This window comes from Otolemur garnettii, unplaced genomic scaffold, assembly GCF_000181295.1.
Source record: "Otolemur garnettii isolate 467f Iridium unplaced genomic scaffold, OtoGar3 scaffold00017, whole genome shotgun sequence".
Classification (NCBI taxonomy): Eukaryota; Metazoa; Chordata; class Mammalia; order Primates; family Galagidae; genus Otolemur; species Otolemur garnettii.
In genome coordinates this window covers 22,062,265-22,134,353 of record NW_003852412.1, presented here as the reverse complement: position 1 = coordinate 22,134,353, position 72,089 = coordinate 22,062,265, and the positions used below count along the sequence as shown (strand labels likewise).

Here is a 72,089-nt window from a genome sequence, read left to right as displayed (position 1 = left end):
ACTAATTAGCTTCTAAGTTTTTACAAGGAGGATGAGGTGGTGGCAGAAATATGTCTTTTTAAAAGAGGAGGGACAAAAACGTTATAGTTTGCATTTAACCTATGAAAAAACCTCCTGAAATTCAGTGGCTCATGTTTTTCCCCAAGTGGTAGGTGAGGGGGAGGTGAGCATTCCCCACTGTCCTAAGGGTTAATGAGGCTATACAGTGAGAGATGGAAACAACCTACAAAAATGGCGTCTTTGTAGTTACGCTCTCCAAGTGGTTGGAGGAAGGGATATTAACATGAAAAAAAAAAAACAAAAACAAGAATGCTTCAGACTCCAGCTAAAAGACCATGTGGCTGAGGCTACAAAGGCAAAGAATAGCTAAAACTGAAATAAACGGCGTCAGAAGTAGGGATTCTGCTAATCAATATGCCTTCCCTGTGAACTGAAAACATCAGGCTTCTGTTTGGTTGGACCTTGATCTGCAGTGTCTCAAAAGCAGAAATGAATGCAAAGCCTTGCCTGATGGTGCAGAGCTGGCCGTGCCTGTGTGCTGGGCCTCTGCCACAACCAGACTTGTCCAGCAACAAAAATGAGAGCCGGTCGCTGGGTCAGCAAAAGGTTAGAGGCAAGATTCTGGCATGACAGGACAAGACAGAAAGGAAGGGACTCCTCGATCCAGGTGCTCTCCAGATACTGAAAGTCCACAGAGCAGGGAGCAGCACAGACAGTGAGCACCAACTCCGGGTCGGGGTCAACAGGGACAGACAGGCCAACTGTTACTTTTTCACGTGCATCCCCACCACTGCCACCCTCATTCCCTAACCTCCCAGGCTGGTTCCTGCTGCTGTGTCCCCTGATGTACATGTGTTAGGCTCCTCGTCCTGTGTTCCTGTAGACAAAAATGCACTTGAATTCAGCTGATGGAGTACAGCAAAGTTCCCTCGCAGTGGAGAAGATAAGCCAAAGTAAACTTTTGGGTGGGGACAGTTATGCTGCTACTCTGTACAGCTGCTGTGACTTCCACATCTGAAGGCATCAGGAAATCAATGTGCTCTATGGTCCACACGTCCTTGCCCTATCAGTGACAGACAGAGGGGACCCATACAGGACTCAGTGCACGCACTATCACTTTAAGGTAGCCAAAGACAACGACAGCCCGGGGAAAGAATGGAAATTACAGCTGGAGTGACTTGAAGGTGGCCAGGTATTCAGAGAGGTCATTTTGAGAACCTGCCAGGACACCACTATCTGCCTAACATAGGTTCAGCCTGCTACTGAACTCTTACCGAAGCATAATGCCTGGCTCGGTGCCCATAGCAAGTGGTTGCTGCATCAGCCACATTCACCAGGGCTGGCGGGTTGGAACCTGGCCCAGGCCAGCTAGACAATGACAAGTGCAACAAAAATATAGCCGGGCATTGAGGCAGGTGCCTGTAGTCCCAGCTACTTGGGAGGCTGAGGCAAGAGAATCACTTAAGCCCAGGAGTTCGAGGTTGCTGTGAGCTATGACACTACAGCACTCTACTGAGGGTGACATAGTGAGACTGCCTCAAAATAAAAAAGAAAAGAAGTGTAATGCCTGATCCATGGAAGCTTTGTAACTCTCAAGCCCACCATCCCCATTTTGGGGCATGCAGGTCAATGCTAATGTGATAATAAGGCAGAAATGCCCAACAGGCCTTACTAGTCAAACAGAAAACAGTGTACCAAATGCAGACAACCAGCCTTTGCAACAGTTTGACTCTACACCCCTGGGCACCCTCCCTGTCCCCCACTCAATCCTCTGAAGCAAAAACAATGGCTCAATGGGAGCCTTTTTCCTGGAGATTTTCCCAAATACCTCTGCATAACTCACTGATGACTTAGCTAGTTAAATTAGCTCATGGTTTCCACTAGAAGACCAGACTTGGTGACAGTCTGGAAGACCGTAGTGGGGACCTGTCACCACAGTGAGTTGAATTGAAACCCATTATCCTTGCCATAGATAGTACTTTTAAGGACCACATGCTATTTTTTACTGACTATTGGTTTGAGATCAAGGCTTAGACATCTGGTCTGGCCCTTAAAGGATGAAAGATTGGTTAGAATAAAGGCAGGCCTGTTTAAGGGCAGAAAACTAAAATCAAGTGATGGCTGTTGATACCAAATAATCTGGGTCATTCAGGTAGATATCTTTGTAAAGATGCATTTTCTAATGAGATCAACCAAATCAAGCCGCTGACCACCTGCACTCTCCAGAGAGACACCACTGTCACCTGATCTATCCTAATATCACACATGGCAACATACCAGCCTGCAGGGACTAGGCACAAATTAGATGCTTCTGGTGCACATGCCAGCCACTGCCTCATGTATACAGTCACTGCTGCCAAATCGTGGTTCGTTTGTCTTTCAATGAAGAATTCACTGTAGTTCAACAGACACTGTCCCTGCCTGTTCTCAGGAGACTGACTGTATTGGACACTTGGCCCCACTCTTGAGATGGCTATTGACGCTTTTCAGATTCTAGCTTTGCTATTCTAAGCTGACCAGCTAACCATCTATCTGGCTTTGGTCACACCATGGTGGGCCTTGAAATCAAACTATTTCATATTGTCAGCTTTGCTGACAAGCCATAGCCTGAATGTTTGCCTTTTGCCTCAAAGGCCACCCAACAGTGAACCCAAGGTCACGGTATCTGATGCCTGTTCCATGCACCTAACCATTCACAGGCATTTGGTACTGTAGAGCCGTGAATAAACTCGTACATAAATCACAAAGGTAGGGCCAAGCATGATGGTTCATGCCTGTAATCCTAGCACTTTGGGAAGCCAATGTTGGTGGATGGTCTGAGCTCAGGAGTTGGAGACCAGCCTGAGCAAGAGTGAGACCCTGTCTCTACTAAAAATAGAAAAACTAGTTAACAACATGGCAGGCACTGTAGTCCTAGCTACTCAGGAGGCTGAGGCAAGAGGGTGACCAAGAGGTTGCTGTGAGCTATGATATCACAGCACTCTACCCAGGGCAACAAAGTAAGACTTAGTCTCAAGAAAAAAAAAAAAAAAACATAAAAATATTTTTGCTCCTTTTGGCTCACACACCTTCGTTAGGGAGGCTAGTCACTGAACGGAGCTGTCCACAGAGAGCTCCGTTTCATCTCCTTTGACTGATTCTTGGATAATGATCAGAAAAGGGTGAGAAGGTATAGATATCTACTTGGAAACTTTAGGATTCCACTCTGACCATCACTGAGTATGAAACTTCTTTTTTTCTTTCTCTAAACAGCAGCCATAGTCTGGCCTACCTTGTTCACTACACCATCCTCAGCTGCTGGAATGGTACCTGGCATAGAATTAACTTTCAACAATTATTTCTTCAATGAATGACATGAGTAAAATAAAGTATTTCAAATGTTTGCGTTCTTTAAATTGGTTTAAAATAGTTTAAAGTTAATGCATTTATTAGATTTATATTAATTTCTGACACTATTATAAAAATAAACCACAGTTGTTCTTTTTTTTTGAGACAGAGTCTCATTTTGTCACCCTCGATTGAGTGCCATGGAGTCATAGCTCACACCACCTCAAACTCTAGGACTCAAGCGATTCTCTTGCCTTTGCCTCCCAAGTAGCTGGGACTACAGGTGTCTCCACGACACCTGGTTATTTTCAGACACAGTGTCTCGCTCTTGCTGAGGTTGGTCTTGAACCTGTGAGTTCAGGTAATCCACCCACCTTCCAGAGTGCTAGGATTACAGGCATGAGGCACTGTGCCCAGCCTAGACCATGTTTTTCATTTGCTTTATTGACAGACAGTTAGTTTGCCTGTATCAACACAGAAAAATCTTTGGAAAACATAATTTTTTGAGAAAAAGCAAATTTCTAGATGCACAAATATGTAGTAAAAGGTTTTTAAATGCACAGGAGAAACAGACATTAACTTTTGGATAATGGTTATCTCTGGAAAGAAAGAGAAGGAGAAGATAAGAGTTTAGAAGGTAGAGAGACAGTGAATATTTTACTTGTTTCTTTTCTTAAAAGCAGATTACACAAAAAATAGGATAAATGATGGTTATAAGTATTTTTGTTATTTTGTTAGTATTTTTGTGCACATTCGAAATATTTTATACTTCAACACACAAAAATAAGTTTTAAGTGGTGGTAATATTTTCTGCCTTTGAACTAACTTTCTTCATTACTATTAGAAGCATAAAGACTTAAGCTCAACCTAATATTAGTAAACTAACATAATTTTTAGTTATACCCCAAACCAATAATTTCTAATACCATGTTTATCTGTATTTGCATGAATGCAAAATAAAATTATGTTGAAGTTTTAAAGGAGAAATACTATCATATTTTACCATTTTATTTGTAGTCCTATAAATATACTGATATATAAGGTTAGTATCATTTCTTTTATCAATTCTTTGAACAGGTAATAATGTCCCCTCCCTGGATAATTTGTGTAATATTTCCAAATAAGCCTGTATACTGGTGCTTGAGGGTTACATACTTTTGTGAGATATGTTCCCTCCATCCACAATAAATGAATAATTCTACAGAAATATACTTCTCTTTACTTACACTTTACATACAGCCCCAATTATTTGATGTCAAGAGATTTATTCTCTTTATAAATCCAGTCTCCTGTTCATTGCATCTTAGTTTACCCAGCTCCCTCAACAACTTGTTTGAGAGAATTTCAGCTAATTTAGTAATGTATGTTTGCTACACTAGAAAGTGCCTATCTGTAAGAAGAAGATAGAGGTCTTTAAGATGACCAAAACAGACAAGCAACAACAACAACAAAAGTCAAAGCAAGTTAGAATCTTCAACCATCTTAAGTTGAAGAATCAGTCCTAACTAACAACTTGTAATTTGTACACTGTGACTGCACACAAATGTGAAAGTTGAGTAAGAACAGGAAGAAGAAGGAATTCCATGTTCTCAGGAGCTGTTCATTTGCATTCTCCTCACTGTTAATTATCCTCTAATGGTGACTTTTAAGGATTTAGAAATACTTGATTGATGAATTTCTTATTCTTCCATCACAAAATACATATACTCAGGAAATAAGGCCAACAGAATCAAAAAGTTTGAAGTAACTTTGCCAACTTCTTGGGTGAACAAATCTATAATTCCTTTAGACTCTGCTGACCCTGTGTCTTTCTTCCCTGGAGGAGATAATGGCCGAGCACTGGAAGACGATCTTCTCAGGCATTTGTAACCAAAGAGCACAATGACAGTGTGACTGTGATGCTCTTTGTTTTTTCCTTCACTAAGCAAATAGTTTAGGGGCAAAACAGCAGTATTTTTGGTGCTCTGGAGAATAAAATAATTTTTCCAAAGCATAGCCCTTGTTGTCAAGGCATCTTGAAACTGGAATGTTGTGAAGAGTTAAAAATATCATCGGTTGCTGTGGCAAAGAGCTGAGCCAGCCAGCCCCACCTGGTCGGGAATCCAGCCCAACACCGTGGATAGTTGACTTCCATCTTCTGCCAACTGAACAAAGTGGTCTGTGCAGTGGCAATAATAGTTAACACCTGGGTTATCATGAATAATGTCAGCAAAGTGGAACTCTAGGTAAAAATAAAATATATCCTGGAAAGTTAAGCAAGAAAGAAAACATGATAACTATTGTTTAAAAAGACTTTAATGTGCAAAATACTACAGGTTGCTTTCTTTATTGTCAATTAAATATACAAAGTTTTCCCAAAAACAAAAACATAAGATCAAGGAAAACTTACCTGCTATGTAATAATGACTGCTGTGTTGTTTCTTATGTTTAGATTTTATATTTATATACCTCTTCTAAAAGTTCTTATCTGTCTTCTCAATTCCTCATGCTAGAATTGAATTCTAAATTGTGAGGGTGAAGACTTAGGGGTCTGTGAAACACTAAATTCCTGAAATGACATGATTTTTGTTTGTTTTTTTTTTTTTCAGTCATGTTTATTACACATGGAAAAAATTGATTTGGCAAGTAAAGGCAGAAAGGTTAACTGAACCCAGCTGACATTCCCGATCCCCACCCGGCTGCCATGAGCACACCTCTCCTCCAGCAGCAGGGTCACAGGGCTTCCTCGTCTTCCTCAGAGATGTCAAAAGGAGGAGGGGTGGGTGGCTACTGTGACACTGCCCTACACGGATGTCAGGTTGTGTCTCTGGATTGGTGTTTGTGGAAGCTCCGGAACGGTGTGGAACATCATCCCGTGTTTTTCCCTGCTTGTGCTTCCCTGTGTGTGTGCTTCACTGTGCGCATGTGGATGGATGGGGACACAGATAACTATTCGGATGGGTCTTCAAGTTAAACCCCCCATTTTGCAATCTCGTTATCACTAATTTTGAAGCTGCTTCTCTTCTATGTTTAAGAAAGTTGTATTTTATGCGAAGATACCATTAGGACAGTGTCAGTAGCCCCGCAGTTACATTTTCTGACCAAAATAATAAGACTCAACCATGAGGCAGAATATAGCTTAATGCATTAAAAATGTGTCAGACAAGAGCCTGGTGTAACCAGCCTTGAGATAAAATTCAAAACTAAGACAGTATTTACTTGTGTGTGTGTGTGTGTGTGTAGGAAACCTATCAGAGATGTTCATGTATAATTTGTAACCACAGGGTTGGTTCCAGACAGGGATGATGAAAAGCATAGTTCTGGTAAGGCCATGAAACATCTTTGAGCAAAAGTCATCCAATCACTTTACTAAACCGCCTTCTCCTCAGGGCGGTTAACAAGCAATGCATCATGGAACAGCTTGGTCAGAACTCTTGGGCTCTTGTGAAGGGCACTTGGCCATACATTGTCAGGAATTTGGGGTCTGCCAGAACTTTCTCTTGGAGATCCTTTCGTAGGCCTGATCTCTACAGGAAATACCCTTCTTTCAGACCATTCCTACCCAACTTCTAGGTATAAAAAACTTGACATCTGTGTTCATTTCATGCTCTATTGTCCCGAGAAAAAAAATTATACCACTACCACAGTTGCCATCATCCTGACCACTGATGCTAGATGTACTATCTGAGTATTTAGTAGAAGCCAGGCACTAATTGATTTTCATATTAAATGAAATTTATGCCTTGTGAGGTAGGCACATAATTTTTACAGGTGAGAAAAATTAAGGCACAGAAGGTTAAGTACCTTGCCATAGTATCAACCAGGACTTTAATGAGATCATCTGAGGAGTGCCTGTAGATGGTAGACATTAATGCATTGGCCCTTTCTAGGGCCAATTCTTCTCCTCACTGGGGTAATAAGGTTTATTCAAAGGTAAGAGTTTTTGGTATTGTATTAGATAAAGGCAAGCTATTTCAAGCCAATAGAATTATAAGCAAATCTTTAATCAGACTGTTTCATTCCCTTGACTAGACAAGGACACAGGCTACTATGAACTAGCTAATCTCAAGATCTCTTTCTAGAGTTCATTGAAAAGTTGATTCTAGGTATGAAATAAATTTTATAAAGAATAATAATCCTCAGGCTGGGCATGGTGGCTCATGCCTGCAATCCTAGCACTCTGGGAGGCTGAGATGGGCGGTTTGCCTGAGCTCACGAGTTGGAGACCAGCCTGAGCAAGAGACCTCATCTCTGAAAATAGCTGGGCATTGTGGTGGGCACCTGTAGTCGCAGCTACTTGGGAGGCTGAGGCAAGAGAATTGCTTGAACCCAAGAGTCTGAGGTTTCTGTGAGCTGTGATTGATACCACAGCACTCCACCACGGGTGACAAAGTAAAACTCTGTCTAAAATAATAATAATAATTCTCTTCAAGTAGCTGAGTCTTGATACCCATATAACTATGATAAGAGATTAGCAAGAAAAGATCCAAGGTGTTTTATAAGATTTGAAGCAGAAATCCATATGGAAAACGTTCTTACTCAAGGCAACTGTTTAGGCAAAACCTGTGTCAGTTTTGGTCTTTATGACAAGACATGGACAACTAAAAAAGTAGTTAAAATGTCAGATGTGGTGAACAATGAAAACCAGAAGGGGGGAAATGCAAGAGTCAATGTTTGGACAATTGATGTAAAAAAAATATGGGTGCAATATGGCAGAAGGTGGAGGAAGGTAGCCTCCCCTACAAGCGCAATATGCTCAATGAAAGGATGTTTTATATTGCATGTCAACAGTCAGCCTCATCTGAAAACCCAACCATCAAGTGCCAGATGAGGAGTGCAAAAATGCCAAGAAATGTATCAAGGGGTAAAGAGAGCCAATAAAAAAAAAATCCATCTTGTGGCAGTTTTATGAAAAGAATTTACATAGAAATCACAGGCTAATAATGAGAGCACAGAAATTGCAACGGAAAATGATGATTAGTGATAATAATTGTTCAAGAAAACATGTGTGTCACCTGTCTCTGAATGGTAATTTCCTTTTGACTAATGAATAATTCAAGCATCTAAGCTTAGAAAAGACCCCGCTGTTGTCTCTACCTAGTCCCCTAGCTGGGCTAAGGAGAGAGACAGCGGCTGCTCAGGCCCCCAGACCCACCTTCCCTTTACCAGCAATGCCTTCATTGCCCCTGACTGCCTGGGCATGCTGACTAAGGCCTCAAAATCTCTCCCTTTCTTTCTCTTTATGCCATTTCCTGATACCTTCTGGATTTCCAGGAAACTAGGAGTATGAATGATAAAGAAGGAAGAGAAGGAGGAACATCGGGAGAAGGAAGAGAAGAAAGGGGAGAGGAGGACAGAAGTACAGGAGGAGGAAAAGAAGGGAAGGGAAGAGAAACAGAGGGGAGCACCCCCAAAGCATGCTCTTGCTAAGCGTTAAATGCACTGAAGGAAATTTTACTTGGTTTTGAGAAGTGTCTGTGGAGTCTCACAAACTAGATTTTATGGAAAACCCATTTTATTGCTCAATGTTAAGTTTTCCAAGTTTATGAACAAGCAACTTAAATAGTTTCTTAGGTGGTGTGATTTCAGGGGCATTGGCTTTAATCATTATTCTACCTTCTCATCTCTGGTTTGTAAAGTCCATCATTAGAGCACTTGCTCTTTGCTTTCTAATTTGATAAAATGTCGTGATCTCTGGGAGATAAACAATGTAAATCTTTTACACTTTAGTATGAAAGGTTATCAGGTAATTTTCTACAAATGACTGAGGAGGCAGGGAGAGCCAGACATGACACGTGGCCAAAGAAAGGGGATAAGTGAAAGTGGCAAACAAGAGGCACAGCAGTGCATTTTCCCTGACTGTGGTTTTACCTTGAAGGATGGTGACTGCTGCTGTGCTGCCCTGACCTGTGAGGAAGAACCAACCGGATCAATTGCCTTTGTACACATAGCACCAACCATGGAGTAGACATTCAATGGATATTTGCGGAATCCGTGAATAAATGAATAGAAGTGCTCAGTGATGAATATACTCTTTACACTCTGTAAATTCTGTGCACAACGTGATCACTTGCCTCTAGGAAAGTCTTCTGGGACAAATAGTGCATCCAGCAAGTTTTCTCTCTGACTATGTTCTCTGGGTTAATTTTTAAACCAAGTTCTGACTTTCCTTATGCCATTTTAGTTTGGGGTTAAGAAATACATTATATTACTAGAAAACAAACCAGAATGGATGCTTTTTTGAGTGCATATTATAGTGAAGCATGGCTAATGATGGAGATATCCAGAGGATGATCTACATTATAAAGAAACACATTTAACATTCATTCAGTCTCGACCACATACCTGCGGCCATGTGGTAAGAGAAGCAATGTCTCTGGCCTCTTGGTTTTTATTGCGGTAAAGCAAGGTAGACCAAAAAAGCATAAGCAAATACAGAAAAAAAGTGCTCTTACCAGTTGTTACAGGTCGTATTTTTAAAATATGAACGTGGCAGAGAGTGACTGGCGGAATAGTGGAGTGAACCAGTTTGGCCTGGGAATGCTTGCTGAGATTGCCTGAGAAGGATGCAATCATGTTAATTTCTGGAGGAATATTCCAGGCCTAGAGAACAGCTAGTACAGAGGTGATGAGGCAAGTGTTCTGGGGACAGAAAAAAAGTGATTTTAACTAGAAGGCGAGCAGCCTTCTTTCTAACACAAACCCAATAATTTAAATTGTCATTGAATGCCCTTTTAAAATTAATGTCTAAGTTAGAAACTGGTGTATTAACTATCAAAATTTTAATTCTGTCTTTGCCATTTTTTTAATGCAGCAGTCCTATGTTCCAGAGATGCTAGGCTTTAATTCTTTCCAGAATGGGCTTTCTCCATAACTGCACTGATGAGTATTTTAAGCATGTAAGACAGGCCAGCCTTAAAGGAGTGGGCCTCTATGGTACCATTATGCAGCCATCACTGGAAGCAAGACAATAAAAGCAAGCGTGTTTTCTCCAAACCTGTTCACTAGAGTCTAAATCTGAACTGAGAAGAATGAAGGAATTGTGGCCTAAGGTTTGGACATTAACACATTTATAACGTCAGTAAACTACCATGGATTTGTTTTTATCAAATATTCTAATCATCGCCTTGGAAAGCAAAGAGTAGGACTCAAAAGACGAGAAGAAAGGTGAACTACATTTGCTAATGAAGAACAAGCTCAACACATAATAAGTGATGAAGAAAGATGAAGATACTTCATGCTTGAGATTTTGGCCTTCCTGAATAGTGATTCTAGTATGTTTCTACAGGAAAGTATAAATGTTTCCTTAGTGCAGCAGAATCTTTAAGACAACAAAGCAAATTAATATTTTTCCCCAAGGGCTGTGATGAATTACATTTTCTTTGTGTGTGTTCTGTAGGTGTGTTTCACTGCTGATTGTGTCTTACCGGGCTTTGTGGGGGTTTTGGTTTTAAAAGTGGGTGTGATGCTAAATGCATCACAATGGTAACTTTAAAGTATTAATTTTAAATATTAGTACATCTAAATTAACCGTAAAGCATCTTGCAAACATAGCTACCATAGAAGACTTTCTTTGGGATGACCCACATTGAGCCCAATTCTTGCAACAGGTGGGGGATATGCTGTTCAATTTTTCCTCTGCTCAGGTGAAGATGATACCTCTTGTTTTGGGGTGTTTTTTTCTTTTTGGGGGGTTTTGCTTTAGTTTTCAAAAATACCATTTGGAAGAAAAATAAACTAATGAAGTTCATTTTCTCATGGAAGGAAGAGAAAGGCAAAAAGGAGGAAGAGGAGGGAGAGAAAAAAGATGAGAGATAAAGGGGGAAGAGGGCCAGGATAAGAAGAAAAAGAATCCAAGTCTATTGTAGGAAGTGACTTTAATCCAATCTGTACATGATCTCCCATATCTCATCTGCATATTTTGACATATTCCTTTAAATTCTTTAATTTTTACTTTATTATCACATATCATAATTTGTAGAGGATGGATCTCTTTGCTTAAAACTTTGTTTTATTTGTCTTAAATACAAAGATTCTTGATATCAGAACTAACAAAATTAAGTTTTTTTAAGTAAGAAATTTCTGTAAACTGTTCCTTGATTTTCTGTGTGTTGGCATGATGGGTCTGTTACCAACAACTTTTAAGGAACTCTTTTATAATCTTTATTCCTGATACTTGATTTCATTTTTTATATTATTTCACAATGCCCTCCACAATTTTTAACCTTGGCTGGTAAAATGTTTTGAATTTCTTTCAGGGTTATGACGATGTGATGGAGAAGACACAGAGATTGCCAAATTAACATCACACAGCATTCTGTCTGCCCCTGTGCAGAGCAGTGGATGGGGTTGGAATACAAGTCTGTTTCCTACCAGGTGTCAGCTCTGCCTTAGCTACTCATGATCTCTACTCCTGCTTGGTAACCACAGCTTTCCCTTTAATAGGCAACCAAGAGCCTTGGGTGAAGGTTTACCGAGGAGGATGGCCTCATCTGAGAACCCTGCTGACTTTTGCAAAGAGCTTCTACTTAGAGGTTTCCAGATGTGTTCCCACTCTGTGCCTGCCACTCACTAGCTCTGTACCTTTGTAAAACCCATTTAATTTCTCTGCACCTCCCGTTTTAAACCGGAAAGGAGGAGAGAGGGAGGGAGAAAGAGCAATGGGGAAAAACCCTGTTATACATGGTTGTTATGAGACCACGAATATATATATATAATTTAGCTCAGTGCCTAAGGCTTAAAAAATTGTTAAATAAATAAATGGTAACACATTACTTAGCTGATGAGCCATATACTTTCCAGATACAGCTTTTAAAAATCAACAGAAATACAAATTAAGTAAAAAAAAATTCTCACCAACAGAATATATGTGCAAGTAAGTTTCTGTCTGATGCATAGTTCTGTGGTTCTTTTAAATCCACCCCCTCCAAAAAAAAAAAAGAGATTTAACAATAATTTTTAGGGGGTGGAGTGAGGGACCAAAAATATATGGGGGAAATCATTTTTAAAGCAATAAAGCCCCCTGAAATTCATCCAAAGCAGATGGGGAAACTGAGGCCAGGCGGAGATTATCACTTGCCCACGCTCACGGGAACGGTGGACCAGCCATCAGGGCTTCTCCTGTGCCGACGCCCAGCTCCGTCTTCCCTCCATCAGGTGTTCCGCTTGGGAAGAGTAGATTCCTCAGTGCGGCATCCAAGCTCAGAAGAACTTGTCTGTTCCCGAGTCCCAGAGCTCAGTGCTCTGTGCACCCCCCACCCCCCACCCCGCGTCCTAAATGCACGTGTCTGGGAACAGCACTGTGGAATTTCCCTGACTGTTTCCTGGTAGAGCACCTCCCGGAATAAGCTGAAATGCACGTAGGGGAAATGGAGCAGGACCAAGTTGGCAAGTCTGGCGGGTGGTAGCGCCTGTGGGGGAGTGAAAGGCTCGCAGGACGTTTTTTAGGCGACTGGAGAGGGTCTGGGAAGTTCCCCTCTCAGAAGTCTGAGCAGAGCCCTCGGTATCCTACACCCTCGCTCCAAAGTTTCAGAGCCGGAATCTAAGTTCAGGTCGTTTGGTTGCCAGCCCTTCCCCAAACCGCGCTGGGATCAGCAACATCTACCTCCATTATCTTGTGGCTCAGATTATCATCGTCTTCATTTAAGGTTGAGACATGGAGGGTATAGCAGGCCGTGCAAAATTCACTTTCAGACCTCTGTTCTGTGCCTCAGTGTCTAGCCGGTCCTTCTCCCTGTCCTCCATCCAGGAGCTAAAATTTTATCATTTAAGCAAAAGAAACATGGGGGGAAGGCAAGAGCTAAAGGGGTGCGAGGCTTTTCCGTTCTTTTTTAAATACAGAATAGCTTAAGTAGCCCAATTTTATTTTCTAAATCCCTCCACACATAAGATCTATAAGTCTGGCCAAGATGAAGAAAAGAAAAAACGTAATAGCTGAGACCTGAGAGAAAGAGCCAGCGCGACCCCTGCGCAGAGCCGGGCGCCGGGCTGCGGGGCAGCGGGGCTGCGGGGCCGGACCGCGCTTGGGCCCAGGCTCGCCAGGTCTCAAGCATCCAGAGCCTGTGACAGTCCCTAGGGTCACAGAGTGGATCACCACCCAATAATCAGATTATTATTATTAGTAGTAGTATTTTCAAATTTCCCAAAGAAACTGAGACACCATGATCCTATTCCCAGTGGGGGCACTATCGGGGAGTAGAAAGGGGGAGAAGGTGTTGCTGTGCCTTTGAGTTTTTCTGTCCCCACCATAACCCCAATGACAGAGGTGGGGGGGGAGGCGCGGAGAGATCCCTCGGCAAGGTTTTCCAAGGCTCTGGGGTCAACTATTCAAGTCCAATCTTTTCTAAGCCTTACCAGGAATCAAACCTACACGTGAACCATTTGAGAACAGAGTGATCCCTTCAGTAGCAGTGCTCAGCTGCTGGACTTTGCAGACTGAAATAAACACTGTCACTTTCACCCTGGTGGTGATTTGTCAGGCCCCAGGATGGTAGCCTGAAGGCCCAGGGCCCAGTCAGCGCCTCGGGCGCTCTACTTCGACTCTATCCCGAACAGCAAGTGTGGGGCTGTTCTTCATGGGTGCTCGCTTACAAGTTGGCTGATGAAGGCTGCGGGGAGCACCACCAGCAAGGGTGAATCTGGCACCTTGAGGCCTCAACGGGATCCTCGGGGCCTGCTGGGCTCAAGTATGCCCCTGCTAAGTCCCAGATTACATAGAAAAGAAGCGCGTTCACTCGCTGCAGGTGGCGGGGTGAAAAGGGCAGCTACGTGGCCGAAGGTGAGTCCCCAACTGTACAAGGGCGCGAGCTAGTCGGGACTCGGGGTCGGAGACTGTGAGGATCTGGGCACAGTTCGCTCTCCCTCTCCGACCTTCTGCTCTCAGGTGTGCAGGTGCCTGGCCAACAGGCGGCGGCTCGGCCCGGTGCGCCCCAAGTGGTGCACTTCCCGCCACTTCCCCAGGGCACCAAGGTTAAGCCAGAGAGGCGAGAACCTTAGTTGATCTTTGCTCCCTGCGCCGCGGATTTTTCTTCTGATTTGATTTCTAAGTTGATGAGTTTTTCTGCTCTGGGTTTTAGGGAACTCTTGGAGTGCGGTGGGGAGGAGGAGGGAGAAAACGTTTACTCCTCTCGGATGCACTGATGCCGTGCGGGTCACTTCTGGGCGGGTCAGTTCTGCAAACTGTTTTCTTGGTTGGTTAGTTTACTGACAAGATCATTTCCTAAATCATTACAATTTAATTTTATCTGTTCAAATTGTATTTTTGTTGTAACACATCTTTGGTGTTTGGGTTTTATAAATGGTATTTCACTTAAGCAGCTCTCAATCTTTTCCTTTGGTCCGCAATGAGATAGTAGCTCTCTGAAATCTTCAGTCCTGGTGGGTTCATCGTCATCGCGCACTCCTCGTCTTGCCGGGTGCACTTTTCCTCACTAGGAAATGACAGCCTTGTTCCGAGTGTGACTACCACTGACTTCCGAGCCTGGATGGCCCCATTCGCAGGGACCTTCCACGTCTCTGGCCAAGCCAGGAGGGGATGGGAGCTCCCTCTCTCGGCGGAGCTGAATCTCCACCCCACGCTGCCCGGCCCTGAGCAGGCTCTGAGCCCTGCAGTCCCCACTGGGGCGGTGTCTGGCCCTCACAGCAGCTTCCTGGCCTCTGCAACTTACCCCGAGGCCGTTTCCGAAGGCGCAAACGGAGAGGGGAAGTTCGGAGAGAGAACCCTACTCTCCAGTCTCGCCCAGCGTGCAGTCCGCTCTGCCCTGACCGGCGGTCCAAACTTTATACTGGTCCCATTAGGGTGACTGTCCCTCGACTCCGCCGCCTTCACTAATGTCGTGGTCCCCTGGAACAGGGCCCCTGCAAAGCGTGCGGGCGCAACAGGACACTGCGCTCCGGGCACCGATCCTCAGTTTGCAAGCGGTCAAACCACCCCCAAGAGGTTATGCTCAGAATTTGGGAATAGGCGATGTGTGGGGCTTCCACATCCTCCCCCCTCCATCAACCTTTGAGGGCAGATTCGGGCGCCCGCTGACCGGCTTTGCACAGAGCTGGGAGGGCTGGGACAGGCCGACTACCCTTTCCCGGGGAGGCGCTCACCTCCAACCTCTCGCTCTGAGGGACTGGTGGTGGCTAGTCATTCAGACTTCCTCCCTGGGGGAAGAGTGCCAGGAAGGAGAGAAGACTAAGAAATTCTCAACCGCCCGTAGGGCAGGACCCGGAGGAAGGCCTCAGGCGAGTGCGGCCGTGGGCAAGGTCCCTGGGCCACTGCCAGACCGCGGAACTCTGCGCTCTGGGGCTGTGGGTCTCAGAATTTTGTTGGGGCCTCTCCCACTGCGGTCTGTGGAATGGGGAATGATAAAATGCAGACTTCTAATTTATTAAAAAAAAAAAAAAAAGGTATCGCTCGGGATTACCATGACCCACGGTTTGCTGTTGACGCCTGCAGTTACCTGGATGATCCTTTCCAAAATAACTTCAGCACTAGCTTACCTAACTGATGAAATAAACGGAGGGGAAACAGGTCATTTTATCCTCCTGGTCTTTTATTTTTAAGTGAAATCTCTTTTGTGTTAGACCCACGTAATTGTTCTAGTTATTCGTATTGTTCAGTGTTGTCCTCCTAGTCTTTGAGGGGTACAAACTCAGAGACTCACACACGTCATTTATTCTCTTGGGTCCCTCTTGTTTAGCTAACTAAGCTTTTAAAGTTTTTCCTTCTTCAACACTAGATTAGGAGTCCTGATGAACTTTGTTCACATTGTCACATTCTGATTCCTTCCCTGACTGATTGTTGCCTCTGGAGCTTTGAAAGCCCTGCTTTCTTCTAGGTTCAGAAACTAAAGTTCTTTTACGCTCACGTTTCAGCCTTGTCCATAAACTCTCCCCTTCCTCGCTGAAAACAACGGTACATAACGGGGTGTGCTCGCGCGCGTTTTCAAACTGCTCTGGGTTTAGATTTCAGATACATCAGAAGAGCTAAAGCCGTCTCGACACCACTTGCTTACAGCTCTTTCCTCCTTAAATTGGAGACTCTTCTCTCCTGTAACGTTGGATTTAGAGAAGACTCCCAGGCAATGGCACAGGCGGTTTTCTCGATTACATACTCACCCGCGCTGCATATCCCTTCATGTCCACTAGAGGTCACTGGCCCCTCGCGGCTCGCTGCGCGACCAGCCGCCTCCGGCTCCTTGAGCTCAAATTAGCCGCGTGTTAATTAACACCCGAGTCCATCAAGGCGCGTTCCTCAGCACAGTACTCCAGCAGGGCTTATATAGACAACCCAAACCCAGGCAAAGCAAACCTCCCCAAACCCAACACTTCCAGCATGTCCAAAATGGGAGACGGGAGCCTGAGTAACCCGGGGCAAGGTATAGTGCCATCACGCTTTAACTTTTGTTTGGTGGGGCTTGCTAAGTTGCTGCGAGGATAACATTCTCTGCCAGGCAGGTTTGGCGGGGCCTGGCTCTGTTCTTCTGCTCTTGCAGGCTGGGCAGTGCGCGCTCTGGCCCCTGCAGGACCCTGGTCCTCCGGGAGCATTTCTCCAACATAATCACCAAGGGGAGGAGCGCAGTTCCACACCGTCCTAGGCGCACATGATGTAAAGGGAGGATATTTATTTGGGGTTGGAACACAAGAAAATGCCCAGATGTCTTTGAGATTGGTAGAGGAAAGAAATATAAACGACGACATTCCTCATGCCTTTTAATGCAGAACGGGAAAAGGGGAGTTGACGGTGGAGATGGACGCCAGAAACTGACCCTGGTGACTTTAATGCGGGGGTGAGCGAGTCCCTGCGGGGCCCAGGGAAGGTCCTTGACTCTTGCTGAGGGTGCGCGGTTTTGTTTTGTTTTGGTTTGGTGTTTAAGCTCTACACGAAGCTTTGGGTCTATATTTTATTTGTTTCAACCAAAGCCAGATAAGCATTTCCCACTCTGAATTGGAGAGACTGAGTCTCTCTCTCCAGGGCCTCAACGAAATCCGTAAGAATCGCATGAAACGAAGCCCCGGGCATATTCCGACAAGCTCTATCCAAGTTTGTGATATTAGTAAATCTCCATGACATGTCCTTTGTCATGGTGTCCTAGTGGGTGGAAGGGTCACTTCAGCATTTCTTAATTATTTAAGGAAAAATATCTTGAAAACATTAAATCGGGTTCTGACAGAGACTGAGGTGACTCTGGTCTTTGCCTTAGGCGGGAGGGGGAGAATGTTTGGCCGGGAAGGATTGCGGATTTCCTAGGAGTTTGGGGACTGATCTTTTTTTTTTTTTTTACGGGGTCGTTGGTGCGGACCCTAAAGATATGGACAGTCAGGCCTTTGGGAGAGCAGGATCCATCGTGTTAACCACAGCTTTCCCCACCTGCTAACCATGGGCAAAAGCTGCCTGTCGCGCCCTCATTGCGGGATGGGGCTTCTCTTGGATTGGTTTAATGATGCCCATTTAATGAAGCCATTGTCCGCCTTCAGGATTATGGGGCAGCCCAGACGGGTCACTGGCTACATCCAAGAGTGAGGCCACGCCTTGGGCATCGCCAAGGTCCCCATCAGAACCACCCAGGGGGCAGGCGGGAGCAGGAGTGAGGGCTTCCGGAAGCCGGGCGGCAGGCGAGCTGTCCGCTGGTGACCAGGCCCGAGGGGGCGCACCTCGGGGAGTCCCCCCGCCCCGGCCTGGAGCGGTAGGCGGCGTCTGCTGCTCACTGAGGGAGCTCTGGGGTTTCCAAACCACAGCTTTGTTTATTCGCGGTCCCAAGTTATTGGGGAGCCACCATTGAAACGTCCCCTACAGGATCCAGCCCCACCTCGACTCCGAACGCAGGGCCGGGCCTTCCTCTCCCCCTTGGCCTTTGGCATGGGCGCGATGGAGCCAGCGTTCCAGCCCAGAGCAGCCGTAGCAACTGGATCCAGCTCTGCTGCCCGCACAGGTGTCAGCTGGAGCTGGTATTATGCAATGGATTTAGCAGCCCCGGCTCTTACCAAACGGAATTAAGGAGGGTGGAGATTTCTCTTTTCTTTTCCTTTACCTTTCTCTTTTTCTGACATCTGGTCAGGTGAACTGGATCCGCGGCAGCAGGTGTTATTTGCAGGAAAAGACCAAGCAGAATGGCAGCGGGGTCAGAACGCTCCAGAGAGCGGGCCAGGGCAGGCCGGAGGACTCTGGAAGAGCCTCTGGCGTCCCCTCTGGGGGCCGCTCACCTACACCGCTGGCTGTAGCCGCAGGTGTCCTGAACTTCAGGCACTGGGGGCCAGAAGGAGCTTGTCCCTTCCCCCACCCCCAGCTCTGTTTTCTGGCCATCCCCTCCCCCAGGTAGAAACGGTGGGGTTCCGTCCTGATGCCTATTTGCTTTTTATTAGCCGACTGACCTCCCACCCCCCAGCAAGTGTGGTTGACTGTGAGTTTGGACATAAAATCAGGAGATTCTAGATAAAACACCCTGGTAGGCAGTAGGGAGCCAGCCCCGCCTTCATCTCGGTAATGTTACCTAAGTGCAGGCCGAGGCAGGTCTCTAAAAATGAGCGAAAGGAAGGCCGTCTAGAACCCTTTCTAAGATGCAAGACCACAGAAATCTCATCAAGGAGAATTTGAAAAGCAGGTTACCAGTTCTGTTAAGCTGTAGAAGGGGATTCCACAGAGTCAGCCTCCATTTTATTGGGCAGGTAGAAATGACCATTTGGGAATGGTGACATCTCCCTCTCCAAACTGTCAGTTTATTGTGTAGGACACCAGATTTTTGCAGTCCTGGAATTTGACGCTAAGGGCTGTTTTGAAACTTTAGAGAGCAAAGGAAGCGTTTGAACCCTAAAAAAAAGCCAAAAGCTCAATTTTGGGAAATGGCCTTAATTTTAAATGCTAAAAGTGAATAATTTTTAAGTGACCAACCTGAAGGTTAAATTTGAATTTTCGCGTTGAATCCTGAAAGGAGCACTTATTATACGTGATGAGAAGGTTAAAAAACACACTAGGAAAGTTATGGCAGTAACTATGACGACAGTGGCCAGAGTGTAGTGTCCAAGTATTTGTTTACAGGAGACCTGGGAATGCATCCCAACTCCTTAATTCATACAGATGAATTCAGCTAGAAACCCACGCCTATAAAGACTTGAGTTACAACTACGCAAATAAAAACTATCTCTTTCTGGGATAAACCTCATTTGCAGAGGTACTGCGGGGAAAGCTGGAGGATCCTTTGTACTGATATTAACATAACGCTGAAGTATCTTTAGACTTTTGTGTTAACTGTAGCACAGCCCCACACCATGACTACTTTTAAATGAAAAGTTAAAAAATCTTGTAAGAGATAAGCGGGAAGACCGATGTCTGCGAGGAAATTTTTTAAAACAAAGTTCAAGCTAGCCCCATTAAATATGTCATGGTCAAAGCTGTCCAGTAGTGAATTATTCGTGTTTTCCCTGCTGCTGCCAAAGCCACTGATGATCAGAGGAGCCCTCAGCGAGAAGAATCAGGAAGCAGCACCCCCACCTTCCTCCCCACCTCACCCGCCTTATTTTTGGAAACGCACATGGGTTCCTTCACGAATTTCATTTGCTGTATCTCTTCTGCCAGCTGAGGATCCTGTAGTGCTCTGGGTAGGGACCAGCCCCCACACTTAGCCGTCTGTTCCGCGGCACAACTTGGAGATTCAACTACATTTCCTTGCCAGCAGGACAAAATGATTTTGCCCAGAATCAGGTTGTTTTCAATTTACCTTTCCTGTCTAACCACGTGGTGCTTAAAAAGACGGATAAACTAACAGCCACACTCCCCAGTGGGGGCACCACAGAACCAGACGCAGTTTGGGGGCTTTTCTTGAGTCCACATAATCCTCATAAAACATTCCATACCTTGCACAGGGATCAGTTGTAGTCGTTGGGGCATCAGTGGCTACAGGGTGTCTGGCATTTTACTAGTAAAGAAGAGCAAATCTCGGAGGTTGTAGATGATTTAAGGAAAAAAAAAAGAATAACCTTTATGAAGTTGTCTATTTGAAATATAAAGAAAAGTTTTGCAAACTGCTAAATTCTACTTAAACATAACCCCAAATTTCTTTTATCCTCCTCTATTGAATAATAAATTTCTTTTACAAAATTGTTCTGTACATCAAAGCTGTTCCTTGTTGAACCCTTCCCCCTCCTCTGTGAAACCCAATCCTTGAGGCCTCACTAGAACCAAACATTGGCCAACAATTTTACAGAAAGATAGGCAAATTCTCAAAAATCGTACTCAATAAGCAGGACAGTTAAATAGTAAGCAGTGATTACACGATGCCACTGTACAGCAGCCTGAATATTGCTCTTATACAATTACTCATTTCTAAACGTGAGTCTGGTTCACGCAGACCCAACTGCTGATCTTGGAAAATCCAGCGCCAAACAGCGCCGGTGCGTGAGGGGCTTCGGTGCGCGCTGTGTGCTCCGGGCACAGCGACCCAAGGGTGCAGGCTGGGCTGAGGTCTGAGAGCTTCCTGCTTCCTGTCTTATCACTGCTACCCAAAAACAATTTTTAAAACTCCATTTGAGTTGGTAAAATATGACCTTTTATATATTGCATAATCTGTTCGTTCTGTTGAGAGGAAATATTTTTAATCGCCTAGAACTAAGATAATTTTCAAAAAGCAACTTCATTTGCTCCATCTTCCTTTAAAACTATGGTGGGCACAAGCTAGCGACATTTTGTTATCCTTATTCTGAAATAAGATTTGGCAGGTAAATGGGTTCTAAAACACGTCCTATGTTAACCACCTTAATGCCCAGAGATTCTTTATGCCACAGGATAGGCGTCTAACTCTCTGGCTATAATAATCCCTGAGCTAAGGATGCAAATGTGTAGTTCACCAAACCATCTAGTAGTTTCACAGAGTGGGAGAAGGGAGATGGTTAGCGTGACATCATTGTGATTATTTAAATTAAACTGCTACAGGAAAATATACTTGTTAATAAAAACCTTCTCCACGCCCCTCAAAGTCTTCCCTCCCTCAGCATTTTATGACGTGCTATCCACAATGAATATAAGCAGAATTATGTCGTTCCTGGTAGCCTTATTCTACCACCATAATGTGGCACCGACAGGTCTATAAGGAAAGACAGAAGAAAAGCACTTTTTAGTAATAACTGTTTGATAATATGTATGTGTATTTACGAGTTTGGATATCCGTGTCCAAACTTTTTCTCTTTATGAATGTGTATGTGTGTGCGTACAGAGATCATAGACGACTTGCACGCATCCTCTATAGTATCCGAGCGTTTGTTCATTAAACGCTGCCATGTAATCATTCCACGGGGTTGGTTTAATGCGTTTAACAGAAAACTAATGGGTAGTCTACACCGAAAGGCACGTTCCTATTTTTAATCCCGTCACGTAGGGAAGCGGTTTTGTGCGAGTCTGAGGCTTTCACCTTTATCCATCGTGGACGCTCTTGTTGGAGAAAACAGTTCCACCACGTTTGGTTCCTGTCCATTACTAAAATGCCTCCCCTTCTTTCTCTGCAAGTGTCCTTTATTTATGGAGCCTATTTTCGTCATAGTTAATAATAATAATAACGATAAACAATCCTTGCTGTACTGAAACTCAGTTAAAATGATCCCGTGAGCTCTCGCCTTGGTCCTTGCTGTATACTGTAATCTCAAATACTGAATATGGTCGGACATGGTCGTGGGCTCCAAGCTGCGGGAGAAGGAAGCTACTTTTTCATGCCGGGGTTTTACCTTCTTTCTAGCCTGGAGCCTGCGCGCTGTGCGCCCCCGCGCGCGTACACACACACACACACACACACTCTGTAAAAACAAGCTGAGGTGAAGGAGTGCCCCAATGTGAACAGAGACGAAGTGTTCAGGAGCCTGGGTAAGGGGAAGCAACCCGCGTGAGCTGTGCTGGCACCAGGGGCCATGGCTAAGGTGGGAGCGCATGGCCAGGGTGAGGACCGCGGGAGCTGTGCGGGCCTCTGGCACTAGTCTGGGACGCTAGAGAGGATGGTCAGGCTCCCAGGAGTGAAATCAAACTTCCCTGGACTTAGAACCCCTAGAACAGCCACCCTCGTTCAGGCTGAGAGCCTTCTGTGGTTCGAGCTCAAGCGTGGAGAGGCCTCCAGCACTCGGTCTGCTCGGGTAGAAACCCGCGAAGGGGTCCCGCGGCGCCAGCTTTTGTACGGCCCCGCCTTGGCCAGCCGCGAGCTGACGCACCGGCTCCCCCGGGACGCTGGGGGCGTCGCACCGCAGCTGGGTGGGGAGCAATTTATTCCTAGCAGTCCCATCCCAGCCCATCTTCGGTTACTCCACCCTACCCCTCCCATCCCTCCTCCTCTTCTTCCTCCTCCTCCACCACTAACGCCTGCACACCTCCTGATTCTCCACCTCCTCTCCATCCTCCATCCCCCTTCTACTTCTCTCTCCCCCTCTCTCCTTCCTCCCGCCTCCTTTCTCTCTCTCCCCTCCCTCTCTCCTCTGAATAAGCAAGCTTTTGCCTCTAAAAGTCACAAGTAATCCTCGTGTGTGACAGAGAGAGAGAGAGAGAGAGAGAGAGAGAGAGCGCGAGCGCCCGCGCCTGCCTAGAGGAGCGGAAGGCAGGAGGAGAAATCTGGCACAACGACTGGGAGAGGAAACTTGATGCTTCTGGGCCACCATTTGCCAGGGTCTCACTCAAGGTAAGTGCACTGGGGGCCCACGGAGCTCTGACCTGTCTGGGTTCAGTCCCCATCCATAGCGGAGAGACCGGTATCGTTACCTGCGGCTACACAAGTAAAAAATGAAAAGAGGGCTGGGGTGGAGGTGCGGGTGGAGGAGGGGTCCAGCTCGAGATCCCGGAGCCAAGAAGATGTATGCGCCTAGTTGCTTGGACCCCAGGCTCTCGTCCAGGAGCACTTGAACGTCCAGCTCTCCGATTTCCCTCCCTCTGGGAGGGAAAAGGGCGTTCGACAGCCCTTTTCCTTTACACACCCGCGTGCAAACGAGCCCCTGCTATTATGAAGTGAGAACGCGCGCCTCTCTCAAACCTTGGAAAGGGAAGTTTGGTAAGGCGGGGGCTGCGCAGCTCTGCGGTTCCCTGGAACCTAAAATGGGACTCCCAGACTTGCGCAGAAAATTAATAGATTCCCCCATAACCTTAAAAAATTACCTTTAACGAAAAATTGTATGTATTCAAAAAGATTATTGGATTACCATGTCTGATCAGCTGCTGATGACCTACCAATAAGCGTTTTAAACATACACGCACATCCACGCGTGCGTGCGCGCGCGCACATACACACACACAAACACACACACACTAGGGGCTATGTGCAATGAGGACGGCCGTCACAAGTAACGAAGAATTCAGACGGAGTCACAAGGAGTTTTAAATGTGTTAAGGCTATGTACGTGTCCTCCTTGTGTACTGAGTGCAGAGGGAGGGGGCAGAGGGAGCGCGCTTTGGTTCGGCGTTTTCTCTGTGCCTGTGTGTTTCGTGTGTTGTCAGCTGGCTCTGGTTTCTAAGCGCTGAGCGCTGCCAGGGGCGGGGGCCAGCATTCACCATGCACCTCGGCACCCTAGTGGCGAAACAGGACTCATTTGTTTGGTGCAGAGCGGTGACGACCTAGAAGAGACTGAAGTGTGGTTAGGTCGGCCCCCTGCCATCCATTACACCTGCGGCAGATGGCTCAAGTGGTAGGATGGTTTTGTTTGCCGAGATCAAGAAGGGAGGAGGGGGAAGCTAGAGCCTCGCCCCACTCAAAAGAAGTACCATAAAGAGCCAAAGAAAGGAAAGAAGCCATATTCGTACCATGAAAAACAATGATGTTGCCGCCTTCTATGAGTGAACCTACCATGCTAGTAACCTTGGTATCTGGCCCCAACTGATAACATTGGCAGAATTTTAGAAACAATAGTTTTTCAAATGTATTTTTGATGAATTGCCTAATCTTCCCTACACACACACAATCACAAACACACACACACCCCATCTGCAACCAGATGCACACAGGTGTCCTTGGAGCTCTATTCCCTGGGGCCAAACCTCAGTGAGCCCCTGAGGATTTCCAGAGGACGGGGAGCTTCCCCTCTGCCAAAAGGCTTTATTCAGAAACCCTGCCAGCTTCCACGCACATACCCTCTTCCCAGACTGCCAGGTTTCAAATGTATCCATCTCATTTTCACATGCAAAGATGTGTCTTTCTAATGAATATTCCCATCCTTGTGTCCCTTCCTTTCTCCATGCTACTCAACAAGCAGGAAAGAATTACACACACCCTCCCAGACAACGCAGAGGGAGGGCAGGTGTGACAAAGAACACAGACACAGTCTAATGACAGTTTATCCTGTCTTATAGTCCTTAATTTTCTTGCTAAATAAGAAGAAATATGTCAAAGGGGATCTAAACAGAACTGAAAGCCTATTTCCCCCCTTACTTCACACACCTCACCACAACAGTCAGATTATTCATATATATGTATGAAGGTATTTATTCTTATTTCTTGTGAAATAAGAAATTACTTCACTGACCTAATTTTCTGTTCCAAAAAGAAACATTCCTTTGATTATTTATAATGGAATATATGGAATGTAGAATTATGGTAATGTTTGAAGATGGTTAGTATGCAAAGAAATTGCACCATTTTTGACACAAATTCTGTTTTTCTACCTTTTTTAATGACAAATGCCAAATCAACATTTTTTAGTTAGTAAAGCCAAAGAATATCAAATGGCAATGAGAACTCACTCTAGCTAACACTTTGCAATCACAAATGAAGCTATGTTCTAAAAACCCAAAAGGAAAGGTTGGAGAAAATCAGCTCTTTCATTTTCCAAGGTGCTTTCAATACCCAAAGACACCTCTGAACTGGATCTGGTTGATGGGCACTTGTTGTGGCCCAATGTAATTTAATTTTTCTGTAATCATTTTCCTTTCCTATGAAGGTTTCCACTTTACAAGGAGAGAGTTGACTTTGTTATGCAGTGGGATACAAGATTCAGGGAGAAAAATGCCATTAGTCCTATTTTATTCATTATTAGTAAGGGGGTTTATTTATATATCATGTAAACTGTTAAGGGTCTGTTATGGGATATGAATTTAAATATTATCAGAGCAAATTTGGATTCACTTGTAGGAAAATAGAAAAAGGAAAAAAATACTTGCAAAACTGAATTGAAGAGTAGGCTTCTTGAGTCTTTTAGAGGTATTTTTCTGTTTTAGAGAGAGAAAGATAGAGAGACATGATCTAAAACTCTTGGCTTTAGGGACACTAAGAGCTTCCAATTTTATTTAAATAAAATTGAATCAGCAAACATTTTCCACTGTAGAGAATGAAGACAAATATTTGGCCCCTCGCCCCACCCTTCTGCTCAAAATATTTTATATCCTCGTTACAACCAGTATCTAAAGGTAAGGAAAATAATTTTCAAGATGAACTCTTGAACTTAGAATGCATAATTTTTTTTAATTCTGAGATTTGATAATGAATAGTATTTTAAATGGAAATCTCAAGGATTCAAATTAGTTTGAATACCCCAATCTTTCAAAGGGAAGGAATATGTTTTAATATTTGAGCAGGCTAATATAAGAATCATAATCAGGTTTTTTAGGCCTAGGTGAGCCTCAGAATCTGACAAGGGGTAAAGGAGACATCTAGAGGATAAGGCAAGACGAGGTCACCCCGTCCTCCATTGCTGGTGGGAACACCTACTTCACATCTTCTTTTCATATGAAATGGATATTTGCTATTACAGAAAGACTCAGTATGAAAAAGTAATCTGGAATACGCAAATTGCTTTTTCTCCATCCTCAGCTTTGCTAAGTTTTCCTCAGACCTAGTCACACTTTTGAACCTCTTCTACCTTCCCTAACAGAAGCCAACAATCGCCATTCAGCAGGAGAGATATGTGCAAACTTGTATCCGTATGTATATACTTAGACAATTGAAAAAACATACTTAAATATATATACTTTAAAATATGCACTTCTGAATAACACCAACACTCCAAATTTGCCTTTAGGAGTAATTAAAAAATTACATAATTCTTAAAAAAAAAAAAAAGCACTACCAAACCTCATTCAACAGAGGCAGCAAGGGCGCTTTAAAGGTGCCCGAAGCTGGCTAGCAGGAGAGCAGGGACGTTTCTCTTGCCTGGAGCCAAGCACTGTATATGAAGCTGTGTCTTTGACTCCCACGTTTCCTCGCTTAAGGGAAGATAATGAACTCTTTTCTGTTCCTAATTTGTAAAGATATCTTTAGTCAGTACTGCTATAGTGAAGAGGCCTGGGTCGTGAACCCAAGGAGGTCAGGAGCACCAACCTCTACTTGGGTCTCTCTTGTAAAACCAAGAGATGGTGGCCAACTGCGTCTGCGGGTTCCTTGTGTTCTCCAGAAGAAAGGGCGTGCGTGCGCCTGTGGGTTCAGTAGCATCGCATAGTCCCTCTAGGGGTCTCTAGAAGCTGTGGCTTTATTTTCCCTGGGGAGGGCAAGGCCTAGAGAGGTCGGCAGAGCCTTGGGCTCACGAACCTGCCTGCCCAAGTCCACAGAGCCGGTCTCTCCCCCGCCCCCAAGCGCCAGGCTGCCCGACGGCCCAAGAGCTGTACCAGTTCTGCCAGTAGGTGTCGCTGTTCCCCTGCCGGCGGGAGCCAGGAGCCCTGCGCGGGCCCCCAGCCCCAGTCGGTCTTCCGCGGCCGGCGGGTTCACAGCCCCGCCCGGGCTCTGCAGAGAAGGCCATCCTCCTCCACCCCTACCCCGGGACCTTGCCCTTGCTCACCTGGCCACGACCACAGCCACACTGGCCGACCCAGGGGAGCCCCTTCGGGGAGAGAAAGGAGAGATGGGTTTATTGGGGCGAGACACGGGGCCCCGACGGAAGCAGCTGAAAGCCGGCTTCTCTCGAGGCTACCAACTCTCTCTCTTTCCTCTTCACGTGCCTCGGGCGGCCGCGGGCATTAAGCGCATCCCGGTAAAATGAGCCCGAGATTCAACCCGGCCTCCAAACCGGCTTTAAAAATAAACAAGTGGTTGAAATCGCAGCGTCGGTGCTAGCCACAGAAAGAGTGGTTTGGCTTCGAAATTTTTGCCTCAAAACCAGAAGAAAAAGAGAATAAAGAAATTTGGCCTGGCCACATGCGTGAGCCACTTGTACACACAAGGGAGGAGGGGGAAGCTAGAGCCTCGCCCCTGCGTGGCTAGAGGCACGCAGAAATGCCGGCTAACCGCGATCGCCGCCGCCTCCGGCCAGTCCGGGAGGAGTCGGTGTTTGGAGTACGGTTGTCTTCCCCCAAAGCCTTGCACCCCTTCGGAAACCTTGCAGTTAGTAAGTCTTTGGAATCTGTATTGAAATTCTAGGTATTGAGAGTTCTGCGCCCTTTTTCTGGCGTCCTGCGGCTCCCTGCCTTCGGCCTCAGTGTGCCAAGTTAAGAGATTATTAATCAGAGGCGTTCTTTTTGTGTGTGTTTCAAAAGGAGGGCATTTGGCTTATGAATACCAAGAGGGACATTTACAATGGGTACATCTATAAGTGGCTGGAGATTTTATTATGGTTCTGGTTGTTTTGTATGGGGAAATAACTACTCTGAAGATGGGGAGGAAGAAAGCGCATTGAATAAGCCAAATTCAGAACCTCAATGTTAACTGCAAGAATTGGTATGCAAAACGGAACTGGCTGTGTACTCAAATTAGCGTTTAAAACCATATCCTTACTCAAAACGTGGGGACATTTTGGACTAAGTTTTTAAAAAGATCCATACTTTTTTTTTTGTAAAAGTAATAAATTTGTGAAGAGGAAGAACACAATCAAATATCAAACAAGAAGAAAGAAAAATTCTCACTTGCAGTCCAAAATATTTCGAAATACATTTTATTCCTGACCCTGGGCCACTGTGTCACCATCTCGGACATGGCTGGGCAAGTGCTGAGTCTTCCCAGGCAAGCCTTAATTTTTATCATGAGGTGGCCAATATCATCTTTAAATGTCACGCCTTTTGCTATATTTCATAAAATTGGCTGCTTTCTGTTAAGCTCTATGTCTGTTACACAATTCTAAATAATTATTCCGATTGAGATGGCAAATTAATCAATCGGTGACGTGGCGGTGGCGGTGGGGAGAAACACGTGTCTAATTGGAGGTTGTGAAGTTCACTGAGGCGGTATTTTTAGCTTGAAAAGTCCAAATTCAGCTATTTGGGTATTTCTCCCCCTCCCATCGTTTCCCCCACCTAGTCCTCATTTTACTCTCTTTCACGCAACCTTTGGGTTTCCTCTCTTTTCTCTCCTCGCTTCTGTCTTCTCCCTTGTCCTCCTACAGCGCCTCTCCCCTTTCCTCCCTCTTCTCCTCCTCCTCATCTCTCTTTTACTCTCTCCTCTCATTTATTGTCTGATTCTATCAGTCAAGTTAATATAAAAGTAGCAAATGGGAGGCCTAGCGCCCTTAGCAGCCCTCTCCCTCACGCGCGCAGGGCACTTTAAGGAGATGTCGATCGCAGCCAGGTTACCGGCCGAGTGGTGGCCCTTGGTGCGGGGCATGCTGCTTGCGGAGGAGTTGGGGTCTGCGCGGGGTTGCGGGGCTTATTCAAATACCGCCCGCTGCTGCTGTGATTCGCAGGGACACGGCCTCCATATGGTAATGCGGGGCGGGAGGGGAGGCGCAGAGGGGAGGGGAGGGGAGGATGGGGGTGAGGGCGGGGTGGGAGGGGGCTCCGGCACCGCGCGCTCGGCTGCCGGGCTGGGACAGAGCACCCGGACCCGCAGCGGCGGCGGCAGCGGCGCTACCCACCCTCTGCCCCAATACCCACCAAGCCAGCGAGCCACCGAGCCACGAGCCCTCGGGGTAAGCCACAGCGCGCACAGGCAGCTACGGTGACGGTTCACAGGCTTCGGGTTACTACCATGCACCAATAAGGGAGATTAGAAACAGAAAAGGAGATTACAGAGAGATCAGATATCAGAGGTGTACCTCTCTGTGTTCCTTGTCACACAGCGCGCGCGCACACACGCATCTGTACACACATGCATGCTCAGACAGCCGTACATGCACGCATTCCTTGGTACTGCCATCTAAATATATGCACCGACACTATGCCCTGCAACGTGGCCGGTGTGTTTGTCCTGATCCTGCATAAAGGCAGGCAGGTATGTGTGAGAGTCCAGGCAGGAACAAACTGCCAAGCACAATTTAATTGCAGCCAAACTCAAAGAGACAGCCTGCCGAATTGTTTCACTCAGCCAGGTGCCCCCCAGAAACCCGCAATTCTACAACCAATTGTGGAATCCTGAAATTATTTTTAAAATGTGCTGAAAATGTACTTTAAGAAACGTAATCTTGCTATATATGGCAAGGTAAGGGCGAACCCGAAGGATGAGTGTAGCCATCTGACCACTTTTTATTGGGTGACATATTATATGAGCACTTTAGTGTAAGCTTGGAGAAACTACAGCCTAGGTAAGGCTGGAGTTGCCATAAGAATTAAGGGTGCTAAAAATGGATGCTGAATAGACCAGCATGAAAGATGGCATACAGCTGTAGGTCTGAAAAGGGGGAAATACATGTGCACATTTATACATGAAAGCCATTGAGGAGGGCTGAGTCTCGCCCTGAGTATCTGTGCAGGTAAGTCATTCATAAGAAAACTAATTACCTGTGCATGTACTTGGACTTGTTTAATTGAATAAGCTGCATGTGTGCATATTTGCTCTGTTTTTTTGGCGGGGGGGCTATACAGTTATGGATTGAGTCTTTTTTTAAATGATAGCTTTGGGGAAATTTTAAAAAGTGGAATGTCTTATATATATATATATATATCTGTGTGTGTGTGTGTGTGTGTGTTTTGAAAGCCATCGTGCTGAATAGCTATATTGCCAGAAAGGAGGATCCAATCCTATAAACAAGATTACCATTTCTTGAAATCTAACTTAAGGCCTGTTTATTTTAGGGCACATCAACTAGTTTAATATAATTGACTGTTTTATTTGTGTAACTGTTGTCATTTCAAAGTCAGGAATTAAGGATGCTTTCCTATCCAGATAATGTGCCTTGTTTCCAGCCATATTAAGATAAAAATGAAACTCAGTAAATTTTGAATACAGCAGATAAGGTACAACATACAACATGGTTGAAAATGTCTTCCTTGCAGAAGGCTGCCCATTGCTGTGTCTACACATTTTAAAATAGATATATTTTTTCAATAAATGCTAGAAAGCAATAGGGCGGTGAATGCCGCACCTCTCAGTCAATCAGCACAACAATTCTTTAGAAATCTTTGGAATCACTTCATTTATACATACATTATCTCAAAAGCACTGGCCCCGTCCTGTGTTTCTGCTAATATGAAGTTAATTAGACATCAAACTTTGAGCCTTGAGCAATGGGCATTACAACCTATCCAGGGGTATGTCAGGAAAGAAAAAGAAAGTGTTCTTTTATGACCAAATCAGGAGGTAATACAGCTGGCAATGCATACATGACAGATGTGCATATTTGTAACCTTAAATAGAAAGCAGGGAGGCAACTGTGTATATTACCTAGGAAGAGACAGCAGCAGACACTAGCCAAAAAATAAAACACAGAAAGGGACAACAGAGACTGTAGACGTAATAAAACAGCAAAAAAATGGGGAGGAGGTACCAACAAAACGATACAACCTGAAATTTTCGCGAATTAAAAAATGCAAATATATCTTTACATATGCATCAGTATTAAAAATAATACAGGCTGGAACCAACAGGAGCGGGAGCAGGAGGAGGAGGTGGAGGAGGAGGAGGAGAGGTGGAGGAGGAGGAGAGGAGGAGGAGGACGAGGAGGAGGAGGAAAGAATGGAGGCGCCGCGGAGCCCTGATTATGCATGGGCTGGAGCTGCCTCCTCTAACCTGTTCTTCTCCGAGCCCGGCAGCCGGCGGTCCTCAGCCGCCCACAGAACAGGAGCCGAAACAACCGTTCCCGAAGGCTACAGCGTTTATTTTTCTCTTTTGGGGGGTTTTGGCGGTTGTTTCAGGGGCTAGCCAACTGGCCCCTTTAATTAAAAGCTTCAATAAAAGGCGATCGCGCCAGGAATGCACCCGCTCCAGATAGCGCAGGATTTGCATATTTTTTTAATGCCCTAATTTCCTTGATGTATGTAAATGTAGCCGGACGTAGAGGGAGACAGGGAGCTGACGTCAATGGACGTGACCTCGCAGCTAAACCTTGAACGTGAAGCCGGGATGGGGGAAAACACGGAGCGGCAGCCGGCGGAGCCCAAGAGCGCGGGCAGCGGCGGCGGCAGCGGCAGCGGCAGCAGAGCTCAGACCGGAGGTGCCGAGGGGGGCCCGTGCTGGCCCCGAGGGAGGATAAGCCGCTGCATTCTTTCTGCACCGGGCGGCTCCCGGCCTCGCCAGCCTTCCGGCTGCACATGCGGACTCTTGTCCTGAGCCTCCAGCCCCACCAAATACACATTCTTTCGCTTCCCTTAGAAAATCAACACACCCCAAACAACAAACCAAAATCAACAGATAACCCAAATCGAATCCCCAGATGTTTTAGGCCAACGCTTGGGTAGCTTATCAGAAAGAAGACTCTGACAATGGAACATTTTTTTTTTTTTTTTGCATCTCTCCACAAGAAGAGGAGGGGGAGACCACAGACAACAGCAAATCCCTCCTAAAACACAACTACATGTGTTCCCTGTAGGGAGAGGTAAATTGCCCAGCCGACTGGCGGGGGCTTCTCGTTTCGGTACCTGTTTACCTGTGCACTCATTTCTGAGCCTCGGCTTCATTAACAGTGTCATGGGCGCGCGTTTTAACGTGATGGGAGTGCCCTGTGGGCTCTGTGTGTGTGTGTGTGTGTGTGTGTTGGGAGGTTCTTGGGCTGGCCAACACCGAGGCAGGCACTGTGAGCAGGATGAGAGACGTCAGTCTTTTCGTGGCCACATCTGGGACTTATCTGCGGAGATATGTAGGCCAGAGCTCCGAGGCTGGGGTTCGAGATCACCCCTTTCAAGGGCGAGGCCGGATAAAGCTTCCCCTTAACAGCCAGGCCCTCTCCGTTGCATTGTCTGGGGCAGGGGATTGAGGTGTTAGCCATTCCGTAGCCGCTGCCTTGCCAGATCTGGCCTGATGTTTTTCACTTGGAGCTCGGCGGCCTGGGCGCGGAGGTGCAGAGGTGCGGAGGTAGCGAATCTCCGAGTCGCCGCAGGGAGGCCTCCAGACTCCCCTCCCTCTGCCCCGTGCGCCAGCGTTTGCGGGTCCGCTAGGCGACCGCGATCCGCAGACACCTCCCTGTGCACATCCGCCCTTGCCTTGGCTCTCCGCCCTCTCTAGGCAGCTAACAAATGGTCCTCTGCCTCTTCTGGGTTGGGGCAGAACTGCGGGCAGGCAAGAATGGGGTGCGGGAGGCCGTGGTGTTGGCTCCTCAGCCTCGCCATCGGCCGCCAGGCTGCCGTTCCTTCGTTCCACCTCGCAGCCCCAGCTTTGTTTTTCTCATCTGCTCTTGGCCACCGGGCCCCACGCCTGCTAGGGGAGTGAGTGCGTGTGCGCGGGGGGCGGGCGCTCGCGGCGGGCGGGGGCCCTCCCGCCAAGGACACGCAAGGCTATCTGTCCTCCGGCTGCACTTGGCGGGAAAGCCAGGGGTAGCCAGCGGGGCCGCGCGCCTGCAGTTCTCATTACCGCCTCGCTGCTCCCCCTGGGCCGCATTTACATACGGGCCACTCGCTGGAATTTTTACTGCGCCCCCCCTCCGCCACCTCCCCTCGGTTGCACGCGCGCAGGCTCGGAACTACAGCTTGGGCACGCAGACACCCGCGCCCAGGCTGCGGCCCGCCCCGGGCGCACAAACAGGCCCGGGAGGGCAGACGACTCTCGGCGGGACGGATTCCTGCACCGCCTCCCCGTCCCCTGTGCGCCCAGACCCCTGACACCCCCCTCGCTGGTGTTAGAGGAAGCCCACCTTCCCCTTAAAGCCCCCACCCTTCCCTCTCTGCACACTTCCACCCCCACCCTCCCACATCTGTGTCTCTCCTTGGAACACACACACACATATACACACTCTTTTTATTTCCCCCTCAAATAACCCCTATGGCGCGTCCGTGGTACCTTTAGAATAGCTCTGGAGTGTAGAGAATAAAAATCTTTATAACGTATTGCTTGTCTTTAGCCAAACATTTAACAACCACGACAAAAAAGGGGGGGGAGTGAGGAAGGGGGACTTGAACCAAAGGACCTTTCTTTAAAAAAAAAGTCTGCAAGTCAAAAGGTCATTCTTCAAGTTTGTAAATAAAATTGCAAAGGGAGTCCTTAGAAAAGAAAGAAGGAGAGGAAAGAAGGAAGAAATGTAGAAAGACCGACAAGTTACATAAAATGGTGCATTGGAAAAACAAGACAGGGCGATTCTTTTAAAAATGAGTCTTAAGAAACCAACGGGGGAAAAAAACTAGAGGAAAAAAGAAAAAGAGGGAGAAACAAATAAAAGGCAAAAAGGCAAAAGAAGTTTCCAAAGAAATGTGTGCTTTGCATCCTACAATAGGAAAATGTAGCCATTGCTCTCCTTCAGAGGAGACATTTCTAATTTGTTCCATCTGTCAGGAGGGGACTATGAGAGGTTTGGGTGCAAATTCATTATCTCTGGCAACGCAGAACGTAGTGTGGGGACTGAAAAAGACCGTGGCAATGGATGAACAATAGGGCTTCAGTTCATCAGTAACAAAAGCAGTGGGGAAATTGGTTGAGTTTCAGAGCACGTCCTCCTCGGCAGAGGGGGCTGGACTAGACCTTGGACAGCCCCCCCAAAAACTTGCCAAGCCTCGCACACACCACTTCACTCTCCCACTCCGAGGCTCAGGGAGCAAGTGCCTGGGGGGGGGGGGAGAGATATATATTTTTTCCCTTTCCATGGTCTTTTGCACCCTTCTCTCTCTCCCAAGAAGGGAAGACTTGTTTAAACTATTTTAGACGCAATCAAGCAAGAATCACCATGTGGAATTGAGCGCCAGTTTTAAATGTGCTGAGGAGAGGAATGATCTGAATTTTTTTTTTTTTTTTGTTTGAGACGCCAAAAGGAGCCTGTTTGTGTGCTGCGGCCGCACTGTGACTCTGGATCTTGTCTTCTGACCAGCGCTTCGATTCCTGCCTAGCTGGATTTGGGTGGCATTCACTGCCTGGCGCGGGGAGAGCAAGTGAGTATCAAGGCGGCCCTCAGGCTGCAGCTCGGCCGGCGGCGCTGGGCCAGCGGTGCCCGCCGCGGCCTGGCGCCCGCACTCCTCAGCGTACCCGCGAGCTAGTGCCCGCAGAGCCCCGCTGTGGACCGCTCCGAGGGCCAGTCCAGGGCTTTGCTTCAGCTAATTGATTATGTGCCTCGGTTGCTAAACCTGTTGATCTCGTGAGTTTTCTGAGCCAAGACTGTTAATTATCCAGCGGACTGACCCCCAGTCGCAGAGAGATGCCAGGAAAATTTCGCGTTGGAAAAGGCAATTCTGTATGTTATTTTGTGCTGCTGATGGTAGGACTTTCCTTTTTTAAGCCTAAAGCGAAATACAATTGTATTTTGCGTTTCTGGTTTCAGAATTCACATTTTGAATAATTCGCCCTCTTTTAACCGCCCCCATATTGCAATTACCTGGCAATGAAGAGAAGGTCTGATTAAGTCCTGGTGGAAAACTTGTGAACAGTAGCTAACTAGATCTGGTGGATATCCACGTCCTTTTCCTCTTTGCCTTTTGGATATGGGGAAGCGAAAGGCCACTTTACAGGGTTATCCCAAGTTCAACTTCATCAAGATGCAACGTCTTGGTTAGTTATTGGTACTTCAGCAGTTGAGCTTCAGACGCTCTGGTATCAGAGCAGAGCCGGGTCTTTGCGGTTTGCTTAGAGCCTAGACAAGGCTGAGGAAATGAGGACCCCCTTTCTGGGGCCTAGAATTATCTGCCGGAACTCTTGGCAGGAGGAACCAACGCCACGCATTTGCATTCGTGTCTGAGACGTTTTCTCTTGCAAATGTACCCGCGCTGCTTGAATGGGGGACTGTCTTGAGGGGTCAGGGCAGCTGTGGGATTGATCAGAAGTTAGACAGGAGGCCCTGTCAAGTCACGGCCACGGCCGGGGGCCCCTTCGGAGCTGTGCCTGCCTTGGGCTCAGAATGGCGGGGTCGGATCCAGTTTCCTCACTTTCCCGGTGTCCACCTCTGCCTGCCACCCTCCTCCTCCACCTTGGCACTAGTAATTAGGGCGCTGCTCAGGAAGCGAGCTCTATAGTCAGCATAATCTAACCAGGGCAGTACTTTCATTTTGCAAAACCAGTAGTCCCACCCTTCCAGTCCAAAATAACAATAAGCATTAAAAAATCATAAAAGAAAAGCAACCTATTTGGGGGGACTGTAAGACTTCCTGAATCTTGGATTGTAGGAGAATGGGGGAAGGGAATTAAAAAAAATCCACCACTTTACAGCAATCAGGTTTTACATTATTCATTGATTTACTGGAGGAAAGAGCCAATCAGGAGCCATAGATATGAATGCACATCTCAACGTGCTGTGGCCTTACAGTAAACTATTTGCATCTTTCTAATGGATTAGGTATTTATCCAGGGATTCCCATTGTTTGAAAGGCCTGCAAATTCATTCTCTTAAACATCTAGAAAATAAGACTTTGTCCAGTCTTAAAATTCTTACATGGAAGGACTCTCCTCTTTTGTATGGCAGGTTGCAAGCTTCAAGTTCCTAATGTTTCTTAAGAGTCCCTCTTCCTTTCAAACTAAAAAATACAAGAAAAGAAGAAAGAAAAATTAATTTCCCAGACCCCCTCCAGATTCTGCATATTTTGCATTGCCATTATTATGCATATATAAATTTAAATGCAAATTAGCATATTTAACCCTGTGGGTGCTGAGACTTAGGATACAGTATAGTGGGATTTCATGGAATTTCTTGGTATTTTAAGGAATCATAGTAATTGCAATACTTTAGATGAAGCCATATCTGTATATGATTTTATATGCATATACAAAAACTATGATCTTTTGTTTTCTTGACTGTTTTTCAGATGAGGCTGCAAAGAAGCATAAAATGAATAGACAGTCCAAGCAACCAAAGGTAATTTTAAGATTTACATTTGATAAAATCAAAGTGATATACAAAATCAAAATAGAATTTTATTTACTGGGTGGCAGGCCTGGAGTGTATTGCATATCTCCCAATTCATGCAATGGATAGAATTTCAGAGAAATCTACGTTTTCATATGTGTAGTTTTTTCCCCTGTAGGGAGCCTTTGTATATTATGTATCAAGCATAATACGAACATAAGTAACTGCCTATAAAAAAAAAGGAATTTGGGTTACTGAAGAAATAATAGAATACTTTTATTGGAAAATAAGCCAGTCAAGTACTTTGCCTCAACTATTCGAATCCAAATTGCTGTGAATTAAATGGCTTTTATGTAGAAAATGATAGTCTTGACTATAGTAGTGGACTGTGGTTTACATGCATGAGAATCATGGAAACCGAAAATTAAAAGGGAATTTTGGTGATACTTTGCAGTAGGATTCTGAGGTGTTCTTAATATTGGTGACAAACTTGATCTATTTGAATTTAGGAAATAACATAATTATGACCTAAACATGTGGAAAATCATAACTTTTCACTTTTCACTTAAGCAGAGATTGTTTATTCCCAAGTAAGCCAGGATATTTCAATTCATGTTTCAGCCATCTGGAGACCTATAAAAAGATTAGAAAACAAGCATGACAATCACGTCCTAATCTACTGGCCATTAATGAGAATTTATTAGCGAATGAGCAGGCAAGCCATTTAAATTCAGTGTATCTTTCAATATGCAGATTTCAAAATAGGCATTCTGTGGCTCAGCTAAATAGCTTTTTGAAAGCAAAAATATCTGATATGAAAACATGTAGGTATTAATAATTATTCTTAAAGTGTGACAGACATTGCCAGGAATTTAGAGCTATACAATTGTTTCAACTTGTCTAATATTTTATATAAAATACAGTTATTGACATATGTCTGATAAAACATGATATAGACCTTGGCAATATTCAAAATAATCATATGCTTTGTATTTTTTTGTTTCTCCATCCCCTGAGAGATGATGGAGAGGTAAAATATTTAATTGGCTATATGGCTAATGAACAGACTGCCTATATTCCTAATGTTGGCTATTTTCACTTATTGGGGCTCCCATCATGAGTCTATGGTATATATACCAGGTATGGAGGCCAGTTCTGCAGTCGTATGGCTATGGGCGTTGATTGCCCTAGAAGCTGCTATTTTAAGAAAGCACATTCTATGGCTTCTAATTGTAGAAGCATTGCAAATGTTCAGTGTCTTGGCTTTCATGATGGGGTACATTGGTTCTAAAAATGCATATATGTAAGTAAACTGTATTAATTTGCAAATTGACACACATATGGGGATGACAAACATACACAGACATAAATGCATTGCAACTGTCTGTTTTCATCCACCCTCACCCAGGTATATGCCAATAGAAAGATATTCTAAAAATATTTAGAATTTCTTGAGCTTTAACTTAAGGAATTGAATTCATCTGATTACATGCTTGCTTTATATGATGCATGCCAAATCACTAATGATTCTTCTATGTCTTGGAAAGCAAGGACACATATTTTCAGTCTTCCAAGGCAGCAAAGCTCAATAGGGGTTTACATAATGTCAAAAGTGGCATGTGCCTTAGTGATTTGTTAAATTTTTGTTCAGTAGTTTATGTTGTGACCAGATAGTCCAAGAAGGAATAATAGTAACCCCATGAGAGTGTGTTTCTCTGAATTAGTGTGTAGTTTAAATGTGCATTTTAGGTATAACCCAATGCAGCTATTCTTGACCTTACCTCTAGTACCATAATTTGATAAGAAAAATAGGTGAGCAATTTCCACAGCTTAGTCTTCTAAACAATCGGTACTGGAATGCTCACCAAAAGAGTAAATAAATAAAAAACTCTAGGGAAAACTTTGTATCTGTGTTATTAAATCATGTCTTTAATTGGTGTGACATTGTTTAAATTCTTGGTTGGGGGCTTTTTTCTAGCAATTCTGGTTTTATTTGCTTGTCAGTCTTTTCGGCGGCAGGGTTTACATATATGTGCTGTATATGTAATTTGGTGAACATGTTGACACTCATGCCTTCAATGAATAAATCACTGAATTAATGAAAGAGGGGCATGTTAATTCCAAAAGTGTTTTAGTCATTGAGGAAAATGGTCAACCTCTAGAAATGAGAGTATTGTGACAAACTAGTGATGTGTGCAATGAATATTAAGATTCATTACATTCTCTTGTAGCATAGATTTTAAAGAATAACAATATCACCAAACATAACACCATTATGAAGAAACAGTTCTTAAGATATATCTATGATGAATATGCATTTTATGTAGACTACCTTAGATGTTCTGTTGAGGGCATTTGAATAGTAGAGCTATACGTATTATAAGTATGTTAGACATAGATTACCCATTATTAAGGACAGAAGAGAAGAAAAAGACTCTTTGAAGTGACCACATAAACACTTTGAAAAGTTCTGAGAAAAGCAATGGGCTACTAAATTAATAAAACAACATTCCCCTGGAGATAGAAGAAAGGTGGGGGTGGGGAAGGAAAAGGTGGAGGTAGAGTTAGGCTTTTAACATCCAGGTGTTTTACGTGTGTTTTTCATGAAGTAACGATTTTTTTTTCATAGTTTCATAAGCAAGATTAGTAAATTTTCCTTCTGTGTGAAAATTAATATTTTAAACAATAGACAAAGGCTCAGCAGTTTTCTTCAGCAGAGTTGCGAACCACATTAGAAACTATTGCTGCAATGTTTACCTGTGCTGCATTCTAACGCACGCACCCTACATATGCAGTCATTTTTTAAAAGCCAGCATGAAGTCCGTTTGCTTAGAGTATTCAATTTGAACTTAAAGAACAAAATACTATCGCCATGGTACATAGATACAAAACATGACTGAGCTGTGAAGCCATTAAAAACACACCATCAGAGCAAATTGTCAATGTAATCACACATCGACTCACTGCGTAATACAGATCTGATTCCCAGCCCCAGAAAGCGAGGCCCTGCTTTAAGCAATAGCAAAGTGCCTTCCATCTGTCTGCCTATGCAATCTGCCAGAAGAGAAATGCAGGCAAAGACGTTCCCCAGATCTGAAATGCTTTTATCTGTCCTTAGAGAGAGATTTCTTCCAGTCTTTGGATATTAGAGCGATCTACACTAGCACGGAGGAGGTAAAAGGCCGCGGGTTGCTTTTCCAGAAGCAGTCGGTAGTGCTAGCGGAAGAGATGTTGATTGAAAAAATAGGGCTTGTTGCAATGCTGCCGCTACTGCTGCTGTCGCTGCCGCTGCTCGGGCAGCGGGCGTGGGGCAGTTGGCTGATCACTGATGCATATCAATAACCATGTACTTGAGATTTTTCATGACATCATCATTACCTTGGTCTCCCGCGGTCTCGAACCTTTGACCCTGCCGGGCTGGTCCACAATTTGGCAGTGCAAGCCCCTCCAATGATGGCCCTTTTCTCCTTCTTTCAGACCGGGGGCAGCAGCAGGCCAACAAGACGGCATCTTCTCCCCAGCCTAGAAGCCCTGTGAAATCGAGGATCTTCCCCCTAAAACACACATACACAAGATATGTGCAATCAAGCTGCCACCGCTTGGTAAAAAGCTCACGGTGCCTAACCCAAAAGGATCAGGAGCAGATCCTTGAATCAGCTGTCACTTCTATAGAATGGGATTTTTTTTTTCCTTCCTCCTTAACCAGCGCTGGAAATTGCCATTGGCTTTATACATCTCTATAGAGAGAGGCTAAGAGTCTTGCGTGAGAAGGAAGCAATTTACAATGCAAATAGAGGCCTGTGAAGGGACGGACGCTGCTGCTCGGGCGGAACAGCTTGCTGCACCTTAATAGCTGGTTTTATTTTCTGATATTAATAGATGAATTGTTGGCTAACGCTGCCGGAGATTACTTGCTGAAAGGAAAAAAAAGTTCGGAATAAACTCTGAAGGCAACAGATCTCGTTTGGATGTTTTAGCTGCATACACACAAACAGAAACCAGGTCGTATTTGCATAAAAGGAGGAATCTTTTAAGCGCGGCAAGTATCCTGGAGGACGACTACTCGGTACTGCCAGAAAAGATCGGGATGTGGAGTCTGGCCGGAGGAAGACAGAGGCCTGTGAGGGAAGCGAGTTGTTATCTTTGGTTATCTAGCTGTATGAGTGTATTGGTCTTCATAAAGCTAGATAACCGAAAGTAAAAACTCCTTCAAGATCGCCGGGCAGCGTGTGGGAATGGTCGACTACAGCCAAGAGACAGTAAAAACAAAGGTCAGGAATACTTATTGAATCTAACTTTTTGTTTTGTTTTTTCCTTATGTCTAAAGGGGGGTGAAAGGAAATTAAGTGCACACATCCTGAAATATAAGGGTGCCAGATATCTGGAGAGGGGTTGTTACAGCTGGAAAGGAGAATTGTATAGTGCTAATGAGTGAAGATGCTTGTGCAGTTCTCTTTTAAGTAAAGTTTATATCTTGATGGATTTTTTTTTCCTTAGAAAGCTGTCTGGTACCTAGTTTAGAAGTGATTCCATAATAGGTAGACTTGGGCAGTTCCCTTCTGAGGCCTCTCCCTCAAAATTGGAAGATTGTGCTTAGAAACTACTTTGCATGTACTTGGGCTATATGTCAAATTCTGTGAAATTAGATTTCTAAAAAAGTTTATACTGGAAGGTTAATAATTCATATCTACTGAGGACTTAGAGCTAGCAGGGAAAATGAAAAAAAAGCAAAGGCTGATTTTTATTCTTCTATTCAAAATGCAAGGACAGATGCTTCTCTGTTCCAAGAGGGTTTCCTTGAGGAAGCTACTGAAGCAGAAAGACATGATGGAGACGAGATCGCCTCCCCTCTTGTCAAAGTGTTAAAAAAATGTTCTGTCTTACTCTGCGCCTAGCATTGGAAATGAAAGTGACATTTACGCCACAACCCACGTGTGCGCCTCCTCTCTTTTTGTTTAAGGATGATCAGGTCTATCCAGGAAACAGCTCTGGCATCCCAAACTGAAATAATTAGGACGTATATAGACCTGACAAAAATGGAAAGGGGGTGGGGAATCTGAGGGTCTGTCTTGCCTAATTGATTCCGCTAAACGGAATGCGAGAGATGTGAACGGCGGGACGCTCCGATTCCCACGCTCGGGGGCAAGTGGTAAAGCGGGGCCGGCAGCCTATGACAGACAGCCCTGTCGGGGGGTGGGGGTATGAAAAAAACATCAAGTGCACACACCATACTCATCTCCATCGCTTAAGAAAGTAAAGGCATTTCCCACCCACAGCCATCTGCAGCTTCCCAAATGGCAGCACCAACTGGTCTGTGGCTGCTGCTTGCTGTCTGCTTCTGTTAATTTTTTAGCCCATGTTTAATTTGGCTATAATTAAGTTTGGCTTTCTTCTTGGGTTGAGATCGTCAATATTCAAGGAAAGCTAGTAGAAAGCAATTGCAAGAAAGTCCCAAGACTGCTTGCTCCTCATGTCAAATCCTCAATCTGTGCTTATGGCCTGGGACACTCTTTTGGCTTGTTTTGAGTGGGTTATGTTTAAAATACCTATCTCTATATGACAGTCATTATTATGACTTCCTCAGGTTGTTTATTTCTTACCATGATGCATCTAGGAGCTTGGCCTAATTATTCTGGGTAGATGCACACTGGAAGTAAAACTGTAAAGTTGTTGCCTTACAAAATTGATTACAATCACAACATGATAAAGGTTGTTGGGAGAAATCTCCATTAGATGGTTCTCTAAAGAGCCATTTTTTTAAAGTCTAAAAATAATTATGCCTAGTAGAAACTTGGGGGCTTTGAAGGTCCCCATTGTAATCTTTCCCTGAAAGTCCTTAGGTTTTTCCACAAGTCACTAAACAAACATTTGTATAGACATTTACACATAAATACAGCCATTTCAATAAGAAAATGTCCAAAATGGCCTGTAATCTTCCACATGGCCTAGATTATTGACAATCCCAAATACACAAGTTTATCTTCAAAAGCAGTGCATTTTCTTTCATAGCTTCAACTCCTTATAACACTTCGGACTGGAGAAGTCTGCAAAACCACTGTTAGTTTCAGTTAGAAACTCTGAAAGACTTTATTAAGGTAAATTCTCAATTTGGCTGATGAACACGTGCCAAAGTTTTACTACTGTAGTGACCATTGGGAAGACCCTTGTTTATTTACATTTGAAGCACTGTTTGTGCAAACAACCTTTCATTGTTAAGTGCCTGTATTCCTTTCATTTACTTCATGTCCAGGGGTGCTATTTACCTAGAACCATTGTCTACTACAATTAACATTTACATTACAAAGTGTGTGGTTTTCTTTCTCAAGGAGGTTCAATTAAGGCAATAAGATGTTTGCTGGGGAAACCTATTGTTTACTGAAAGCACTCAATGAAGTCAAATTACTGAAGCTTTTGCCTACATCTTGGTCTTTTATGTAAATATGTTAAATATAACATCTAAGGAAAATAAACTATTATAATTATGTGTTTGCCATTGTCATATCAAACTTGCTTTGTATCATACTAATGTTACATAACTTACTGATCAATAAAAATACATTTCAATGTTATTATTTTCATTTTATTTTTTGCTGTTCCACTGCTCTTGCTGCAACATGTCCCAATTTTTCTTTTTCCTATTACACATCAAACTTCTGGCATTTTGTTTTATTTGTGTGTGTTGAAGAGAGGTACTGTATCTGAGCATGAGTCTGAAGGGTGTCCAAGATAATCTCTACAATGACCTTATAATAAGGTGATATTTCTTTGAAATTTGAAATATTCCAAAGGCATGTACATTTAAGTCAAAAGAAGTGTAAATATCAGTTAAGTAGTTCTTTGAAAGCTAGTTTTAACATTGGCAGAAACCGGATCAAGTTTATTTAGCATACCACTGCATTGTAAAACAGTTGGAGTGAAGTTGCAGGTTGCGTGAGTATGCATGTTAACTAGTGGGAACCAAGCGCAGTCTTTGTGAAAGGGGAGCAGCAGATTGCTGTGCAAGGCCAATGTTAAAAAGGCAGCTGAATTTAACACCATCTGGAAGAAAAGATCCCTTCACGACTTTCTCACACCGTCAGACAAAACTAGTGTCTCTTGTTCCGAGCCCTTGTCTATGCAACCATACAATACTGAGTCATTATACTTTTGCTGAGAGAAAATTTGAGAACACAATATGGGTAACCAGTGAATGACCAAGTTTCATTGTGCTCGCTTAAGTCGATTGAAATCTACGTCTAGAGCTATGAATGGTAGTATTGTTTTCCTCACCAGGGCTGTACTAAATGTCAGCACAGTGTAAAGAAAAACTGTAAAGAAAAGTCTGCAAATAACTTACCAGATCTCAATTATAATATTTTCCCACACTAGAACTAATATCATTGCGAGGGGCTACATTGCAGAAAATACAAAAAAAAAAAAAAAAAAAAGAAACAAAATGAAATAGAGAGTTCATTTAGAAGTTATTTTATCCAGACAAACATTTTAATTTTCTGATAGGAACTTCAATTCAGGCTGCAGGCTGGGTTGAGAGGTGGAATTCATTACTGGGAAGTTCAAGTTACAAAAATGCTTCTTGTGCAATTAAAATAGTATAAAACAAACACCTAGTCCCACCTGAAACCCTCTCTTTTTAAATATAAATGGACTGTACTTGGATTTTATTGCTATAGTTCTGCTTAGAATTGTTAGTGTGAATCTAGCTTAAATTTTAAGAGCATACTGCTCTTTCAGAGTTAGCCACTATGATTGACATCGCAAAAGAACACCATAAATGTACCTTTCCAAAATTATACAAGAACATTCTGGCACTTCCTTACTCTGGATTCTGGTGCCTTCAGAAATACACTTCCCCTTTATGATACACCCCTCCTCCCATTTTCTAACTTTTTTCCCTCCTGATGTGGTAAATCAGTTATCCTTAGATTTAACATTCACACAATCTATTTGACTGTAAACAGCCAGGAAAAGGAAACAAAACAGTTCAAAAGAGTAAAAGGAGTTGGTTGTGTATGTTTCATTAGGATGTCTATTTTAAATGTAATTGACTTTGCAATTTTGTTACTGTGTCACCAAGTGTCTCATAGTTCTTAACATGTAAGTGCAAAACAATGAGTAATTGCTGTTTTGCTGAATAATACATCTGAGTTGCCAACGTCAAAGGTATTGTTTTGTGTATTTCTAAACAGGAACGTTAACTACAGGTTTTGACATCTAGAATCTTTTCATGAAATACTTAGAAATAGGCTGATGAAATGATACCTGTTTAAGTATATATAAAGATATAACCAACTTATTCCTTGTCCTACTTTATTGTACTAGAAAACTGACAATGAAAGGCCATTCAATAATAGAATTATAAAGGATATAAAATAATTACGGTCTTACAAAAAAATCCAAAACAATAACAAAGATGGAAATTGGGTACAAAAAATTGGTAAAAAAAAAAAGAGAGAGAGATAGGAAGACTTCTGCAGTATCCTTACAGAATGTGAGTGGGTATTTTCACCAGTATCAGGCCCCCTAATGAAGTTACCATCAATATGCATAGTAATGAGGTAAATACATTATTTACATTCAAAATGGAGTATTTCTCCAGAGTGTCATTTCATTAAATCACCTTAAACACAAAGAACACTTCACTGCTAGTACTCCTTGTGTTTATTTTTAAAAATTAAAATAATTTTTTTGTTTAGAAAAATGATGAAATTCTAATTTGCTTTTGTATAGTCAGATGAAAATTAAGAAACCACATACTAAGGGAAATGGATGATTATATTCCAAGCTCAGAAACTACATATCAACACATTAGGACATTTGAGCATTTTTGGAATTTTGACTTTTTAGAATTGGGGAAATGAAGCTAAGGGTTTTAATTTCCAATGTGGCTAGAAAATGAATGAAAGCGTGTGTGTAACTCTATCTTTGTATCTATTTTTTCCAAAAATTTGTACCTCTGGAAATGTTATGGTGGTTTAAGAATATTGATAACATTTTCCACTATATCTTGCTGTGACTTTGCCCCCTAATTTGCTGGAGTAAGTAAAACACACCATAATATGTTATATTTGGATGTGTGCTGGGGGGGTAGCGTTGGGAGGGGTGACATGGGACAAAGTGTCCTTTAAGACTAAGAGCCAACTAATTAGAATCAAAGCTGTTGAGAAAAAAGCTATAGTACTGAGTCATTTGTTTTAACATTAGTACTTGGAGACAGTTTAACAGGTCCTACAGCAATGGGGTATGTACGGCAGTTCTTCAGTATCTCTGGATTTTAATGGATAGCTTTGTTATCCTGGTTTTCTGTTCATCAGTTTCTTAACACAAGTTAAACAACCTAGTACAGAAATCTCCATTCCCATTTGCTCAGAGAGCCCACTTTACTCCTGGGAATTGTTTGACGTTTTTTTGTGGAATTAATTCTAAGATGGTGAATGGAAATGAAAAGTATATAGTTGTGATTGATGCTAAGGAGTATCTGCTCTGCTCGTCCTCAATCAGGGCTGCGAGAGTTAGTGCATTTCCTTAGAAAGGTGATGACCATCTTTTGAGGTGGGAGCATGTGGCTTTCTTCATTGCAGCCAACTGCCAGACCGCAGAGGGTAGGGCTTTCAAAAAGAGCTGATAATCGACTTGATTCAGGAAAACATGGAATTTTGAGCCATATTGTTCAAAGAGAAGCACATCACCGTGTTTGGTGGCTTGACTCGGTTTTAGCTGAGCGCGGGCACAACGCATTCTGGAGACCTAAAAATAGCCAGGCTTAGCAGCCGCCTTACAAGGTGCTGGGCGTGGGCGGTGCACAGAGCAGACAGCCGACTCTGACTGGCTGCAGAAGTGCCTGGGCTAGGCAGTGGCAGCGGCAAAGGCCGACAGCCCGCCGCTGGGCAGCACGACGCCTCCGGGTGACCGCCAACTGCCCGAGTCCAACTCGCAGCGCTCGCCTGAAAGCGGGCGTCTGATTGGTGTTTCCCGGGAGACGGGCTGCCCTCGCAGCCGGAGCTGGTGCGCCGGCGCGCGCGCTCCCGCGGCTGGCGCGCGGCTGGGAGGCTGGGGGCGCGCTGCGGCCCGGGTAGCCGGCTGGGAAGCCTCCCAAGTTCGCGCGAGCTCAAGTTCCCGCGCCCGCCCTCCGCGGCTTGGAGGCTGCAGCCCCGCGCCGCGCTGCGGGACCGGGCGGGTCCAGCAGTCAGCCAGTTCCTTGCCTGGCACGCTGGGCTGTTGTCCGCGAAGGCTGCTCTCTGGTTTTTTCTTGCCCCCTCCCCTCGGGCCCTCACCAGCGTCCTCAGTCCCTGCCTCTGCTCCAGTTGGGGCCTGCAGTTGTTTGGGAATCCCTGAGTTGGGCTAGTGAATGGGGGTGGTGTCGAGGTTTAGTCCCGCCTGGACGTCCGCTAGAGGCGGGCATCTTCCAGCAGCCACCCCCTGGCGCAGGGTCCCGTCCTTAGGCCACCAGGCAACTTGTGGTCAGGGGGCTTTTTTTTTGCTGGTGCTCGATTTCTCTAGTTTTGCCCAGACTTCTTCCACGGATAGATCTGTAACATTGACAAAGATATCGTGTCCCCCTCCCAACACATTCTTTCACCTAGTGAAAAGCTACTGACGGAATGGGTGCCCCCGCGGGGTAGCCCTGGTTGTGGTGGTGGTGGTGGTGGGGAGTTTTGTTCGGGAGTCGGAGGTTGGAGAGGCCCCGCCACTCTGGGCCCTTCCGTGGAGCAAGTCCCACCTCTACCCCCATTGCCCATTAGGAGCGCTGGGCGCATCTACCTCCCATCATCAGATTTGCTGGGAATATTAATCTCCTTGTTGGGTGGATACAGTAGAACTTGTTCAGAGATTACTTTAAAAAGAGATCTGAGTCTTAAGCACTTACTAAAGCCAGTTAATAACATCATGCATGGACATTTAAACTTGTTGTAAGTTGCAGAGAGGATTAGCGGGAAGTCACGCTGTGCGCAGCTAATGATACCATCTTAACTCTAACCGGGCTAAATCCATCTCGCCCAGCGCAGGTCCGGCTCTGCGGCCCTCGGGTGAGGCTAGGAAAGAGAGGGTCTTAAAAGAACGGAAGGAGGACAGAGACCAGAGAAACCGACCTGGGCTTCGCTTCGGGTGACGGTCACTGGTCCTAGGAGGCCACAGGCGGTCCTGCCCCTGGGCCTAGGCTTCCTGGTGCACACTGATGCACCACAGTCCGCGGGCTGAGCTTCAACAAGAGGAAGGGCACTGACCAACAGGTGGAAACACTTTTGATTTCATTACCCCTAGGGTGTACAAGGTCTGTTGTAAGCTCAGGTGAAGTCCCATGATTCCAAAAATGGTGGTTTTCTTGGATACTGGTCGATTTACATTGCAAAGGCCATTTACTTCTATTCTCCTTTTACAAAAGTAGTCAAGCTCAGTATTTCACAGGTACACTTCCAGGTATATTATTAACAACCTTCTGTCATGGGTTTACTCAACTAGTTTCAAACTGATTACTGTTTTAAGGCAGTTTGCGATTATTTTATGACAGGGCCAATTAGAAATAATCTTGGAGAAATGCTTCAAAAATTCTGCGTTATTAAAACACTTACCCAATAATATCTATTTGTGATTCTATCACTAAGTAGCTGTCTGACAGATTTCTTGTGTTCTCTGAGTTTCTCTTACTAGTCCCTGGCCCTGGGAAGCATGCTATCAGAAGAATTTTAACTGCAGCCTGGCTTTTGGTTTCTTTTACTTTTAAATTCAAATCGGCAAGGTTAAAATTTTGTGTCTTATATCATTCATAGTTTGTGGGAGATAAAAATAACTGTAGATGCCAATTGATTTAATAATTAGTAAAAACCTGTAAATAGATGGTAAAGGAGCCATTGGAGAAAAGGGATATGTGTCGGGGGAGAAAGGAGACCAAAAATAGATACTTCCTCTGAATCAGGCCACAAAAAGTGTTTTACAGAATATTACCCAGAATATCTCTTAAATCTTTTTCTTCTAGGGAAAAAAATCTTTCTATACACATACACATATAGACATAAGTGAAATTTACTGGGATGGAAAAATTTCTAACAAGTATGATTGAGAAATATTTTCACTGAATAAATAACTCAAATTTAATTAATTTATGTATTTATCAATCCTGTTCTAATAAAAACTTCATATAATTTATTTGAAGATAATACCTTCATGAAGATAATAATAGATTTAATATCATTAAAATTCAGAATCCATGGACTTACTTCCGTCAGGGTTAGATCTCTTGTATGGTAATAATAGAAGTGTACTTAGTCCTTATTTTTAATTCAATGAGAATTATCAAGGTACCTCAAACTGTTGCATGAATGTAACTGTCTTTAGTAGAAACTCAAATAATGGATCTTAGGCCTGATTTTTAGAAAGCACATAGTTTGTACGTAGTAGCTGCTCAATATATGTTATTTTAATGTATTGTGTTACCCTTGAATTGTATGATCCACAGTGAAATCATTGGCCAACATTAGGAATCTAAGTTGAGGATGTTGAATGATCTGTGGATAGCTTGCAAGCTGTTTAGAAGCTTTAGATATGAAGTTATCACCATGACGTCATGGCAAGTGTGTTTGAAAAGAATGGAATAAATAATTTGATTTGTCTTATCTTTAGGGTTTATATTATAGTGCATGCTTTTTGAATGGTTCTAGTATTGGAAATACCTAGACAGCAAGGAAATAAGAATTAACTGATGAATTTACATATGGAATGTTTTATAAAGTAACTTTTGTGACAATTTGTGGGTACTCAGATGAATGTAAAAAATAAAAAGTTTAGCTATCCTCAAATAAAGTTAGAAATTGCTGAGTAGCTTAGATTTCCGCACGGAAGACTCATGCTCAAGTCTAGTCTGAAATCTCAGTTTGCAGATATAACATAGAATTCCAGTGATTCAAACAGGACAGTACAAACATTGCATATTTCTGCCAAATTTGTCTCAGATGGACTAGCTGCTAAGGAAGAATCCATAGCGTGATTGAGCTAACAGAAAGTGTGTTACCTCTCCAATAGGTAATCCCTCCATTTGCATGCTGTGCCCACTGACAGGAGAGAAAATGTGAATTTCTGTCATTTTTCTGGAGTTGCAGCCTTTTAAGGTCTATATTGTCCATTCAAAATATGTCACATGAACAATATTTTTTGTTAGCCAATAATTATTATTAAGACAAAATTGCTGTCTTAGCCATTAGAAATTTGGCCTTATTTATTAAAAGCTCAGCGTAACTAACTTTATTTTATTGGAGAACGTCTAATTCAATTTTGATTTTTCCAATTGTGTTTTATACTATAAAGAGCCCTTCTGCATAAAATGCAATTGGAAAAGAGAAAAATATTTATGCTTTTATCATTTTACGTGATCAAATACTGCAGTGCTAGATATTAGAATATCATGTACATCACTGCATTATTAACTTAATCTAATGCTCAGAGTCATTACCACATTCATGGGTGTCTTTCTGATATCTCTCCAGTCCACTGGATTTTGAAGTGTGATTATGTAAATTTTCTACTGATAAATAAATGACTATAATTGTACTTGAAATACCACTCAAATTCTTAAGACCATGGCATCTAAATAATACATTATGTATTCCTTAATTATTTATCAAGATTAATTCAAAATAACTGTAGGGCAGAGCATACATTTATTTTTAAATAGCCATCCCCTTCCCCAATTTTTTCCTGTGCCAAGTTAAAAAATATTCCAGATGGTGAAAACGTGGGGGATGAGAAAAGGTTGATGAGTGGAGTAAGCAGCAAGTAAACATCTCTGGTTTGCCCAGTCACACTGGTACCCCGCTGCAGTTTTTATAGCTTATGGTCTTAATCCCAATTCAGTAAAAGTGTTTTGGTGCTAGAAAAAGATTGTGTACAAAATTCCTTACCATTATTTGATAAGGAGATAGGGGAAAGTTAGCAAACAAAGCATCACCCATGGGTTATTTTTTAAAGTTTTTCATAAATATGGTAGGGGAATTGTAAAATTTCAGTAAGGGCTATGCCAAGCAAATGATACTAAATTTAAAGTATGGCTTTTTTCATTTAATTATAGATACAGAAAATCACAATCATTGAATGGTGCCTTTTCATTGTTTACCATCGCAAGGCTGGATTCGGAACTCTTGTTGCACTGTGCCTTTAAAGGAAGTGCATGTGTATTTTACCTACATAAATTCTAATTGCAGAATCCACTCTAATCACCACGTAGAAATCATCTGAAGCCTCATAAGTTCATGAGCTACACACTTTTCTTTTTTATTCTGCAGACCACACCTTATCTGGTTGCTAATGAAATACAGGAGATTGATTGCAGAAAATCTTCAAGGGAATATTTGCTGTGCCACATATAGTAAGCTCCATTTGGTGCATTAGCATTTAGCTATTTTATGCAAATTTAGAGAAAATGACTCATGTATATGATTTAATATGCATCAGCGATAACTCATACCACCCTTATAAGAAAAAAGAAATTAAAAATTCATTAGAAAACTAGACTAGTGTCACTACATGGTTAAAACATTATTAAAGCATATTTCAATGTTTTGCTTACACTGGTGTTCTCATCATGGTGCCACCATTTCATGACAAAGACCGTAGAGGAGAAAACATTCAACTTAAAATGTCTGCTGGCACACATCGCTGGATTTGTGTGTCACTAAACAATGAGCGGGCATAGCCTTGAATACCAACTATTTAATTAGCACTTTTGGAAGCCATGCATAGAAAATAGCTCATTTACATGCATCTGCTTAGCGATTAGTCCCATAAAAAGCTACCATTTTTTTGTTGTTGTTTAATATAGCGAGCATTTTACTATTCGGCCATGAAAAAAATCAAAACACATGTTATTATTTTTAAATCCTGAAATTCAGACATTTAATTAAAACAGGCAAAAGTCTTCATATTTCTCTTCAAGGTATATTTAAATTATTTAATTTAACCTTAAGTGTACCATAAAGGCTGGATACAAGTAATAATTAAGAACTTCAAAGGGCAACGGAAACCCTCTAACAGTCCTTGGTTTAATTAAAGGCTATTATTAGAAAGCTCTTGAATATATAGTTACATTTAATGACAAGTGATGACTAGTAAAAGCAGTATTTGAAAGTTATGAGTATCTTATTTGAAATACTATTGATAGACTCTAGAAAGTATTGCTATCATTTCATTTTGAAAATAAATGACATGTATTTCTTTAAAAATCACATTGATAACATTAAAAGCCTGTTAGTTTAAGATGCTTCGCTTTTCATTAATTCTCTAGTCTACACATACCTGTCATGATCACAAATTAATTGTATGCTTCATAAAAAGTGTTTCTGCCAATTTAAATGCCTTAAAGAGGGTATACAGTATTTTTCTAATGCAGTGGAGTATTTATGAAGACAGGTATACAAATGTGTATGGATGCATTAACAATAAAACTAGGCTTCATTCATTTTGAAATATGACTTTTTTGGAATGTGAACTGTTATGTAACAATAATAAGTTATTATTTAGAAGTTTCTATTATTTATCGTGTTTGTGTGAGTAGATAATTGGCCACCTCCCACCAAGTGATTTTAAGTAAATTTTAGAAGGTGTATAAATCATACATAAAATAGGAATAAGTCATTTAAGTAAAACTTGCTCTTCTATTACAAGTAGTTATACATACTGGACTATTTTGTTGTATGTGTATTTACTGATATGAGAAATTCAGTTTGAATTTGCATAGTTAAAATTCAGGGCAGATGGATGAGTAGTAAATATATACATTCTCAAGTGATATTGATGAATAAAGACTTTAAATATTTATTTAAACATTTTGCTGAATCTGTTTGCTAATTATCTTTAGTAATTGGCTTATAAATACTTCTATAATAAAAAAAAACACCTACTTAGGAAGCTTATAAAATTTTCCTTTTATGAGTAATCCATTATCTTGAAAATGAGACACTTTGCTTTGTTCACTATAGCCAGTGAAAACCATGGGACGTGTATTCTTGGAAAGATTGCTTGGACTAAATATGTGGTTATGAATCTGTATACAGCTAGCTAGCTACCTAAATAATGGATTATACGTAAATAGTCACTGTGTAAGCAAAGTTTGATCCTCATGGTGCCTTTTTATATAGCATGTATTTAGTTTGAACTTATCTTGATACTAATTTCTTATTCTATCCTTCCTGAAACTAGTACGCATAGTATTATTCTTTATTTTCTTGTCATTCTTCTCTACATTGTTTCCCAATATCTAGACATTCAAAAGGTTTATAGAGTAGGGAACTTAACTGTCTTGTTCATTGCTGAACATCTTGTAGCTAGAATTGTGTTGGACACATAGGAGACCTCAATGAATATTATTTGATGAAAGAATGGATATATTTAAAAAAGAGATTAATCTTTCTAAAACAGCTGTAGATAGACTGGTTCCCCCAGTTCTATCACCGCGAGTGAATGAGAACAAACAAGTGATTGCAAGTAACTGGCTTTCAAAGATTGTTTGTAGGGTATATATTTGAGATCCTATTCTGGATGTGGGGAGTAGTTAGTGGTCATAGAAAAGGGCCAGGTTAACTGGCTGTCTGGGAACTGAGTCCAAGAACATGGAATTATTAACATACTCCAAACAAAAATATTTTGCAAGTAATTTTAGGATTTTATTTCATTTTGATCAAATATGTAATCCATAGTTGCATGCTGCTTATAAATGGCCTGAAATGCTCACAGTTTTAGCTAATGATAGAAGAAATCAGAAATAGAGCATTCTTGGCCTGACCTTCTTGAGGTTAGGACCATTTCTGAAAGCTCCATTAGTTTCTGTTTTTGAAAGCTCCTTAGTTCCATAATAAATCTCTTAGGAATTGTGAATAAAGATGTGGCTTATCTTACTAAACAGTACTCCCTGTGACATAAAAATTAATCTTTATGAGTGTCTAAGGTGCAATCCAGATGTTACATGGAGAATTTACATCATTAATTATATTTTCAAGCAAAAATTGGAATATGTGATTGTAAGATAAAATTTATCTTTTTCACATTTTTGCACAATATGGGTTCAAAATAACAAATGTAAGATAGGAAACTCAAACCAATGAAATGTTTATTGGGCTTTTATATGTTCCCACCAATGAGGTTCTAAGGTTCTTAGAAGGTAAACTCCAAATGGATTGTTGAGTTAATAAGCAACAAGCAAGTATGTTCACAAGACCAGGTGGTAGAAAAGTGAGTCATCAAAAAGTGCAGCCCTTTCCTATTGTTGTACCATTGAGAAAGAAGGTTCTTGATCTGAGATTTGGGTTAAACATTTGATTGACCCATTAACTCTTTCAAGAATATTAAGGTACTATTTTCATCTACAAATGCATTTTTTGATGCTATAGTGGATTCTGTTCCGGTGCAAAAGGGCACCGAATGACACCCTGGGAGGTACAATGGGTTTTGCAATTTGTCCGTCTTGAACATCATGACTGACTCTGGACTTTGGTAAAATTTGGATCCACACTGTTACTGTCAACAAACTGTATTTTTAAATGAAGAAAATTGAAATTAAATATTTTATCCTACTTTTGATTTTCATGCTTTTGGCTTTTCATTACAAAAGAAGTCTCAACACACAAGTGGATACATTGCTTTTACTACATTAAAGGTAGAACTAAATATGAGTAAATCAGTTTAGAATTTCTAGGCTAACAGAAAATTCTATTAACCAGCAAGTATTTTTTTGAGTTCCTTGTAAGAATATACAATGCCGTCCCTCCTTCCCTCTCTCTGCTCACCCCCTCCCCTTGTCATTAATTGTCCTTATATCAAAATTGAGTACATAGGATTCGTGCTTCTCCATTCTTGTTATGCTTTACTAAGAATAATGTGTTCCACTTCCATCCATGTTAATACAAAGGCTGTAAAGTCTCCATTTTTTTTAAGAGGGAGGGAGGTGGGGTGTTGGTGTGTGCCACACCTTTGGGGGACAAGACATGATTGTAAGAGGGACTTTACCTAACAAATGCAATCAGTGAAACCTGGTTCTTTACCCTCAAGGAATCCCCAATAATAACTTAAAAAAAAAGAAAAGAATATACAATACTAGCTTGGTGCCCATAGCACAGTGGTTACAGCTTAAGCCACATACACTGAGGGTGGAGGGTTTGAACCTGGCCTGGGCCAATAAACAACTGCAACCAAAAAATAGCCAGATGTTGTGGTGGGTGCCTGTAGTCCTAGCTACTTGGGAGGCTGAGGCAAGAGAATCGCTTAAGCCCAAGAGTTTGAGGTTGCTGTGAGCTATGATATCATAGCACTCTACCAAGGGCAACATAGTGAGACTCTGTCTCAAAAAAAAAAAAAAAGAAAAGAAAAGAAAAAAAAAATATATATACAATACCAGGGCTATCTGTATATTTGGAAGCGCAGGCTTGAGAGACAGAAAGCGTTGGAGGAGAACTTGGAGAAGGTATAAGAAATGATGCTAACTTTAAGAAATCTAAGAACAGGTTGAAGAGACTAAATTAATAAATATGAAAAATTAGTGGACAATGTAATGTACTATTAAATGGTGGGATACCTGTTAGCAATATTATAGAAATTCAAACTAAAGATAACTAGTATGAATAGCCGATGAAGGAACAGTAGAGAAAGTAATGTAACATTTGCATCTTTGAGCTGGGGTTTTGAGAGAGTTGTAGAATTAAGACAGATAGAGGGGAGAGCATTATGGGCCAGAAAAACAAGATGATTGATGATGACCTAGCTGCATGAATGAGCAGAGCACGTTTTGGAAAGTGAGAAGGGAGAGGTGCTTTATATTCAGTAATGGTGATTAATATTTGTGGGCAGGTGGGATAAGGCCAGATTATTTACATTCTTGAAACTCACCCGGTAAAGATAGACATGATGATGGAAATTATGGATAGTTAGTTACTTCAGATTTTTTTCTTTGATACAGTCAACACATTTATTGAGCATCTACTGTGGGCAAAGTACAGTGGTAAGCCCTGGGGGGAACAGTGGTGAACCAATTCCAATTCACGCCCAACCTCATGAGACTTGTATTCTAGTTTGGAATTCAAACAATAATTGCACACTAGTATGTGTAATTTTTAACTAGTAATTTTTTAACTAGTTATGACTATGATGAGTTCTTCAATGGAAAAGGATAGGATATTATGAGAGGTGTAACAAGTCTGGGGCAGAAAGTGAAAGCAGGGCCATGGGTTTTTTGGAAAGAAGTAATTTCTGACAGGTTGAGCTAAAGGAGAAGTAAAAGATAACTGAGCAAAGGGAAGGGGTCAGACGGAACTTTACAGATAAGGCGGCAGCACATGTCATGGCCCCCAGCAGGAGAAAGCTGCCATGTTTGAGCGGCTTCAAGATCGGTGTGATCAGAGTACAGAGACAGAGAAATCAAGACTGTGAGACTAAGATGAAGTTAGAGAGGTAGGCAGATTAGGTAGGGTTTTGGGCTTTGACCCAAGTGTGATCGAAAGCCACTGACTGATTTTAAGTAAGGGAGTGGCATGTTTGAATTTGCATTTTAAACAGGTCATTCCATCTTCAATATGGATGGGAAGAAGGCCAGGGTGGGTGAGGGCTAGTTATGAAGCTGAGGTTCAAAGCTAGTTATGTCTTCAAAGCTAGTCATGAAGCTGAGGTAATAGTTAAAAGATTATCATAGTTTGGGTTAGGTTTGTTGTAGTGAAACGGAAAGAGGCAGATTGATTTGAGAGGTGTTTATGAAGCAAAACATGACAGATACACGGAATGAGGAAAGTGCCTTTAAAGAGGGTTCAATCAGTGTTTGGATGAGCCAGGGTGGGCCTAGTATGGAATTAGGGAAACCACTTAGAGACTGTTGCAATAGTCTGAGAAAGTGACCAGCCCTCAAATAGGAAGCAGAGAAGAGAAGATGAACGATAGATATATTTTTAAAAAGCACAACAGCCTTTGACTCAAAAGTTTTAACTTAGTGCCCTTAGTGTGGCTTAAGTGACTAGAAGAAGTTAAGGAGGGCGGAACACGTTGCATTTGCAAGGTTAGACAGCTGATCAGAAAGTCTAGGACCTAGGTGCTAGGGTGCTATTCTGCCTGGAAGGGCCCCAGCAGAGATGTGTGACAGGATTGAAGTCACACTGTAGGTGCAGTTTGCCCAGGTGAGAGTAAGGAGTGGAGAACAAGCCAAGGCACTGATGTGAGACCAGTGGAAGGATAAGCAGGTGTCCCCAGGGATTAGCTGACACCAGGAAACTTGGTCAGTCTCACTAATTCCTTTTCGAAGGCAATGTAAATTTTAGCTGTTTACTGTGTGTTCAATTACTGAAATAGAGTTCTTCCAAAAATGTCTGTAGTTTGCCACATTTAAGAAGGTTACTTTGAAAGAAAAGATTCATCGTAGAATGTTCACATAATTCTTGTGTTAATTGCAATTTAAATAATGCTTGATGAAAAAAAATAAGTAATGCTTGATGAACATTTCGTTAAAATGACTGTCAAGTTAGGCAATACATTATCAGGTTCATAGAAATTTCTTGTAGCAAAATTTATAAGCTTATTTATTCAATAAATATTTATTAACTGTTTACATGCCTAGTGCTGTTTCTGGTCCTATTGATTTCAGTGTTGATTTCTACATGTTAAAGAAGAAAAGATGGTAAATAAGTAAGTAAAAGAAAATATCGGAGAGTTACGAGTGCTATGACACATGAAACCTAAAAATAGATTGCATGGTCAAGCAAAGCTAATATTTGAGGAAGTAAAGTTTAAAGTGACACCGTAATAAATAGAAGGATGATACATTTTTTAAATGTATAAAGAGATACATACACCTACATGTCAATTTACATGAGGGTAATGAACTTGTTTGGGTTTCAAAGTAACAAAAATCTTGAATTGATCTCTTTTGGTTCTCTATTATAGGACCATAAAAGACAGAGAAGGGTAGAGAGCGCTGTGACGTGAATGGGACTCACTGCATGCTTCCCTTCCAGAATTTTGCCTCTAAGTTCAAAGGAAAAGTTATAGGAAACAATTTCTTATCTGCATATTTGGCCTGTGAACTTCAGGGTACAATTTTAAAAGGAGATTTTAAAGTAAATGTGATATTGGGCGGCACCTGTGGCTCAGTGAGTGGGGCACCGGCCCCATATACGGAGGGTGATGGTTTCAAACCCAGCCCTGGCCAAACTGCAACAAAAAAATAGCCAGGCTTTGTGGCGGGCGCCTGTAGTCCCAGCTACTCGGGAGGCTGAGGCAAGAGAATCGCTTGAGCCCATGCTGGAGGTTGTTGCGAGCTGTGACGCCACAGCACTCTACCAAAGGCAACAAAGTGAGACTCTGCCTCTCTAAAAATAAATAAATAAATAAATAAATGTGATATTTTGGTGAAGACTTTGAGCAGTATCATGGTAAAATATTTAATAAAAACAATTCTACCAGTATTAGGCATGTGTACAGAAATTTATGTTTTTGAAGTGCTATCACAGACATTGATTGGGAAATAGACTTATGCAAGAATAGTGGTTAGAACTGGGGCTAAACTTTAGGTTGACCAGTAGGAAGGGTACAAACAGGAAAGAGAGGGCTTGAGACATCAATGCAGTATTCTCCCTTCTTATTTTGTGGGAACTACCATTTGTATTTATTTATAGGGACTGACACAACAGTTATTTTTACATCTAATAATGTTTTTCTTTGTATTATAAAATTGTAACTTAAATTATCAAGAAAAATTTTCTTTTCAAGATGTATTTCTTAATTGCCTACACCATCATTTTGAGTATTTTAAAATCACATTTTGAGGATTCCTATTAAGTCTTGAAATTATAGTTTAACAATTTTAATTAGTCAAATTTTAAAGATAGAAACATATGAACATACTTTTAAAAGTTCAAAGAGATAGTATGATAAAAAGTAAGCCTCTTAGTTTTTGAATTTCTCTCTCCAGAAGTATCTAGCAGTTTCTTGAGGTTTGAAACTATTTTGAAATTGAAAGTAAAATTATTTTGCTTTTGTAAAAGTTCTTCAAATTATAATTATACTGCACTTGGGAACATTTGCTGCCATTTCACAACTTTCTGTAAAATGCAGTGTCAAAGGTATACAAAGACTGGATTTAAGTTTAAATCATTAAATATAGCAGAGTGGAGGTTATCTCTGTATAACTTACTCAAACTCAGTAGGTTAATATTGTTTATTCTTTGTGAAATTTATATTGGAGAGACCTAACAGGAAGTTACAGACAATTTTCCTTCAAAAGGTTTTATTTTTGCCTTAAGAAATTTTACAAACATTGTTGCAAACACAGAGGGTTGACGATTATGGTTTAGTTTGTAAACTTTCTCACACAACCCCACGTACTTGAGCAGCTTTCAAAGTAGCTAATACTTAAATACTTCAAAATAGCTAATTTGTAAACTATAGCTTGAACCATCACCAAAAACCTTCTCGTCAGCTTCCACACACGTGTGAGGCAGTTTAAAATCTCATGACAGACTGTTCTCCTGCAATGAGAGGAAGATTCTGCTGCACAGTCCAATGGACTCCTGCAACCCCAGCGAGAGCAGCACCAGCAGCGGCCTGCTGTCCAGCCGGTTCTATGGTTAGCAGGAAGATCAGTGACTGCTGTGTCTATTTTGCTGAAACCCCTTAATTTGTACTGTCTATTCTCCATAGAGTTTACATGAAATCAGACATTCTGTGCAGCTGTCAAATTCTCCCTAGTTCCCAAGCTAGCCCTTCACTTTAGATCTTCCTTCTTGGAGCAACTGTGGCTGCCAAAGACATTGGGCTGCAGGCCTCCTGCGAAAAGTCCTGGGCTAGAATGAAGTCGGAGCTGTATGCAGTTAGGTAAGTGGTTAAAAGTCTTGGATTTTCTCAAGAGCATTTTAGAGGGAAAACTCTGAACCTGGAACCTATTGTTAAAAAGTGCTAAAGCTGAGGAGTGAAACGAGGATGTGATTGAACATTTTCCCCTCTGTTAACGATTACTCTGTTTTAGAACTGACGAGAAAGAGAGGCCAGAAGAAATTAATTATTTAAAACAAACAAAAAACCACTGTGCTAGCTGCTTTAATACCTTATCTCATTTAATCCTCGGGACAACTTTGTAGTTTATGTGAACCTCATTTTTCAGAGGCAGAAACTGAGGCTTGAAGAGATTTCTTTTTTTTTTTCCCCTGCAGTTTTTGGCTGGAGATGGGTTTGAACCTGCCATCTCCGGCATATGGGGCCAGCGCCCTACTCCTTTGAGCTACAGGCGCCTCCCTTGAAGAGATTTCTTAATGTAAGTAAAGGAAAGAAGAGATATCTGGTCAGAGGCTCACACCGGTCATCCCAGCACTTTGAGGCAGCAGCATTGCTTGAGGCCAGGAGTTTGTGACCAGCCTGGGCAACATGGAGACCATCTATCTCTCCAAAAAATATAATAAAAAAATTAGCCAGGTGTGGGGACACACTCCTGTAGCCTCAGCAACTAACGGAGGGGCTAAGGCAGGAGGATCACTTAAGCACAGGGGTTTGAGGTTACAAAAAAAAGGCAAACAGAAATGACCAAAGGAAAGATGCTTAGATATTGTAGAATCAGGGGCAGCTCATATTTGAACAAACAAACTCTGATTAGAGAACATTATAATTTATTTGTCTATCTCAAGAATGAAGAGAAGCCTCAAGGTAGTAAAATCTCAGCACCTTAATTTCACAAATTATCAATGTAGCAAATTGTTTAGGGTAAAAATAGAAATTCAGATGAGCAAAAAACAAAGTAATGTCTACAAAATAAATTGAATATTTCATTTTGCATCCAGTTGCTATGGTATATGTAGGTACAATTTATGAGCAGATACTCGTGGTTTCAAATTTTACATATTTAGATATTAAATCTACAATTGTGATTATTTTAATATTTTAATTTCTTAAGAAAATACCCATTTTTATGAGTGAAATTTTATCTTTAATTTTATAGAAAGAAAATGTGCGTTGAAATTATGTGTGCTATATGTGATACTGTGACTATCTTAACATATTAACTCTTACTGTGATACAAGTGACAGTTTTCCTTTACCTTTTGCCTAAATATGTGGGGGAAAGGTGTCTTTATGATGAAAATAAAATTAAAATAAACATAGCACACATTTAGCACTCAAGCATGGCTTCAATCAAATATACTTTTTTTCTGTAAGCCTCTGAATTAATGGTTCTAAGAATTGAGCAAAAGTGTGTCTTGAGAGGTTCTGTTCCACTGAGGGCTTCTGCTCAAGTGTCCTCATATGGTAGACAAGGCAGGACAAAGGGTGGGAAGGGTGAGGCTGTTCTCTGCTATAAGGGCATTCATTAGTCCTGTTCACGAGGGCCAAGCCCTCAAGATTTAATCACTTCCCAAAAGGCCCCTCCTCTTAATAATGCACTGTTGCACTGGGGATTATGACCCAATAGATGAATTTTGGAAGGACACATATGTTCAAACCCTTGTTATGTCTTATTTTTTGAAAGACATTGTAGGTCAGAAGAATGCAAATCGTGTTGTTTAACAAACGTTCACTCACTGTTCTGCTTGATAAATAACAACTCTTTTAATCCTCACTATAACTCATGAACTAAGTTTTCAGTTGGGAAGTTTGGGTAATCAGTAAAGGAAAACTTGGGAAGCAAATGATCTTTTTATCTTTGAAATCATATTATAAAGCAAAATTCTATTTGTTTGGCCATCCCATAATAGCAATCATGGGCCAAGGCCAATCAAGCATGAACAATTTGTGGTCAGTGTGATGTGAGGCAGCAATGATAGAGCTAGTAATAAAGTTTTATTGTTTCATAGTATATGTGGAAATGTTCACGTCTAAGTTTAAAAAGTTCTATGGAGATATGTTAATTCTCAAATTTTTACCATTGTTTTAGTCAAAATATTATACATATACATATATATACATCTTTTTTTTTTTTTTGAGGCACAGTCTTACTCTTTGCCCCAGGCTAGAGTGCTGTACTGTCATAGCTCACAGCAACCTCAGATTCCTGGGCTCAAGTGATCCTCTTGCCTCAGTCTTCCAAGAAGCCAGGACCATAGGCATGTGCCATGAGGCCAGGCTAATTGATTGATGGATGGATTGATTGAGTTTTTGAGACAGAGTCTTTGTCACGCTTGGTAGAGTGCTGTGGCATCATAGCTCACGGCAATCTCAAGCTCTTGGGCTCAAGCCAGCCTCTTGTCTTAATCTCCCAAGTAACTGGGACTATAGGCATCAGCCATGACACCCAGCTATTTTTTAGAGATGGCGGTCTTGCTCTTGGTCAGGATAGTCTGGAACTCCTGAGCTCAAACAGTACACCCCCCTTGGCTTCCCAGAGTGCTGGGATTACAGTAGATAATTTTTTGCTATAAGCAATGTCACAACAATTTTCTATCCAATATTTTAATTTGTTAATTTTAAAAGTTAAATTTTTTACTTTCAGAATATCACAGTATGATTCTCATTTTAAAATAAGTTATCTATAAACAATGGAGGCTTTCAGTTTTAAAAACCTCACTTCTTAGGGAAGCTCATCTTTATGAGAATAAGAATAAATCCTCCTCATTCCTTGTAACATGCTATACAAAAGTATAAATTTGCTCTAAGGATATCATAAAGTATTTTTATTTTATAGTTATTTAACCCTTTAATGTGTGACAATATTTAAACTTGAAATACATTGTCTTTTTAAATCCTGAGTCATACTCTATCCAGGGTCTCTAAAAATTCCCTATAGATATATAAAAGAATTAAAGAATTTTAATTCACACAGGGCCCAATTTAATTGAATTTTTGCCTAACTTTTTAGATTATATGGAAGAATCACTAAGGAAAATTATGTGAATGGTGAAAGCAACAAAGAAGAAAAAGTATTGTGCTAAAAAGAGTAGATTGATTTTAATTAAGAAGTAACAAATTTCAATTCTAATTGCAATAATTGTTTAATTTCTCAAATCTCACATGATAAATTGACTGATAGAAAATATGTTCGGTCAAGCTTATTATTATACAGTAATTCTAATTGTCATTTGATTTCTCAACTGATAGTTTCTTAAAGAAGTCTTCGAGAAAAATGCACAACTTTTCAATTAAGGTCAATAAAGGTAGGCCTGTAACAGTAACCTTCAATCCTGGGTGCACATTAGAATCAATTGAAACACTTTTAGAAACTACCAATATTGGAGATCAGCTCTGAAAGTTTCTAATTTAGATTGGGTCTGGGCATTTATGAAACACACACTTACACACACACAGACACATACACAAAACAGCTCCCAACATGAATCAAATGCGCAGCCAGGGAATTAACTACTCTACTATATAATTTTCATACAAATGTTTGTAACACATAATTCTGTTTTCTAAATAGATATTTTGCCCTTAAACATATAAACTTTATTATTTCATAATACTTTAATTCTCCTATAGTCTATATTTATTTGATTCAATGATCTTAAACAAATATCTTTTAATCATTAAATCAAATTAAATCAAATGATTTAATACATTAAATCAAATGTATTATACTAAACCCGTTACAACATGAATTGATATAATAAAGTGTCAATTTAGAAATAAAGTATTATCTATTATTTTCTACTATTAGTGATGATTATAGTAAGTAGAACAAAAAAGTTTGTGCAACTTGATTTACCCATTGCTCATTTAAATGGCTGCATCATAGTCTATGAAACATTTTGTTGATGCTGTGATAATGACTCTTAGGAAACTGGTTCAATACAATGTCAAGTTCCAGGACAAAACTTACACATAGGTTAGAGTTCAGCTTTCCTTGTAATGTTTAAATTCAAAAAAGCATTCCTCTGTCTTGGAGTCCTCAATTTATGCCTAAGTCATGTAGTTCTAGAACCAGTTTTTGTTATTTTGTATTTAGTTTTAGTTCTAGAACCAGTGTTAATGATTACTAACTTAGCATTTAATGAAACTTGGATTCCAGGTAATTCTATTTCACTTTCCTGCCTACCATAAGGAATTATAGAGAGGGGAGATAAAAATAAAAACTTATTACTAAAAATTGATCACTGAGGAAAAGATTATAGCCCTGTTATTTTCTCTCAAATAGGTATAAATTTAAGGCATTTAAAAATAATGCAAAACAAAAACTGAAATAAAGACAGTGTCTTTTTCCTAGGAAATTTAGGTCAGTGTCTGTAAGGTGCCTTTAATACATCTAAAATCAGAAATGAGTCAATCTATAGCTTAGCTACATGCAAATTCCTTCAGAGGTAGCATACAATTGTTGGTTTGAAATAAGCATTAGATTTTTTGCCTAAATGTTAGCTCCCAATCACTATAACAGAACATCCTGCAATGCATATGAGGCACTTTCACATAAGAGTTTACCACATTTCAAAATACTTTTGCAATTTGTTATTGGTTATCTTTTCCTATACAAGTATTGGTACCAATTACCTTTTACAGATTAGGAACAAGTCTGGACATATGCTAAGTTAAGTCTAAATACAGTGGAATAATTATCAGGATAGTTTACAAAAATAGGGTTTGGGTGAGTCCTTAGACTTGAAACTTGAATGAAATACTGAACTCTGTCCCAATCGGCTATGAGTTGCTAGTAATCCATGGCATGTAGTAACATTAAAATTAATCAGATTATCACCTGTTTTGGTTTTTGTTTGTTTGTTTTTTGAGACAGAATCTCACTGTCACACTAGCTAGAGTGTAGGTGCGTCATCATAGCTCACTGCAACTTCAAACTCCTAGGATCAAGTGATTTCCTGCCTCAGACTACAGAGTAGTTGGGATTACAGGCATGCACCACCAGGCCTGGCTAATTTTCCTGTTGTTTGTAGAGCCAGGGTGGTCTTGCTCAGGCTGATCTTGAACTCCTGGCCTCAAGCCATCCTCCCACCTCAACCTCCCAGAAAGCTAGGAGTACAGGCATGAGCCACCACACTAAGCTTATCACCTATAGTTGATTGTGATAAATAAAGTACCTTCTGAAACAAGCACCTTCTGAGCAAGTACCTTTGGAGCCTAAGCAGGTGCTACAGTTGACCATTACTGCTGTAGTCTTGACTAAAAGGACATGAAATAGATTTATTTGAATGAACTGGAGCATTTAAAAAAAGCAAATGAGAAGCACAGGTTTCTAACTGTTTCTAACTGTTGATTCAAAACGTGGTCAGAGAACCTGAGAGCTTCTGTGGTGGCCTCAAAATAATCTCTAACTTATGTAGCAATAAGACCAATATTGCTGAAAATTAAACACCAAACTGAACTGTACAAATTGCAAAATTAGAATATAAATTAAATTCATAGTCTTGCCAAGTCGGTCCCATGAAAGTAAGAACAATGATGAGAAGATGGGGGTCTTTGAAACTTGGAATGGAGGCATTGTCAATTGAAAGAGCTTGCCTCTCCATGTCTGAGAAAACTATCTTTCCTCAGCTTAAAAACCCTATAATAGCCTTGCTCAGGGCAGTTGCCCTGCAAGGGGATACCCATTGTTCTCAAAGCCTACCCCAACCACTCTGTGTTGCCACTAAGGCCTTTGCTAGGGTCCTATCTCAGTGTGCTTCAGTGGTAAAAGTACAGGGTCTCACTCAGGAGGAAATAGCTTATGTGCCAAGAGAAATTGCCAAATTTTGCTAATTTATATTGGCAGAAATCTGGAAAATACGTGAATCTGAAGGGTATTGGAGCAAGAAGGATGTAACTTGTAATATAACATTGTGTTGGGACACATTTGTTGATATGGGTTCACTTACCAGTGATTCTGACTTTAATGGATTAGCTTGTGCTGCTGGAATGACTTTACTTGTTTGGTTGACTGAAAGTTAGACTTCATGGTAGCCTATGTATAATAGGAAAATATGCCAGAACTTCTTTGGAATGGTAGAAACCAAAGGCTGAAGGAAATGGGATATTGGAGAGAATCTATCATGCATGTCAGGCGTAGCCATTCTCTAACTACATCTGAGAAGCCCAGAGGACACTGCTTTACAAGGACTTAGGCAAGTTCACTAGTGAGAAGAGCAGCTGCATCCTTGAACAGCTGTCTAGTGTCTACCTTCCTCAGGTCAAATGGCAGCACTTAATTTCCAAAAACAGGTTGAGCATGTTCATTGTAATAGGCTGCAGAGACAGTGGTGATTAGAATGTTTTGATCTACAGGAATGTTTCATGAAAGGCAATCCTTCAGGGGGCAGAATTTCAAACTGTACAATTGGCTGTTTATTTTGTGTGATTTGAGAGATGTGTAGAGGTATGTTGTATTTGCTTATTAAGATTGCTATAACAAAGTAATACAGAATGGGTGGCTTAACCAACGGAAATTTATTTCCTTGTGTTTCTGGAGACTAGAATCCAGGATCAGGGTGTTGGCAGGGCTGGTTACTTCTGAGGCCTCATGTGGTTTTTCTTCTGTGTTATGCGTGTACTAATCTCCTCTTCCTGTAAGATCACTGGCCATCCTGGATTAGAGCTCACCCACATGATCTCACTTTACTCTAATTACCTCTTTATAGTTACTAACATTCTGAGGGATTGACGTTGAGACTTCATAACATGAATTTTGGGGAGACATAATTAACTCCACAAGACACATATCTATGGTAATTTATGAATAGTTGCCAATGCTTTGATCAGGTGGTCAGAAACTTAGAAATAACAGAGCTAGAAGATTAGACAATGAAGTCTGGGGAAAAGATGTATAGATGTACCTCCCAGAATAGTCACAGAAAATGAAGATATTTATATCCTATATAAATGCTCATGAAAAGTCATCCACTGAGGAGGACATTCAATAATCAGGTGGATAGACTTTATCATTAATTATTCAGATGTCAGGCAACTTCTCTCCCTCTACCTTGGTACTTACTCATTCAGTTGATATACAGACCTGCCATGGCAGTGGGAATGGAAGCTCAGCATGGGCTCACAAACTTCCCCTCTTTAAAGCTGCTCTGCTGATTCCGTATTGTGCCAACATCAGATAGAAGTAATCAGTCAGTCAGTCACCAGTTAGAACCAGGCTGGCTGGTTCTCCTCCAGACCTCAGCATTGTCTCAGACTTTGTCTTCACCAGATAGGAATGTATTGTGGATGTAGATGTACTTTTCCTGCTAGCATCATCATCCCTGGTTATAGACAATGCCTCTCATGGTGTTCATGGTCATGGTGCTCTGTAGAACATTGCTTCTGATCAAGGGATTCATTTAATAACAAAAGAATTGCAAGATTGGACTCATGTCCAGGGATTCAATGGTCTTACTATACATTCCATGATCTAGAAGCAGCTGTCCTCTTAGAATAGTGGAATGGCTCCTGTAGACTCCATTAAGATCTCTGATGGGAGACAACACCTGGAAGGATGGGCTTTGTCTCAGAGAATCCAGTATGTGCTTTGAATCAGAGATCAAAACTTGATGTATCATCTTCCACAGCCAGATATTTAGGTCTGGGAATTCAGGAATGGAAGTGGTAGTGACTTTTCATACTATTGCACTTAAAACTCACTCCCAGAATTTTTGCATTCTGTTTCTACAAATTTGAGTTCTGCTGGTTTGGAGTTCTTACTTCCCAAAGAAGCAATGTCTTCATTGGGGGATCCATATGGCTTTGTTGCATTAGAAGATGAGAATGCTACTTGGCTGAACCAACAGGCTGAAATGATAATTTCCACATAAGCAAAGGATACCCTACCCCTGGGGAAATGTGTATGTGAGGGGAGGCGGGGGTGGCAAGCCTGAACAAGCAAGGAAGAAAATGTGCAGAGCCGACATTATCTTAATTTCTATGACTGGTCATGAGACCACAGGTGATGTTTGTAACTTCCTTCTCTTACTATTCATTTTGTGTTTCCTTTGTCCTCCTTCAGTCAGGACCTCAGCTGCTCAAAGTCCTTTAGTTGGCAGAGTTACCAAAATTTTGATTTGTGATGGGTCTGAATCCTGCCCTGTTTAGTTACAGTTTTTCATTAACTTTTACTATTGGACATGAACGTCCTAAGAACTGATCAAAGTACCCTATGTGTTCAAGACATGGTCTTCTTGCCCTGTTGGGTAGTTTCAACACAACCACAATCAAGAAAATGAACACATCAATCAATGAAATAATTTTTCATATCCCTGTATAATTCTTCTAAATCCTCCCTGCTTTCCCCAACTCTCACACACTCAGGTAACTTTTGATCTGCTTTTTATTACTGTAGATTAGTCTAAATTTTCTAGAATTCTATATGAATTTGGTGATACAGTATATATTCTTTTTCTAACCTTGCTTCTTCCCCTCAGAATAATCACCTTGCAATTCATCCATGTTGTTGAATGCATCAGTAATTCAGTTCTTTTTATTTCTGAGCAGTATTATATTGTGTAGAGGTCTGACAGTTACATTCACAAACTCATCCTAGAAAAAGTTCTACAGACTTCACTGCTGAATATCACTATGGACACCTTTGAAGTATCCCCCTTGGAAAGCTGTGCACCAGTACCAGTGCCTAGTCTACCTTTCAAAGCAATTTTGGAACTGTTTTTCTGGAATGGCCATCAAAACTGTTAATGTGTTACACTTGATGTCCTAAATGTCATCAAATGTCTTCCTTTTAATTATTTCCCTTATCTGTGGGTAAAGAGATAACTCACTTGGGGGCAGATCAGGTGAGTAGGGAGTGTGTTCCAATGCAGTTATTTGTTTTACCAGGTAAAAACTCCCTCACAGACAATGCCCTGGGAGCTGGTGCATTATTGTGATGCAAGAGCTATGAGTTGTTGGCCAAGATTTTCAGTTAAGATTTTCCTGTTTCTCTATTGATGTTTATTTGATCTGCAATGCTTCTCGCAGTCAGCTGAGGATTTTGATTCAATTTGACAAAGTTCTGCAATGTTAATATCTTTTCCCCTTCTGAAGTTTGTCTATTTGCTTTAGTTGTTGTCTCCTTAGCTACACAGAAGCTTTTCAGTTTGGTTAAGTCCCAATTATTTATTTTGTTGTTGTTGCAATTGCCCCAGAAGTCTTCTTCATAAAATCTTTCACCAGGCTGATAACTTCAAGTGTTTTCCCTACACTTTATTCAAGGATTTTTGTTGTTTCATGCCTTACATTTAAATCTTTTACCCATTTTTTAAAAATTAATATGAGGGTACAATATTTAGGTTACATTGTTCTCACTTCCAAGGTAAAGTTCCATTTGTAGAAGAACTCCTCTCCCAGGGAGCATGTTATACACCCTCACAATGTGCCCATTAGGCGAAGATTCTTTTATCCATCTTGAATCAATTTTTGTGAGTTGTGAAAGGTATGGGTCCAGTTTCAGTCTTTTACATGAGGATGTCTAGTTCTCCCAGCATCATTTGTTGAACAGGGATTCTTTTCCCCAGTGTGTGCTCTTGTTTGGCTTATCAAAGATCGGGTTGCTGTAAGATGTTAGTTTCATCTCAGGGCTTTACTGTTTGTTTCTAAATGTCTATGTCTGTATTTTTTATGCCAATACTATGCTGCTTTGATCACTATGGACTTGTAATATAGCCTAAAGTCTGATAGGGTAATACCCCTGGCTTTGTTTTTATTACTAAGAATTGCCTTGGCCATATGGGCTTTTTCCTGGTTCCATATGAAACAAAGGATTATTTTTTCCAAATCTTGAAAGTATGATGTTGGTATTTTAATGGGGATTTCTTTGAATCTGTGGATTGCTTTGGGAAGTGTAGACATTTTAACAATGTTGATTCTTTCTAGCCATGAACATGGTATGTTCTTCCATTTGTTAATATCTTCTACTATTTCTTTTCTTACGGTTTCAAAATTTTCTTTGTAGAGATCCTTCATCTCTTTTGTTATATATATTCCTAGGTATTTCTTTTCTTTTTTTTTTTTTAAGTTACTGTGAAGGGAATTATGTCCTTGATTAGCTTCTCAACTTGGGTGTTCTTGGCATATGCAAAGGCTACCAATTTGTGGACCATGATTTCATATCCTGAGACATTATTGTATTTTTGATCACTTCCAGGAGTCCTGTAGTTGAGTATTTGGAGTTCTCTAAGTATAAGATCATATCATCGGCAAAGAGCAAGAGTTTGACCTCCTCTGCCCCCATTTGGATGCCCTTTATTACTTTTTCTTGTCTGATTGCATTGGCTAGAACTTCCAGATCTATGTTGAATAGTTAGCAGTGACAATAGAGGACATCCTTGTTTGGTTCCAGTTCTAAGTGGAAAAGCTTTCAGTTTTACTCCATTCAGTATGATGTTAGCTGTGGGTTTGTCACAGATGGCTTCAATCAGTTTAAGAAATAAGTTACCTCTGCCTGTATTCTTAAATGTTCTTATTAAAAAATGATGCTGAATTTTGGGGGTGGTGCCTGTGGCTCAAAGGCGTAGAGTGCCAGCCCCATATACTGGAGGTGGTGGGTCCAAACCCAGCCCCGGCCAAAAACTGCAAAAAAAAAAAAAAAAAAAAAAAAAAAGATGCTGAATTTTAGGGTGCCAGCCTCATATGCCAGAGGTGGCAGGTTCAAACCCAGCCCCTGGCCAAAACCTGCAAAAAAACCAAAAAAAAAAGATGCTGAATTTTATCAAATGCTTTTCCTGTGTCTATTGAGAGGATCGTGTGGTCTTTGTTTTTGCTTCTTTTGATATGATTAATTACATTTATGGATTTGCATATGTTAAACCAGTCTTGCATCACTGAGATGAAACTTAGTAGATTATGATGTATAACTATTTTAATATGTACCTGTAATCTATTGGCTAGAATTTTATTGAGAATTTTTGCATCTATATTTATTAGTGAAATTGGTCTGAAGTTCTCCTTTTTAGTTGGGTCTTTTCCTGGTTTGCTTCATAGAATGTGTAGGGAAAATTCCTTCCTTCTCAATTTTTTGGAATAATTTTTGCAGTATAGGTATAAGCTCTTCTTTGAAGTTTTGATAGCATTCTGGTGTGAAGCCATCTGGATCTGGGCATTTTGATAGCATTCTGGTGTGAAGCCATCTGGATCTGGGCATTTTTTTGTTGGGAGATTTTTATTATTTCTTCAATCTCAGTGCTTGAAATTTGTCTGGTTAGGAAATCTATTTCCTCTTCGTTGAGTCTAGGGAGAGGGTGTGATTCCAGGTATTGATCTATTTCCTCCAAATTATCAATTTTTAAGCATAAGAGTTTCTTTTTTTTTTATTTTTTTATTGAATGGTAACTGTGAAAGCATAAGAGTTTCTTATAGTATTCAGAGACAATGTCTTATCTCTTTGGTTATTTGCTATAAAATCTTTTGTTATTTCCCCTTTATCATTTCTGATTGAGGTTATTAGAGATTTTACTTTTCTGTTTCTAGTTAATCTGGCCAAAGTTTTATCAATTTTATTTATTTTTTTTGAAGAACCAACTTATTGTTTCATTGATTTTCTGAATGATTCTTTTGTTTTCAATTTCATTAATCTCTGATTTAATTTTGATTATTTATTTTCTTCTTCTGGGTTTAGGATTAGATTGTTCTTCTTTTTCCATTTCCTTAAAATGGGTTATGAATTTGTTGATGTACTCTCTTTCTGCTTTTTGGATTTAGGCATCTAATGTGATAAATTTCCCTTTTAAGACTGCTTTTGCTGTATCCTTCAGTTTTTGGTAACTTGTAACTTCATAGTTGTTATGTTTGAGGCATATTATGAATCAGACAAAGCTTTGATAACTAGGATGTACAGATAACTAAAATTAATCAACAAAAAGAAAAAAAATCTGACAATCCCATAGATCACTGGCAAGAGACATGAATAGAAACTTCTCTAAGGAAGACAGACAAATGGCTAACAAACATATGAAAAGATGCTCATCATCTCTAATCATCAGAGAAATGCAAATCAAAACCACCCTGAGATATCACCGAACCCCACTAAGATTAGCCCACATCATAAAGTTCCAAAGCTGCAGATGGTGCCTGGATATGGAAAGAGGGGCACACTCTTAACTGTTGGTGGGACTGCAAAGTAATACAGCCTCTTTGGAAAGATGTATAGGAAATCATCAAAGATCTCAAATTTGACCCCACAATTCCACTATTTATCTACCCAGAAGAAAAAAAAATCATTTTATTATAAGGACATTTGCTTTAGGTTGTTTATTGCAGTTCAATTTACAATTGTCCAGATGTGGAAACAACCTAAATACCCATCAACTCAGGAATGGATTAACAAATTGTGGTACATGCACACCATGGAATACTATTCAGCCATAAATGAGATGATGACTTAACATCTTTTGTAATTTTCTGGATGGGGTTGAAACACATTCTTCTTAGTAAAGAATCACAAGAATAGATAAGCAATTATCCAGTGTACTCAATACCAATATGAAGCCAGTAGATGATCTGATGCATGACCACATAGAAGAAAAACTCATTTCAATTCTAGGGGAGGGGTACTGAGGGATGGGAGGGGTTGGGGTGCTCTCACTGATTGGGCACAGGGTGGGGGTGTTTGACAGACCTTTTGTGTGTGGAACATAACCACAAGAGGGACTCTACCTAACAAAATCAAATTTTTTGACTTTATTGTTTGTACCCTCACATTAACCTGAGATAAATTTACTTTAAAAAAAGGTTTTGCCATATTTTTGTCAGTTCTGCTCATTACTGGATGCTCTGACCTCTCTCCATCAATGATGCTTTATCTCCCCTTATAAAAGCATCTAATCCACTTGTACAGTACTTTTTTCTTCATGGCATTGTCCCCATAAACTTGAACTAATGTGACCCTAATTTTACTTCCATTCATGCCAAGTTTAACAAGAAATTTACTGATGTTTGTTGCTCTAATTCAAGCTCCAACATTCTGGCAAT

At 41.7% G+C, this 72,089-nt stretch overlaps 1 long non-coding RNA gene across 1 annotated transcript; it reads left to right on the top strand.

Moving 5' to 3' along the window:
• The first annotated feature begins 34,020 nt into the window (after window positions 1–34,020).
• LOC100958995 lies at window positions 34,021–42,860 on the top strand. The gene is made up of 3 exons (XR_153255.2): window positions 34,021–34,390; window positions 36,251–36,300; window positions 39,769–42,860. It is a non-coding gene; the product is annotated as an uncharacterized LOC100958995 (long non-coding RNA).
• Window positions 42,861–72,089: the final 29,229 nt, after the last annotated feature.